The sequence below is a fragment of the Poecilia latipinna genome, unplaced genomic scaffold, assembly GCF_001443285.1.
Source record: "Poecilia latipinna isolate Pla-1442-1.1 unplaced genomic scaffold, P_latipinna-1.0 Scaffold1468, whole genome shotgun sequence".
In the NCBI taxonomy this organism is placed as follows: Eukaryota; Metazoa; Chordata; class Actinopteri; order Cyprinodontiformes; family Poeciliidae; genus Poecilia; species Poecilia latipinna.
This window is the reverse complement of record NW_015114084.1, coordinates 102087-168652: the sequence shown is the minus strand read 5'-3', so window position 1 is coordinate 168652 and position 66566 is coordinate 102087. Positions and strand designations below refer to the sequence as shown.

General features: G+C 38.5%; 7 protein-coding genes across 10 annotated transcripts in view; 3 read left to right on the top strand and 4 right to left on the bottom strand.

Annotated features, from left to right (window-relative positions):
- Positions 1-813: 813 nt before the first annotated feature.
- On the top strand, positions 814-3970 carry LOC106962854 (sodium-dependent multivitamin transporter-like; the record flags this gene model as incomplete). The annotated part of the gene is made up of 4 exons (XM_015057506.1): positions 814-968; positions 1044-1150; positions 1244-1365; positions 2959-3970. Coding segments are annotated over 4 exons (525 nt in total), but the record flags the coding sequence as incomplete, so codon positions are not given.
- A 3088-nt stretch (positions 3971-7058) lies between these two features.
- LOC106962857 (adhesion G protein-coupled receptor F5-like) lies at positions 7059-21052 on the top strand. Its single transcript, XM_015057509.1, has 19 exons — positions 7059-7119; positions 7745-7958; positions 9722-9773; positions 9854-9866; positions 10581-10712; positions 10850-11002; positions 11104-11210; positions 11295-11353; positions 11443-11567; positions 12177-12392; positions 15093-15332; positions 15433-15585; positions 16841-16955; positions 17105-17189; positions 17436-17618; positions 18002-19327; positions 19411-19452; positions 20344-20379; positions 20468-21052. The coding sequence occupies exons 3-19, from the start codon at positions 9729-9731 to the stop codon at positions 20525-20527; spliced, it is 3090 nt and encodes a 1029-aa protein (XP_014912995.1). The 5' UTR covers positions 7059-7119; positions 7745-7958; positions 9722-9728; the 3' UTR covers positions 20528-21052.
- A 104-nt stretch (positions 21053-21156) lies between these two features.
- ankrd66 (ankyrin repeat domain 66) lies at positions 21157-24188 on the bottom strand. Its single transcript, XM_015057516.1, has 3 exons — positions 23347-24188; positions 21493-21721; positions 21157-21391 (listed from the first exon to the last, which is right to left on the bottom strand). The coding sequence occupies exons 1-3, from the start codon at positions 23483-23485 to the stop codon at positions 21235-21237; spliced, it is 525 nt and encodes a 174-aa protein (XP_014913002.1). The 5' UTR covers positions 23486-24188; the 3' UTR covers positions 21157-21234.
- Positions 24189-24884: 696 nt separating this feature from the next.
- On the bottom strand, positions 24885-29197 carry LOC106962858 (tudor domain-containing protein 6-like). The gene is made up of 2 exons (XM_015057510.1): positions 29036-29197; positions 24885-27645 (listed from the first exon to the last, which is right to left on the bottom strand). The coding sequence occupies exons 1-2, from the start codon at positions 29064-29066 to the stop codon at positions 25154-25156; spliced, it is 2523 nt and encodes an 840-aa protein (XP_014912996.1). The 5' UTR covers positions 29067-29197; the 3' UTR covers positions 24885-25153.
- Positions 29198-29348: 151 nt separating this feature from the next.
- On the top strand, positions 29349-46812 carry smc6 (structural maintenance of chromosomes 6). Of its 2 annotated transcripts, XM_015057508.1 has the most exons (28): positions 29351-29449; positions 29892-29967; positions 30104-30254; positions 30347-30458; positions 30874-30979; positions 31069-31205; positions 32367-32428; positions 32542-32622; positions 32719-32820; positions 33518-33637; positions 34907-35002; positions 35107-35253; positions 35348-35436; positions 35900-36070; positions 36173-36351; positions 36777-36978; positions 37075-37189; positions 37279-37439; positions 40222-40357; positions 40477-40557; positions 40642-40812; positions 40969-41106; positions 41685-41830; positions 42594-42719; positions 43710-43815; positions 44283-44435; positions 44543-44640; positions 45759-46812. In XM_015057508.1, exons 3-28 carry the CDS (start codon positions 30117-30119, stop codon positions 45844-45846), a joined length of 3261 nt encoding a protein of 1086 aa, XP_014912994.1. In that variant the 5' UTR covers positions 29351-29449; positions 29892-29967; positions 30104-30116; the 3' UTR covers positions 45847-46812. The 2 variants fall into 2 exon arrangements, with proteins under 2 accessions (XP_014912993.1, XP_014912994.1); XM_015057507.1 differs by lacking the exon at positions 29892-29967 and having other exon boundaries at positions 29349-29449.
- A 3999-nt stretch (positions 46813-50811) lies between these two features.
- Positions 50812-59157, bottom strand: LOC106962861 (visinin-like protein 1). The gene is made up of 4 exons (XM_015057515.1): positions 58650-59157; positions 53244-53410; positions 52937-53152; positions 50812-51200 (listed from the first exon to the last, which is right to left on the bottom strand). Exons 2-4 carry the CDS (start codon positions 53403-53405, stop codon positions 51003-51005), a joined length of 576 nt encoding a protein of 191 aa, XP_014913001.1. The 5' UTR covers positions 53406-53410; positions 58650-59157; the 3' UTR covers positions 50812-51002.
- A 3245-nt stretch (positions 59158-62402) lies between these two features.
- LOC106962859 (sex comb on midleg-like protein 4) overlaps positions 62403-66566 on the bottom strand; it is a 9171-nt gene continuing 5007 nt past the window's right edge. For 2 of the 3 annotated variants that reach the window (XM_015057512.1, XM_015057513.1), the window contains 5 exons: positions 66429-66566; positions 66107-66268; positions 65802-66026; positions 65566-65714; positions 62403-64090 (listed from right to left, as the gene is read on the bottom strand). The exon at positions 66429-66566 is cut by the window's right edge and continues 87 nt beyond it. In XM_015057512.1, coding sequence (XP_014912998.1) covers positions 63965-64090; positions 65566-65714; positions 65802-66026; positions 66107-66268; positions 66429-66566 — 800 coding nt within the window. In that variant the 3' untranslated portion in view covers positions 62403-63964. The remainder of the gene's footprint in view (positions 64091-65565; positions 65715-65801; positions 66027-66106; positions 66269-66428) is intronic. The other variant, XM_015057511.1, reaches the window with a different exon arrangement.

Genomic DNA, 66566 nt, shown 5'->3' with positions numbered 1-66566 from the left:
GCCGGTAAATCTGACGCACACGCAACATTCGCAAACAACAAGCCGCTTTTCTCGGGACACAGAGGGATAATTTTTGCCTGAGAAAACAATGTGTTCGGACGCTGGAAAATACTGTTGTTATTTTCAAGTTGTGCTAAAAGGAGTTAGCCTGTCAGCGAAGCTATTTCAAAATGGCATCTCAACACTAAACATGTTTGAGCAGCACAGACGTCCCAACAATAAAGTTATTGGCCACACTTCACATTTTCAAAGGATTTTTTCAGTGATGATCAGATGTTCCTGAAACACTTACAGGCTGAATGGTTGACAATTTAGAATGCCTTTATTTTTGTCGTGCAGAAGCAAAACAATATTTCATAATATCAGCTGTTTCCTCCTGCCTGATGGTTGAATAACCTGAATAACAGGTTTAAAAACAATAAATATCTTTGTTTTTGAGCTTATATGTGTATTTATTCAGTCATTTAGCAGCACCACCTTGTTTTACTGTGGATGATGTGTTCAGGTGACCTTCTTCCACATGTTTCCTGTGTCCCCATATATCACGTGTCAAACTCGAGGCCCGCGGGCCAAATTCGGCCTAACGTTGCTCTTTATGTGGCCACATAAACACAACTTCAGAATAACAGTTGTTTGCTTAAATCTTACTTTGTAAGTCAAAACAAATCGGTTTTTATTTGAACAGTGGCACATCAGTGTAAAATGATATTTAACTTATTAAATGACTTTATTCCTGTCAGTAATTATCCCAGGTCATCACAAATAGAAGAACTTTATTGAGTTGTTCACAGACAGTCTGTCCTTTGTTTCCAGGGTGCGGTGGCCGGTCTGGGCGCAGGTCTGGTCGGGGCTTTCTGGGTCGGCATCGGCAGCATCGTCACCCGCAGCTCTGGCGCTAAGCGGCTGCCGCCCAGCTGCCACATCAACACAACCGCCGCCTTTCAGACGGCGATCGGCAACGTGACGAGGTTGGACTCCGGCCGTTAACGGCGAATGTTACCAGTGACTTTTTGTCTCGAGACTAACTCAACTCTGTTCTTCAGTCGGCCCACGGGGCTGCACAGGTTTTACTCTCTGTCCTACATGTGGTACGCCGGCTTCAGCTGCCTGATAGTCATCCTCGTCGGGCTGACCGTCAGCTTTCTCACAGGTATCCAAAACTGTGACATTTACTCATGCCGCCTCACTTTAATGTGAAACGTTTCTTCACGTTAAACTTTGCAACGTTTGTGTTTGTGCCAAGGCCCAATGAAAGAAGGGGAGGCGACACCTGGAACAGTCTATCCGTTGTTAGGAAAGCTGCTTTTTTTTCTGCCCGAACACAGGAAGAAGAACGTCTGCTGCGTGACTCCTCTGAGACCGGCCGTAAGTAAAGATGAAAGTTTCCGACCAAAACAAACAAGTCAGGCAAAAACTTTTCAATAGCTATTAATGATGGAAAAAGTAAGTACACCCTTGGTGCTTCACTTGGATTTATGAGGTTAGGTAACAACCAGTTGCTGCTATTAAGAAATTATAATTGATTATTTGACCTTCGTCAGGCAGTGTGACCTTTTGTGCTAAAACATCAAGATGGAAAGAGATCAGCAATGGCTAGAGCAACTGATGCCTTCTGTCAACCTGGGTAAAGACTGTAGGAAAATGTAAAAAACAATTACAAGTCTCTCATTTCATAGAGGAAAAACATGTAAGTAGAGCTGAAAATTAATTGTGATTAATCGGTTATTGAAATAATCCTCAACTATTTTAATAATTGATTAATCGGTACTTTAATTTGCTTAAAGAACAACAGCCTCAGATATTAAATAAGCTAAAACTGTGCAGAAAAATATATACATTTGGCATTTAAGATGTAAAAATCTTCATCCTTCAGTCCCAGTTAAACGATGTTTAACTAAAGTCCTACGGGGTTTAGAGTCCCTGTTGACGCTGTTTCAACTATAAACCTAGAGGTTGGAGTCCTTGTCAAACGGCGTTTTGACTAAAGTCCCAGAGGGTTAGAGCCCCAGATTAAGGACAGGGGTGCGGATGTCGTCACCCCAGGTTGAAAAGGGGTGCGGGTTTTAATGTTTTTTTAATCTTTTTTAATCTTTTTTTTTTCCAAAATCTCTTTCTCTTTCTTACTGTTTACTCAATGTCACATGCTGTTTTTTTTATTATTATTTAAATAACTTTGAAATGCCTTGCTGCTGAAATGTGCTATACAAATAAAATTTGATTGATTGATTGATCCTGTCCAAATTCTGTTAAAAATATCTCCTGTTCTGACCTTTGGTTATCCATTTATTAATTGATTTATCCATAAATGAATCAGATCGCCCTTACACTGCACTGATATTAAGTCAAGCAGGGCTATAAATGATCAATCGTAAAGGAATACCATCTTATTTCATCTTGGGGAATAAAATATATATATTTAAAAAAGGAATTGAATTATCTGTTTATTTGCATCCCGAATATTGTATGAAAAAGCTTCCGAATGTGGTAAATTTTATTTATCCAATTAATCGATTGATTGTCAGAGTAATCGATGGAACAGATAATTATTAAAATTATTGTTAGTTCCAGCCCTGCACGTAGGACGGGTTCCTATCCTTCCAGAAATTGAAATCTATGTAATTTTTCTCCGAGGTCAGATGTAGAAATTAATTTGCTGCGTGATACTCGTCAGAGAACTTACTAAAGAGCAGTAGAGCTGCAGCTGAAACTCCACCATATTGGGTGCCACGTCAGACAGAAAGCAAACGCATCGTCTCAGCAGAGACTCCTCATGCCAACAAGACCTTTCCAACCGTTAACTCTTCTGTGCACCACATTCTTTTGTAGGCAAATGTGATTTCACAGGACCAGTGTTGACTGAATAAAGTCACTTACATGGTTCTGAAACTTAAAACGTCTAAATCAATTCCATCTGTCTCTCTCTCCGCTTTAATGTCATTTTTTCCTTGTTGTCCTAAGATCCCATCCCCACAAGGGCCACGTTCACACAAAGAAAGCAATGGAACCACCAGTGGGCAACACACACCATCGCAGCAGCAGACAGAGCGTTTGCTGCCTGACGCCGACTCCCGTGTTATCGAGTACGAAACAGCGGTGTGACGTCGAAGTCGTCCACCCTCGAGGACGGAAATCTCTCAGAACATAAAGCACTTGGAGCGGAGTTCTGCATTTGCATGTAGATTACAATGCGTTTGTCGTTGTGATGCCTTTCCTTCGGGGTGAGGGATTTTTATCAGGTTTGCACTTTGAGCCACAGAAGCAGCAGCAGCAGCAGCTCCAGACTGATGTTTTTTTTTGTGATTGAATGATTCGCAGCGGAGAAGGTTTTGTAGATCTCAACAGTATGTTTCCGTTCCAGTCAGCTGCTTGAATGTTTCAATAGATTGCCTTTATACTTGTGAAAGTGCACTATGATGTTACATAAAAATCGAAGATTAATGAGCTGATGAGCAAGTTGATCCTTTTTAGACATTAAAAAAAATGTATTTTAATATTTGAGAAGCACTACTACATCATACATCAGATTTCAGGTTTTATTTGAAAGCTGACCCGCTGGTCACGATTTTTACTCTCTACAATTTTGCTATTGACTGTAACACAAGCACCAACAAATTGTGCTGGAGTCTCTTTTATCAAGGTGCTAGTTTTCAATGCAACAGAAAAGGAGGAACGGTGCAAGGTTGTTTCCATTTATGCATTGTTGCATATATGCCTAATCCTTGACAAAACTAGGTGGAGTAAAGTTGATGTGTTTATAGACCAAAAATGTTCAATTAATTTCGGAGTACGTGATTGATCAGAGACGATCCACAACAAACTGGCAGATTCAAGTCTTTTTCCGATTATTTGTTGCATCTCTACTACTAAAGCTGTGAGACTTGGCACCCCAATTACTTCTCTGACTGTGTCCTGGAATTAAGACTGTAAAACCAATTTTCTACATAAGATTAAAAATTTGTAATAAAAAGTGTCTAATTTTTTTATTATATATTTTATTACTTAAAAAATACTCATTGTAATCTACATCTTGTGGAACACTGACAAAACAGACTTGCGTCTTTACGTCCATTCAGTACAAGGGACTTAAGCATTTTGATTTATGCTGCTTGAACCTTTTTACACAACTGCACTGTAAAGGGATCTATGTTTTCTCACATTGGTAATGCAAATATACACAATGAAATTCTATGAAGTAATGTTTCAAAGCATAAAGAGTAGTCAAATGTATTCTACTTCATGTAGCTAAAAGGTTTCAGTAAAAGGTTTCTTTATGTTCAGGGAACAGTCCCAACAACCCAAAAGCAGAATGACTGACATTTTTGTCAAAATGTGTTTAAATTTTAGTTTGCATACAATGTGGGTGTGCAATCAGTGGCCCTTCACCCACACTACAGAACAAATGTGGGCAATATAAACTTAAGATTTTAGTACAAAAAGTTGTCATTTTTATTGTGAATTTGAAAAAATATTTACAACTTATTTTAATTCTTTTTTAGGCATTTCTGTGGCTCTATCAGAGCTCAGGGTTTCTCTTCGCATTCTAAAAGTCTTAAAGTCATGTCTATAAAATTATGGCTTTGAAATATCAGTTGGCGCTAATTGCAGGTGTTAAGTTTTGTTGCGTCAGGACTGTTCAGTCTTGTATGAATGTTGTTTTTTTCTCACGAGATTTTTCTGTCATTCAAAGGTTTGAGTCGCGCGCATTCTGTGACTCGAGGCGGGTGGTAGCTAGCTGATTTTGCTAACTAGCTTGCTTTTTGCGTCTGTCATTAAAGTGCAAATGCGTCAGTAGTTGCCATCATCTCACTTCTGTTGTCAACATATGAACCAGCAGGACCCCTTATATTTATGATTTTTTTAAGACTTGAATTTAATTCAAACTGACATTAAAAATTATGTTAAGTCTTAAATATGATTAGCTAAAATCTGCAGATGCCAGCAGTGGAAGAAATAGTTCAAATAATCATTCTGACAATAGAGACTGTTTATAGGGTTTTCAAATGTCATTGATAGGAATTTATCATTAATCTAAAATCTTAACACTTTTCCACACATCTCACGAACCAGAAATGTTTCAGTGTACATGTAATTACTGATGATGTGTGTGTGTGTTCAGGTCTTTTGCATCACTTAACTGACAAATGTCCCTAATATTAATTTAGCTGTAATGTTACTTTGTGTAAAATGAACTGTGTTTTTGTCAAACATGCTGTGTATTGATGGTACAAAGAACAGGACTAATATGCAAAACCACTATTTGCTGTTCTGCAACAGTTTGCACAAGGCACTGTAAGGACTATCTAGAAATTCAAATAAACACCAACCCTGTGAGAGGCTGATATGACAGTTAAAGATGACAAGAAACCATAAACTAATTGCAAAATTTTACAAAGCTGCATTACCATCATTATTTAAAACCAAAATAAACTCTATTAAAATAGAAACCTGTTTAAAATTGATGAATGAAAAATATTTTTTTGCTCTTTTCCGTGAGATAATAGATAAACTGACTAATTGATCAGTGCCAAATAAAAACATTGTTAGATGTTGTACAAACTGGAAACGATCCAGTGACAGGAGTCAATATAAAGATCCCTCAGACATTTGGTTAAACTTGATTAGATGGTGCAAATTTCTGAGTAATCGGGTTCACCTTCAAGGTTAATGTTTGACTCTGAAATGTTAGAATTTAAATATTTAAATAAAGTAAGTCCTACTTGAATAAACCTTTACCACTTTTCTGAGTCTCATAACTGATATTTGATGATGTCATTGGAAAAAGTGTGTCCTTATAACTAAATGTTTTGAACTTTAGCATAGAGATACCCAAGTACAGTTCTTTAGATGTGGACCAGGTCCTAACAAACTACAGAAAAACAGCAGAGTTCAGTTTAGAACAGGGACTTAAACATTATCAAATGTTTAAGAGAAGACTGTGTAATCCATACCTGGTATATGAGGTATAGTCACAATAAATAGGAAATTATGTGTTCACTGTTTGTACACTTATACAGGTGCTGTTTTTGGATTTCTTTGGAGATTCTTTTTACAATTCAACTTTCAGATTCTCTCCAAGTTGGCACACTGATCCATATCATAGGTGTGGTTGAAATAAATCCTCTTTTATTCAAATTAGTCTGTGTTTTCGGTGGAACATTTTCATATGAGAATTTTTTAAAGGTGACAGAACCATAAGCTAATACAATTCAGAATTAATAGTTGTAAAATCTTTCTGATATTGTTTGATTTTTAAGTCTGCGTGGTCAACACGAACCCCCAGCAAGCTAGCGCAAAAATAGTGTTTCCGTTTTCTCTGTAGATATTGACAGTCTGAACGAACTTAAAGTAGTTAATTTTATGTTTGCCCCCCCAAAATTAATCCCATTTTAATGGAAAAATTGTGTTAATTTTTCACAGTATTTTATTCACAGTATTTTAGCTCATTTATAAATGTCACAATTTCAAACTAAACATTTAATAAGGAAACTAGATATTTAGCTCAAAGCTAAATGGTTAGCTAAAGTGCAAATTCACGAGGCGAAGCCCGGAAGTGGACTATCAAAATAAAACCTGCGTCTTGGCTGTAAACGTTCGTAGCCAGTAAAACGACTCATTTGATGGTTTAAGCTGAAATGTTGAACATATCGCTAAGAAAAGAAACAACAATGAAGAGATGCAAGTTAGGCAGTCACGCCGGTAGGAATTTATTTGAAGGTTCACAAGACTTTGCAAGGTTATGGGTAAGTGTTTACAAACTAAATATTTAGCATACGAAGTAAATATTTATTTTGAGGCTGTTAACTAAATTAAATTAATAGTTTTATTAACAAACTAGTTAATCAGTCTATTACTTAGCTAGTTAATAAGCTAACTCAATATTTGGTTTGAAGCTAAATATATAGCTAGCTAGCTAACTGAATATCTATTTTGGAGCTAGATAGTTTGTAAATGTAATATTTATCTAACTAAATATATAGTTTGACACTGACATTTTAAATGAGTAACAAAGTGGAAAATATGACTAAAAATGAACTCCCTTTTCTTCGTCCTATGTCAGGCTAACTACAGTACGAGAAAAATATGGCCACGCACCGCGGCTTTTCAAATTCTTATTTAGAGGTAAATTAAATTACTATCACATTGTTTTCAAGGAATATTAACTCCATTTGTTTGTCTGCTTTAAAATATTAGGTGTGTAGAAAATGTAATGTTATGAATTAGAATAATTAGAATGTTCTATCCTTGGGATTCATTCAGCCTAAACCCAGATTCATAGCTCTGTGAAAAGTAAAGTAAAATAGTCTTCCTGTGGTGTTGCAAAAGGAGATAACTGGATGTAAATACTTTTAAGGGCGTATGTAAAGCGTCTGAAACATTCATTGTTTATAAATTGTTTTATTTAATTGCTCTGCCTATAGAATCATTCTCATGTTTTATTTGGTTTTAATGCATTTTGATAAGTGTATTTAAAATTACTGTTGGTTTTTCAACCCTTCCTCATCACAATTTAAATACCTTGTATTAAAGTCTAGATTTGACATAGAGAAAACACAAAAGAGTCTTAATTGCAGGTTTTACATCTGTTATGGTACAAACTAAGCTGTGTACATTTTAGAGTATTTAATACTGGCTACATAACATGTATAGCTTACTCTTTAAACTAGTAAAATAACTTCGTGCTGTCTTTTATTTTTTTTTAAAGGAGGGAAAAATACCTGAAATATAATACTTTATTTCATAACAGCTACAGATCCATCGAGATGGCATGATAAAACAAAGAACCGTCTGTAATCTGATTTGACAGTCAAATTAAAGTGTCGCTGGAGCCATTTTTGTTTGCATGTCCTCCATAAACCTGGTGTGAAAACTGGCTTTTTCACTGGACGGCTACTTTTTTTCGGCCAGTTTGCTGCTGTGAAGGTTCACAAGGTTCACTGATGTGCGTCAAGAAAACACAGGTGAGCTCATCTTTTTTTCATAATAAATATATATGCAATTATTTAGTTGTAGCCTGTCTTAGGTTTTTATGTTTTTAATGATGAAAGCAATTAATTAATTAAGCAATTAATATGGTTTTGATGACGCATTCAGTGCGCTGCATATTTTGAATTTTTTTAAACATAACACAAAAACCTCTTGCCTCTAACGCCATAAATGTCAGTATGTGTATTGTTTAAAATAATTTTAGCAATAAAAGAGATTCATTTGAATTTGTGCACTCTAAAAATAAAAATATACAATTTGTGCAACACGGATGAAGTGTCAGTGATTCAAGTATGTGTCTGATGAGTGTCAGATTTTTATCACAGTTTTTTGTCCTGACTCAGTCGATGTGACCAGTTTCATGTGTTTATCTGTAAATAAGCATTACTCCTGATGTTGACAATAAGACCAATTATGATTATATATAAGAGATGTAAATGCATTCTAGAATTATGATCCATAAAAAACAAATCCAAATGTAACATGTCTATAAGAAGACTCACATTAACAAAATAATTATAGTTGTTAAATATTGTAGTTTTGTGTGTTTTTGCTAAATAGGGACATTTAAGGTCCACAATCCTTTGTACAAAATTTTTGTAATCGCATTGCAGTTTTACAATTTTAATAAAAACGATACAAAAATAATGTAACATTTACTATTTTAATAGCTTTATTGTTTTAACTCTTTAAATACAGAAAATACTGTGAAACGTATTTGAAATTAGATATAAAAAGTGAATTTTAGTTTTATATGTTCTTATTTATGGCCCGCAGTGTTCCTGTGCGTCACACCCAGTCGTCCTATTAACATACAACTGCAGTCAATTATTTTAAATCTAGATCAGCTCAGCCATATCTATGGTCACTTTTGCAACTTTCTACAATATTTAATTAGTTGTTTTTCTGTCTTTTTTTTAATGAAACATTTATCCGTGTAAGTAGGAAGGATTACAAATAAAATTGGGTCACAGGATTACAGATCCACAAGTGTAAGGCAGACATCCTTGTCCCAGCCCATCCTGGGAAAACCTGAGTTGTTTCTAAGTCAGAACTTTCACATAAGTCCCTCCAGTAAATTCTGGATCTTTTGGTTTTCCTCCCTGTGAGAGATACTAAAAAACTAGCAAAAGGAAGTTTACTTATCAGATGCCTAAGCTTTTTCCTCTGACTGTTTTCAGTGCAGAGAAACATCACCTTTACACTGGGATGATGGACGATGGCACAATAGGCCTGTCGCAATAAGCAATAAATCAATTAATCGCATGATAAATTGAAAAAATCTCAATATTTTCCAACGATTTATCATCTTTCTCTTTTATCTCTCTTTTTATGCCAAAGATTTAATAACAAAAGTCTTCAGTCTGGTGCTTTGGTCTCAACTAACCCGTTTTTTGAAGGACAATTTTGTTTACAGAGGCTTCATAATTCTTTTTTTGTTGTTTTTGTTTATTTATTTTGGATATTTAAGATATCTTTCAGTCCAGTGTTAAATGTTCATTAGAAGTTAACGTGTATTGATCATTGAGAATGTGTTCTTGCGTTATATTATCTGAAAAAGGTTTCAAAGCAACAATATTATCGTTTATCGCAACAATTCCTGGGACAATTTATCGTCCAGCAAAATCTGTTGCCATGACAGGTCTAGGTATGACACAGGAACATGATCCAAACAATCAGAGTTTTACTTGGTAAAGTTTTACAATCCAGTGAATTAATTAAAAAAAATTTTTTACAGGATCAAGATGTGGGTCTTCATATTTCTCTACATACTGAGTCTAAACTGTCAGGTTTGTCATATTCCACAAAAAGATACTAAAAATTAAAATGAAAACATCAGATTTAATAAAATTGTTTTTTTCCTTTGTAGACCTCTACAACAGGTAAAGAGTATTTCTTTAAAGCTTCTGTTTCACTGGTTGTTGGTGATGATGGTAAAGGCTTCACAGGTTACCAACTGGGGGTGCTCTTTACTTTAAAGCTGCAGTATGAAACTTGTATAAAATTATTTTTTACATAATTGTTGAAAGTGTCACCATGTCATGGCAGAATAGTAAGATACAGATAATCTGTCAAAAAATCAAGCTCTTCTGACTTCTCCCGTTGCTCCCAGTGCTAACTAGAAATAACCAGAGTCAAGAGGCGGGTCTTAGCGCTGTCAATCACAATGTCGTGTGGCGCTGCTCATCCCTCTCCTATTCCCTCTTGCTCTCTGCTAAGCTGCAGCTATCAGGGAAAGTTGTGAATGCTAAGGCTAGTAAGTGTAGCCACAAATGCTGGCATATAAATGGTTTTCCTGTAAGTTGTTTCTCTGCCTTTCGCACATTTTTATTAGCAAGTATGTGAAGTTGAGTGACAGCGGTAAGACCCTCCTCCTGGTTCTGATTGGTTGTTTTTTTTGGTCAGGAGTGATGCATTTCATTAGACGTCAATAGTAGCTCATGGAAGAGGTGGAAGAGATTGATCTTTTCACAGATTATCTGTCTTATATTATACTATCAGGACACATTTTAACAAATTTGTAAAAAAAGTATGTTCATAAAAGTTACATACTGCACCTTTAAGCATCAATTAATGTTTCAGTTTCTCTTTGAAAGTTTCAGAGAACTCAACGCAGATGTATTATGCTAAACTGAAAATAGACAGAAGTGCAATTCAGAACATCAGTTCAAAGCTGAACTTTAATGTGAAAGGCAACTTGAGCATCGAGGACGTTACAATGACCACAAGTAAGAAAGAAACAAAGGAAGATTCCAAGTACTGTACTTTTAAATTTGTCAGTTCCAGAAAACCAAGTCGATAAAACTTTGTTTCTTCAGTTTTTTTGTTTGTTTTATGATTGTGTGTTTCTTCCACCCCCAATAAGAATGTAAAGAAAACAACAATGGTAACAAAACATGTAAATGCGAAGAAGGCCACAAATGGAGTGATGAAGTTCGTCTCACAGGGGTAGATTGTGATGAGAAGAACTGCACCCTCAAGGCTGACTCTAATTCAATGTGCACTTTAAGCAGTGCAGGCATGTGGACTTTTACTGTTCATTTCACCAAACATTTTAAACTGTACATGTGTGGAGAAAGGGTTGATGCTCTGTAACCTTCTACATTTTGTTCTTAACAGTTGATATCACAGGGAAATTCACTCTGGAGGGAGCTGAATTTGAATCTTGTCTGACAGATAAGAACTCAGGCACATATAAGGGTTGCCATAATAATCTGTTAAATAAGGTAAAAAATAATTTCCATAATTAAGATAATTATTCATTTGATACATTTAGAAATCCATAAATAATGCAGATAATGTCTTTTTAGATGAAAACCGAATACAGTAAAATAAGAGGATTTGACAGTCTAGCAATAACACAATTCAGGTACTTTCTACGCTAACAATAAAAAAATCTGCATGCATTGATTTTTTTAAATGTTTAAAATTATTTTTTGATTTTGTTTTTCACTAAAGTGTTGGGAGCGTTATTGTTGATTTTACAATGAAGATCGTCTCTGACGTTAGTTCGGGAGAACTGTTCAACAAATCTACAGCTCTGACAAAAACTCTAACAGGCAAAATGACTTTGGAGACTAAAGGTAATTATATATTTCACCGGTTGGATTCATATTAAAGTTACATTTCACAATAACTTTACATCCTGTTTTGTTTCTTCAATGACTTACAGTGATTTTTTTTAAAGACTTTCACACCAAAGTTAAAATGTAATTTTACTATGGTGGAAAAATAAGATAGTAAAGTTATTTAAGAAACCTCTTCAACTTTTTATATAATATTAATTGTGCTAAATAAATTTTAAAAGTAGATGGTGCAAAAAGAAGGCTGCATAAGTATACACACCCTGAAATTATCACTTTATCACATTTCTTTATTCAACAGCCCTCACCTTGACCAGTTTCCATCCTGCTAAGCCTCCTGAACTTTATATGAGGCTAATAAGGTTTTCTAAAACCTACAATAATTCTGAAATAAATGCAAAGTGTTCTAATAAGCTATCACTTTACAGGGTGATGCTAATGCTACCTCTTTATTATAGCTTTAAAAGAAAATTGTAAGAATTTTATTTAACAGACTAGTTTTTTTTCTTCAGTTGCATTTTAGAGGAAAAAAAAAATTACAGCCTCATTTTTTAAGATCATAAACTCCTGTGTAAACTTTTTAAAGTTGTAAACTTTTTAAATTCACAGGCATTGTCACTTTGGATATATCAAAGACATCAGTGCCATATCACGACAAAACTTTAGTTATTTGTAAAACTGAGAGACAGCTTAAAGCCAAACCAAAGTGGAATCTGCAAAGAGAAGATGGAGAGTTTCTCATAACTGATGGCAGCATCTCAACAGTGGAAGACGAAGAAAAAATAAGTACAGTCACGATTAAACATGTTAGCGAACTCTGGCAAGGTAAGTTTGTTAAAACCGCAACATTTCAGATCATTTGGCCCACAATACCTTGCGAAATGTTCACAACCCATTTAGTATTGTCATTTTGTTCAGTCATCCTTTCATGACAATTCAAGCTTAGTCAGACTGAATGGGTAGTATCTGTGAACAATTCTTTAAGTCTTTAATTGTGTTTAGCTTTTGACTTTGACTAGACCATTCTAGATACAGATACACAATAACTTTAAAAAAAAACAAAAAACAATACCAATAACCAATAGTTTTCTCGTTCTAAATGCCTTGTTTTGTGAAAAGCTTCACCAATGAATTTGAGTCCTGCTGGCTTATTGCTAACGTCGTTAGCATCCTGGGCATTCGCAAATACTTTGAATTCTCCACCAAAGCAATGGCTTGTGTTTAAGTTGACTGATCAGATTTGACGTGTTAAAGGTCGTGTTGTTTTTGTCCTCGCCAAACTGTCTCTCAACATTTGTTAACCAAAGTCAGCGTATCGTTTTCCTCCGAAACCTTAAAAGAGCCTCCAAACCAGTGGTTCTTAACCTTCTTTGAGGTACCAAACCCACCAGTTTCATATGTGCTTTCACTGAACCCTTCTTTAGTGATAAATAAAATATGATTTCTATTTTCCAAATTAAATATATATATATGTCTTTTTACTGGTGCACAAAATAAACCATGCATGAAAATCACCTTGCTCAAAGAACAAAACCATGAACTCATAACAAGTTACGGTATTACTTTATTCTGGCCCCCCCAAAATATTTCAGCCCCATAAAAGAATTTCAACCCCCAAAATATTTTTTTACTATTTTACTTATTAAAAATAAAGTTGGATTTTTTCAAAGAATTTAAAAATTTTTAATAACTTATTTTTTTATTTTATTTTAAATTTAATTTGTTTTTTGTCATTTTGAATCCACAAAATACTTTTTTGGGACCAGAATATTGCCCAAAACTTCATACGATGCTGTAAGGATCGGTTTGTTAACGGGTACAAATCCAAGAGCAGGCAGAGTGGCCCTTTCATCAAAACTGGATCGTTTCACCCTGAATTCAGCAAGCATTGTGTTCTTGTATTCATGTGTAGAACCCAGGTTAAGAATCACTGCTCCAAACTTACGCTTGTTATGTTCTCTGTTTACCTGGGCTGCATTCACATGGTGTTGGAAGTTCCAACTTGGGAGTCATTCGGACCTTTTATGTTTATATTTCTCTTGTTTGCGTGTAACACTCTGGGATAGTTGATTTATTATTTTTTAACTGTTTTCTGACGAATTTTAAAATTGTTTATTTGCAGTCAAAAATGTTTTCTCCAGTTATACTGACACCACTTTAACTCAGTGCAGGTCTCATGGAGGAGGAGTAGAAGTGCTCAGGAAAAAAAAGACAAACACCCAAACATTTTATCAATGCTATTCATTATGATAATGGACACATAAGAATTTAATTTCTTGTACCGGTTCAATAACTATCATGCATCCCTTATTCTAACAGATGAATATGCTTTGATGTAAAACATTTCAGCTCCGTTGTAGTTTCTCCCATTATTGCTGTGTATCTACCTCTGTCCATCTATCCCTTTTAGCAGAAAAGCTTGACAATACTACTGTAGTGTTTCCGAGTGGGGAAAAGTGTTTTTCACTATAAACAGCATTTTGCCTGTAGGGCAATAGGTTACAATTTGGTGTCACCTGCCCAGTGACACCAAACATGTTTCCAGTGTCTCCTACTTGACTTGTGTCAAACTGCCAAAAGGACAATGAATGTATTTTATTTTTCCTTCATAAACTCCATATTTGAGGAGTGTACTGTCAGAAATCCAAGCTGAGCAGTGGATTTTCTGCAGCTCCTCCAGAGTTAAATGATAAGGAGGACCCCCAGGCCTCTCCTATAGCTGTAGTACAAACCCCAAACACGCACTTCTACAGTGGCTTGCAAAAGTATTCATACCCTTTGAACTTTTCCATATTTTTTTTCAATATATTTGATTGCAGTGTGCAAAAGCAATCAGCCCCTTTTTGCAAGCCACTGGATTTTGTCCTCAGAGAACAGAATTTACATGTAAAAAACATCATGCAGTTTTATAGACTAATGCAGTGGTTATGAAATCTTTCAACTTCTGAGTCAGGGTATTTTATGAGTTTGCAAATAGTACTTCAGTGACAACACAAATTAGCTTAATCAATTATTATGTTTTTCAATTTCGTAACATTTTTGTAGAGGATCTCCAGAGCCAATACTTCTTGGTTCACAGCTCAGACTCCAGCTTTGGGAAGTACTGGACTAAGGTCTAACACAGTATGTGTTGTTATTGCCATAAGCAGGATTATTGAAATAATAATACATGAAAAATACACATGTACATATCAGTAATATACTACTTACATGAGAAAGTTCACAACTCTCAGTCTATGTCATAATCCTCATTGTTTTTGCTCGTGTGTGGTGGGGCAAAGATCCATCTCCTCAGTGTTAAGAGAAATGGGGTGTGTTCACCATTTTTAGAGCAGCAATATACAGCACAACTACTTACCCGGGGTCCATCACAGTGTTATTTGTCAGAATTGTACTTGGAAAACAACAGGAAAAGAAAATTAGTCTGTTGACTGAGCATTTATCACATAATGGTTGTCTAATCCCATGAAATATATTTCATACCTTTTGCCTCTGTTTGAGCCCTCCATGTTCTTCCTTCCTCAGGAGAGTACATATGTCTTTTTGTTGAACAAGAAGATCAAATAACTATAAACCATAAAGCCAACGCTACAATGGATATATGCCTCAAACCAAAGATCGACATTTCTGCAGATCCAGCATTTCCCTTGTGTAAGACAGAATCAACTGTTTTTGTTGTGAAAGTGAAGTGTGAGATAAAGAATACCACTGAAACGTACAGTGTGAGCTGGCAAGAAGGTGCCATTGAAAAACCCATGACTCCAGGTAGGAACCTTTTACTAGCGTTATTCATGTTTGCGTTTTGAACCATCTCCTAACTGAATTTATTCTTGTAATACTTGTCCTGTTTATGTCACTTTCACAGAGGGAGACAAACTGATTTATTCAGCTGATAAAGTAGTTAACTGTAAGTCAGGAGGGGACAGCTCTTCCACAGGTTCTCCACTGGTATATTGCAACTTTACTAATGAGTGCAACCAAACTTATGGTGCATCTATGAAGGTCGAAGTCATTTATCGTAAGTATCAGTTTGAGATAATGATGCCGTTTTATTTGATACAATGTATGTTCTTTACTGCAATGAAAAAGCATTTTTTTTAATTTGGTGGCAACAGTGGTAGTAGTTTGTCTCACAATCGGTGGGTTGCTGGTTTGATTCTGCCTCTGTCATTCTGTCCTTGGGCAAGACACCACTACTAGTCTTGCCTGCTAGTGGTGTCCAGAGAGCCCAGAGGAACCGGTGATGCCTCCATCCAGTAACTTGCCACCATCAGCATGTCAATGGATGAATGACTGAATGTAGTGTGAAGCACTTTGGGGTCCTTTAGGCTTGATAAAGTGCTACACAAGTACAGGCCATTTAACTTATGAAATGATGGAAATGCAAGTGGAATCAAACATTTGGGCACTTTCAATTCAGTGTAATCAATTCTGACCAGTCATGTATCTGATAGAGAAGTACTTTGAGAGTAATTCAGAATATCACAAAAATGTAGTTTATTTCGGTACTTCAATTTAAAAAATGTGAACATTTGCTTGATATATTTCAAGTGTTTTGATGATTATGTCTCAGAAAATGAAACTCAAGACATCTGGTCTTATAAGTTTAATAAAAGAAATATTAGAAACACATCACAGTCTGGACATTCAAGAAGAAGACTGCTGGGTGACAGATATCCAGCAGTCAGTGACACCCTACACAAGGAGATTAAGCAGAAAAAGATAATTGCGAAAGAAGCTAGCTGTCTATAGAGTCTTGTCTGCACACTTACTATGTTAAAGTTAAATAGAGGGAAAAAATGCCACATGAATATCTATATGTTGAGAGCCCATTCAAGAGTTTATGGTAAAGAGCTAAGGCATGCACGGCAGCTGAAGTTTAAGCTTTAAGAGTCACAGCACATATCCAGGGCTAAAGCTGTCACATGCCATGATTTCAGCAAATGCTGAGCCTGAGACGAAGCAGGAAATAAACCGGACTGTTTTTCAGTGGTCCAAAGTCCTCCTTTCAAATCAAAGTAAATTTTACATGTAATTTGAAATACAAGATTTTGGAATTTGGAGGAAGAGTGAAGAGCCATACAGTCCAAGTTTCTGGAGTGAATACAGCTTAGAGAATTTATACAAAATCACCCTCAATTTTATGATTCAAAAGAAACTGTTTAAAAGTTAATGTGATACTTTTTGCATTTTTCACAATAACATTTTTAAAGTTGGAGTTTTGCTCTGCATAGTTTTTGTTCTAAATGATTTTTTAAATTTGTGCTAAACAGCTGATGAAAAGTACTGTTCAGCGGAAGGTGAATGGGCAAACACCAAGGCCGGCTTTACTGCAGAAATAAAATGCAAGGATAAAGCTGGAACAAGAAAGCGAAAGTGTTCATCTGGGTGAGATTTGAACTCTTCACTATCAGATAACATTTGTTTCCTCTAACTTTGAAAAACACAATTTATGGTTTATTTAATTAATGAAACATATATATAACATTTAATTTTTGTGCTGACTGGTTTCATTAATGTTCATTTAATACTTTCAGGGAAACTGGCCGGGAAGGGATATGGGGTGACGAGGTTTCAGAATGTGTTGAAAAGGACCTCGCTAGTGTGCTGGAAACAGCTGCAGTATGTGAACTTTACTATCATATTAACTTCCTGTCATTGTACAGAAATGAGTAGTACAGTATACTTAAATATTCTTTCAACTTTTTTATTTTTATGGAATTACTGTAAATACGAATTGTTACTATAACAATTATTCCAATTGTTACTATATCAATTATTCCAGTATAATAATATACTTCAGCTTGCTGATTTAAGAAGTTGCTGTAGAATAAACTATAATAACTTTCATATTTATTGTGTTTTCAGATTAGTGACATTGGACTTGGCAAACTGGAGTCAAATGCTGCAATAGTATTTGAACGCTTTGTAAAGGTCACAAAGACATTAAAATTACCTGGTTATGCCAACATAAATACATCGGTCACAGTATTTACCACCATGAATGAAAAGTTAAATTTAACTACTATTACAAATGATTCAGCAATAGAAGTGAGTATCAAAGCATCTTGATTTTTATGAATTAAGACATAATCAGTATGCTTTCATAACTTTATTAAAAGGTTTATTTCATTACAAATTCACTGATATATTAAACAGTGTTAAGGTTAAAAGAAACCATGATGGCTAATAAAGCAGTTTCCAACTAAGCTTTCAGCCAACTCAAAGCTTTTTGGAAAAAAGTTAAATGTCACCAAACAATTGTTTTTTTCTAAGAAATAGCCTTTTTCAATGTAGTAATCCAGATAATTTATGCATCTTTATTCAATTAAAGAGTTTTCACTAAACTTCAAATTCCTAATGCCATAAAATGACACTTCTTACATGTCACAACCATCTTCTAGAAAATGACCTGTGATTCTGCTTTTTTTCAGAATTATCTATACTCATCCAGTCATTTGCTGAATAAAAGTCTTGAAGACTCATGGAATGAAGGCACTACTGACAACTCCTCACTTTCAATGGCTGAGAGATTCATGATTTCTGTTGAGAATTTAATTAAAATATCAAATCTGACTGTGGGGACTAGGAGGGAAAATCTGCAAGTGGATTTGTGCAATACATCCAACTGCAAAATCAATGTTTTCAATGTCTCAGTTTCAGTTTCAGGTGGAGTGAATGTGAAAACAACTGCATTCAAACAACTGGATAAATATTTGCCCCATCTTGACAATAAATCAGAGGTCAACAGTATCATTGTTTCCGCAACTGCAGAAAACGCAAGTGACATTTCCATAAAGTTTGAAATGATCAAACCAAGACCTCGTAATTTTGAGCTAAAATGTGTGTATTGGGACACTAAAAACCACAAGTTTTCATCAGAGGGATGTAAATGGGGGGGTCCCTCAGACGAGGGCCTATGTGAATGTAAGCATTTTTCCTCATTTGCATTGCTACTGTCCAAGGAGCCCCTGGAAGTCCCTGGTTTAACTTATGTAACTTATGTAGCTCTGTCAGTATCAGTGTTGTCACTCGTTGTCACTCTTGTGATAGAACTGATAGTCTGGAGCGACGTAGTCAAGACGAGTACATTATATTTACGCCACACTGCCCATGTGAACATTTGTCTGTGCTTGCTGATCGGTAACCTCTGCTTTTTGGCATCTTCTTCCAACCCAGAGAGTATTTCAGACCTTTGGTGTCGAACCTCTGCGGTGCTGAAGCATTTCTGCTATCTGGCTATGTTCTTTTGGACGTTTTGTTTGAGCGCCACACTTCTTCATCAGGCAGTGTTTTTGTTCCATAAGGTGAGCAGGGCAAACTATCTGAGGTTCTCGTTGGTTGTAGGCTACGCCATCCCCTTGATCATAGTCTTTGTCACGTTTCTTACCTGCAACGGTGGAGCTGAGGGAGTATATTACTTCAGGAAGACCTGCTGGCTGGTTTATGGTGGACTTTTTAAAGGCACTTTTTATACGTTTATCATTCCAGTGGGAGCAATTGTTTTCATTAATGTGTTCTCAATGCTTGTGGTTATCATGAAGCTCGTAAGCCACCACTCAGAAATACACCAAAAAACCGACATTTCACCAGAAAAGGAGAAAGCAGCAGCCAAAACTGTTGTGAGATCCATTATCCTACTGACCCCAATTTTTGGTGTGACGTGGATCTTTGGATTTGCCATTTTGATTTTTGATCTCACAAGCGGAATCGCAGCATATGCATTCGAATACATCTTCACCATACTCAACGGATTCCAGGTACAGTCAAAATATTTTATTCAATGTAACACATAAACAAGCTGAAGTATTTGAAATACAAGTACACTCTCTTTCAATTCCAGGGCTTCTTCATTTTGTTGACCACATGCTTCGGAGACAGAATGGTAAGGAAATGAGAAACTAGCCAGATAATGATACAGCTCAATGATGCTACACAGTGTGATCTACAAATGTGTCTAAGCTGTTGTTTACAGCAATGTTAAGACCTAATATGACTAGAGTGTATACACCCCTGTTTAAATTCCAGATGTTAGAGGAAAAAACTACATTTTCCACCTTTAATGTGACATATTGTGGTTTATTCAACTGAAAAAATGACTCTTTGATTGCCTTTGTGGACACACCCTGAAATTAATTAATCTACATAATGTCTAGGTGTCATTGGACTGCATTTACTCTTTTGCGTAATGCGTCCTTTAGTGAACAAAAAAAACGGTAATCTCACAAAATGATAATTTGGAGAAGAGTGCAATAGACCCAGAGTGTTCAAAAACATATCAACCTTAACAGTAACACTGAAGAAGCTGCAAACATTTCTGGTGTGAACTGGTTGTGTTCTTATTACAATTTCCTATATGCTGGATGCAAGACAGAAAGTCCATGTAAATCCCTTTCTAACCAGACTAAAAAATCCATAACATGTGGAGCTTTTGACCACCAGTCTGAAAAGTAAGTTAACACACAAACACAGCAAAACAAGAACTGTACCCATGGTAAAACATGGTGGTACTGTATATCATGCCAGTTATGGGTTAATTCGCTGTACTGGTAGTTTTGTCAAGGATAATGCGGTGGGATGCTGACTTGCTTAAATTAAATTAATTCAGTATTTTGCAATGGTGCCCACTAAGGTTGTTCAAAAACATGAAATTCTTACACGGTGTATACATGGTTAAAAGCCAGTACTGATAGCTGCCATCTTTTATCATGATTAATCATTGACATTTTTCTGCCAGATAACCATTTTAATGATTTTCTCACCATAATTTCTACAGACTCGTGAGGCTCTGCTGAGATACATTAAGAAGAAAGTAGGTGCTCCGCAACTACAATTGCATGATACCACGGCTGTTTCTCTTATATGTCTTACTGCCATTTGTTCTTTCCTCTGATCTCCAGGCTCCAGCATCTAGTGTCAGTGAAAGCACCTCTAAGTCAGAGGTGACATGGAAGAAATGAAACCATTTTCATCTACATGTGAAACTAGTATCACTTTTTTGTGCCATTGAAAATAAATGTACAGTGTGCATTCACTTTTTACTGAGGCCGAGAGCGGATGTATACTTTTTCCCAAAGGTTTTCTCGAGATAACCGGTTAATGTTCCAGTTTCTGGAAATAACAATATCATTTCCCATTGGTTTTCTGGAGATAGAGTTAATTTCCTGATGGTTTTCTTGAATCGAGTTCATTTCCTGATGGTTCTCTTGGGATAACAAGTTAATCTCGATAAACCAAACTTTGCTTGTACCGTTGTACAAATACATGTGGCATGTATTTGAAGGATGGAATCAGGTTTAACACACACCAGTCATCTCATGATCTTGAGATGATCACAAGATGATTGGACCAGAAATGGTTTTCTCGAGAAAACCACTGGGAGAAAGCATATGCTGAAAACGTCCACTCTCGACGTCCGTAATTTTTTTATGTGATTTTTTTATTAATGTTGTTGGTAAAATTATAAATGTATAGTTAATTATTTTTAGCCTCTTTGTGTTACCCTTCGCATGAACTTGTTCTGTATGCTCCTTTAGGATTTAATGCGTTAACTCAGCTTACATAAATACCAGCTGTGATCAGATTGACATTGAATTCTTCAAGTTTTAGTTGATATATTTGAAGAGAAATGGAGCAAAAGACTCGACCTGCATGCCAAAGTGATGTTTTAGTGAAAGCTGAGTCTAGACTTAGTTTTTCTCCTCGTTCTAAAAGCAATGTCTTCTTCATATTCTTTGCTTTGCTGTAACCACTCCGTATCCGAGTCATTTAAAATACCTTCTTCACATAGTTTCTCACGGAAGTCTTGGTACTCAAGCTCTGCTCTGTAACATATTAAAAAGATTTGCAACATTAAATCAGAAACTTTTGTAAAGATTGTTCATAATAAAGCAAAAATAGGTGAAAAGTGGGCTGTGTGTCATACTTTTTAAGGAATCGAACGCAGTCTTCTTTTCCGTATATTTCGGCTAGTCTTATTGGTTTGTCTCCACAGCAGTCCTCTTTGTCCATTGGTGCATGGAAGGTGTGCAGCATCCGCAGCGCAGCCAGATGACCGGACTCTGCAGCATAGTGGGCAGCGGTCCATCCGTGCACTGTCCTCAGACACGGATTGGCTCCATTCTCTAAGAGAATCTTGACAATGTCTGTATCTCCTGAAAAAAAAAAATGCAATACAGAGTTTTCTAAAACATAAAAAAACAGGTTTAAATCTGGTCCAGTAAACACAAACTGATATGGTTTTACGGTGAATCTCATAACTTCGCCAGCCGCTGGAGAAGTGATATTGGTTAAATAAAATGAAAGCAAGACATTTGTAGCAATTAGAAAACATTAAACCACACTTTATCCTTTATGTGGACAAAGCTAAAATGCAGGATAATCTTACAGGTTGATTCTGTTATCCTTTTCTTAAACCTTTCTGTATTTAATACACCAGACTGTCTCATTTGGACAGGTTTTAGACTACTATTTAAATAGATTAAAGTAATTCCATACCATTTCAATTTGAAAGAAGGGCAAAATTCTGCATTAAGAACCATTTTTATCAGTGTAAATGAAAACTAAAGTTATCTTGGCGTTAAAATTACCCCTAAAATCAAAACCATTGTAGCATAAAATGATGACCTGTTTGTGAAGGACGTAAATGCAACACAAGACTGACAGATATCATTGTCCCTGTTAATAACCAAATTCAGTTCCCATATAAGTAGCAGTAGCAGAAGAACTTTAGAAAATTTGAGACCCTTTTCATTAACTATTTTGGGTGTTATGGAGCGCAGTGATTAATCTAACACTGTAATTTTGTTTTTCAATTAGTCATTCCTACTGCACTTTTTTTCTAATATGTGTATAAAAAAACGAATAAAGGGTATGTACTGTAAACATTTGCTTAGTTGTAGGCAAGTCAGTTTGAAGATTGTAGTTGGAATTAAAACTATCTTAAGAACTTCAAAAATATTTGAACTTGTTTTCAAGCAGAACCACCAAGCAGCAAAATGCATTAACAGTGATTGCATGAAAGACTACTCCAAAATGCACATTTACAGTGGCAAAGTTAAACTCAACTTCTGACATTTAGGTGAAACTATTATGCAACATAAATTATGTTTAAACTCTAATATCCAGGGGAAACAAAGGAAAACTTTGGGTTTTCTTGCTGCCAGTCGGTAAAATAAGAGTCTTTATCATTCCTGCATCTCTAATATTGATTTCATCTGCAATCAAATACATAATTTACCCGCTTGATGGTCCGTCCTGCAGTGCATTCAGAGTATTCATAGTAACTTTTCTTTTACTCTTAAAACAATATCAGGATGCGTCTGTGAATACTTTTTGGATGCACTGTAATATTTAATGCTTGTGAAGGATTAAATATACTTGTATATCTATAAAAACTTTCAAGAGTGTACTGCTTACATACTAACAAAAATCTAATGTATACTGCATTCCTAACAATTCACTTCACCTTTTAGTGGTCATATTGTTATGCCTGGGCAGTCTTCATCTTGAGGTGCTAGGCATTGTTTCTTTTTTTGATAGGTTGAGATCTTAAAGCAAAACAATAGGGGTTTAACATGCAACTAAAGTTGACAAGACAAAAGACAAGCTTTAGATACTAAAAGATATCTTTATATACATTTCATGAAAAAGAGAAAAGAACTAGAAGGGTCTCAGTTCTTCCGTTGTACATCTAGAGAGAACGAGGACAAATGTAACTTGAGACAGCAGGAAGAAAAGACCTGGAGGTAGAAGGTGAAGTTCCTTCTAAAACGCCCACCATTAGCTGCTGCCCAGTGCAGAGGGGTTTTACAGCTCCAGTCGACGTCTTTGTTATTGGGATTGCACTTCGGATTCCTCAGTATCTCCTTCACCTTCTCATAATCCCCCGCTGCTACCACTTGGTGCAGCTCTGTCATTTTTCTGGAGTTGCCCAGCAACGACTTCTGAATTCAAAATGGCGGAGTCTTCACCTGAGCACGAGAAAGGAAATAGTGCCACCTGCTGGACAGACCAGAGGAAACAGCGCATTTGAAACGCGACAAGCGCCTGAAATAAAAGACTGACGCTTTTAAATGACTTATAGTGTAGGACTGCCTACATTAAAACATGTGAAATTGAGAGAAAATGTATAAATGTAGACATTTTTGCTTGTGGAGAAAGGTTCAACCTTTGTGCTGATCATTAATGTGCTGAGATTTTTGTTACATAGTAGTGAGAAAGTAACAAAAATAAGTTACTTTTAGTTTTTGTACATTTGGTTTTATGATGGACCAATAAAGAGTGACGCATGTAAAGAGATAGAAAAAAGATAACTTTGCAAATAGAAAAAAAAAAGTATTTAGCTTCCTTTACTCTGACACCCACTATAATGTAACCAATTGACTCTAGAAGCCACATAAATGAAGCACACTCATGGGTACTTCAATATCTATGTAAAATCATCTAGTGAAGGTTTTGGAAGTTAGAGAACATTAGTTGGCAGAATCAGTAGGGCCAGACAGAGTGGGTTCAAAGCAAAAGCAAACTAAACCGCTCCTCAGGACCCACAAACCACCAGGACATGTTTGGACGGTCACATTTATAACCAATAGGCCAGACAATAACTGCAATTAACAGAAGCAACAAGGGGATTAAGAAAGCAATAGGAAATTCTACTTGCAGTTTCTTTGCTTTCAAATGAATGAACATATATTTGAAAATGCTGAAATATAACTGAGTATTAAAAGATTAAAAGAGTTGATCTTGCAAGGATGAGGGACAAAGGTTTAGAATACCAATCTAATGTGGGAGAATTAATGTGGAAGAAAGTGCTTTGATCATTTGAAATTTCTGACCTGCATGCTAAATTCTCTGTGGCAGCGATCAAACACTGCACATAATCCTGAACTCACCATCCCAACACTAAAACTGTTAGCCGAGACAGAGCAGAGTTAATAGGAAGATGAATGGAGCTAAATGCAGGGCAATGTTTGAAGGAAACCTGTTTGAGACTGCAAGAGACTTGAGACTGGGGTGAAGGTTCACTTTCCAGTGGAATGATCTTCAGCATCCAGCCAGAGATAAAATGGAATGGTTTAAAATCCAAGCGCATTCACAATTAAAAACACACACGCATAGCAACATTTTCATGCTGTATAGACCACTTTGCTTAATTAAAAAACTAAAGAAAAAATGTGTTTTACCTTTCAAATTGTCAGAACTATATCTTTTAGGTTTCAATAATTTTCTACAAAAAGCAAATAATTCCATTAAGACCAATTACAGAATCAAATCTGAGGTCTGTCTAACAGAAAAAAATGCAATCAGGCTTTTCAATTCATTTGCTCATTAACTTCTTTATTTGGTTTTGTGAATGTTTTAATAGACAAGAAGAAATGGGGATGAAAAATCCTCAGAGGCATATACTAGTCTGTTATTGGATGATGATGTGACTGCAAGTCACAACCATTTCAGATCTTCTGTGCAGTCAAACTGACACTTAAGGAAACTAGGGTAATCAAAAGATTAATACAAAACCATCATACTTCTGGATATGCTTCATTCCACTAAGACACAAAGTGGAGGAATGTTTGAGTTGGACTGCCTTATGAGCAGCTGGATGTCTGAAGGTTCTCTGTCACAGCACATTCTTCTGTAAATGGTTTCCAGTATTGTTGCAGTGACGCATTTATGGAGATTAACTCACATTCAACTTCCACTGCATACTGAGGAACTGGCATCTCTGAATGGCTCTCTGCATTGAACACAGTCAGTTTAAGGGGTTTATCAACCAAAAGCTTGTAGAAGAAGTCATAAACTTGGTCATCCCAGGAGCCTTTAGACTCATCAAATCCAATCAAACGACAAAGAAAGGCCTGGGGTACCTTCTCAAGAAGATTCTGAGGCAAAGGTCTTGTGTCTTGGATGTCAATGTCTGACTCGTTACCATAGTCAACAAACAGAACATGTACCGTTCTGTTGTCTTTCTGGACTACCATCGCTCTGCACCACAGCTTGTCATCAGGAAACAAAGCAAGACAATGGCTCCCTGGTCCAAGACTCTGAAGGAATGTCACGTCCTGCTGTGCCTTACCAGCTTCCTGGGCTAGCTGGGACACTTCGCATAAATCCTCCGTGTTGGCAAACTGACACCAGAAGAATTTTGGCTCTACAATGCAGGACGCGTACACCATTTCGGTTTTAGTTTTGAACACTTCTGGCTGCTTGTATGTGAAAGTACTCATTTCTTTGGAGGGCCCAAGATTATCCTTGCTGTTGCTGGCTTGAAAATCTTTTGCCACAATAGAATGTTCTCCAGAAAATGACTTCCAGTATTTCTGAATGACCTTGTTAACCACAATCTTGTCACATTCTGTGGTTACGGTGTGTTGAGGAACACCATTCTCTGAACAACTTCCTACAGCCACAACTGTCACTTTAAGTGGTTTGTCAACTATGAGATTGTAGAAGTCATCGTAGACCTCATTATCCCAAAAGCCACTGGACTCCATGAAACCATCCAAACGACACAGAAATGCCTGAGGAGCCATCTCTAGCAGGTTTTGAGACAGCGATCTTACATCTTTTTTCTCAACATCACATTCATTGCCATAATCAACAAACAAGACATGGACTGTATTGTCTGAGTTCTCAGTTACTTGAGCTCTGTACCATTTGTTGTCTTCTGAAAGTAGAGCAAGGCAGGGAACACCAGGTTTAAGATGCTCAGGTGAAATTACGTCTTGTGCCTTTGCAACCTCATTAGCAAGACATGACACTTTGTCAAGGTCTTCTGTGTTGGCGTGCTGACACCAGAAGTAATGTGGGCCTGAAATACAAGAAGCATATGCATCCACAGACATATTTTGGGAAATATTTGGCCAGTTGTAACCCTCTGCATTTTGCTTTGGGTAATTGTGGGATGAAAACTGAGTCATTTCTAAGTTGCTGTTGAGACTATGATTTAAAGTCTCCGTCCTGCTTTGATTGTTCTCAAGAATGATGTCCAAATCCTTCACTTGCTCCGCCTTTGGTGATGAGGCATATGTGGGACACATTTTCTTGTTTTCCTGCATTTCTGGGACAGTGTTCTTTAACATTGATGATCTGGTGAGTTCAGGTGAGGCATGATCCTCATCTGGCAGAGTAGTCTTTTTTGAGACGGAGAATTCATCATCAGTGTTAGAAATTACAGCGGTCATCTTTGGCCGTCTCATTTTTGTCACCTTCTCCCTGACCAAGGCATTTACATTTAGTGATCCATCAAATAGTTCAACCAGCAGCTTCCCCTTCTTCCCTTTTGCCGCTACTGAAATGGTGAAATTGTTCCCTACAGCATGGTAGGCAAACCACTCGTTGATTTTAAGTGATAAATCTGCAGGAACATTGAACAGTCCGAGTGGAACAGCCTGAACAGGAACAGACCTGGCGATACTTGCTTCAGGAGGCAAGGGGCGAATATCAGTTTCAAGAACAGCAAGGGTGTCCCCATAGTCAACAAAGTGCACCTTGAGATTTGGGAATCTTTCCACTATTAGACCTCTGTACCACTGATTATCAGTATACTTGGCTAAGCAAATGCTATTAGGTCCAAGTGGACAATCTGAGCTTTGATGCTTGCCAGGTAGCAGTGCAACACTTTTCCAGAGTTTTTCCAACATGTGCAAATTTCTGTCCAATTGGCAGTAGAAGTGATGGACCGATTCAGAAAATGTCACCAGAATCTTCTCTTCTCCACCCACTTTAATATTGTGTGTGGAGTAGTGATACTCATCTACTGGGACTTCTGGGGGGCTTTGATTCCCAGTTTCAGAAAGATCACAAGACTGAGCCAGGTGCTTAGGCAGACTCTTGGATCCAGATTCAACATCTACCACATTCTGTTCCAGGTCAGCTTCAGATGTTACAGCATTCCTAACATATTTTAATCCAGGACCAGAAACAGAGTCCAAGTTCATAAAGTTCTGGAAGTCTCTTCTTGCAGCAACAGCCCATTTGGGACTGATGGGTTTTTGCACACTAAAGAGGAAATACTGAAAAGCTTGTGCATTCACTCGCAAGATCGCTGGATCTTCAGGCTTTGATGATGTATCGAATCCTGTTGATACAAAAACATATACATTAGAGCATGTAGCAATACCAGCTTATAGTCATATCAGTCAAATTTGATTAAATTTAACAGTGCATAAGAGACCGTCTCAGTGTGAAAAATAAATTTTTCTGTCTTTAGAATTTAAAAAGACTGTACTTGTAAACTCAAAAAACACTGATCATATATAAATGTATCACATTTCATTTTAAAACAAACTAAATTTGAACTAAAAGAAAAGTTTAGTTTTTCCACAATTGATTTCTGATTAAAACTGTCAGATACCAAAAACACCTGAACTGATGTCATTTGTTTTGTATTTTTTAAATCTAGATTGGCTATGGTTCAAATTTTCTAATTTTTTAACAAATTCCCCATGACATTTTCTGAAATTTAATATTTTCATTTTAGTTTCTTAAATTAGCCTGAAATAACTAAGCTATGCAAAATTTTGACAGAAATATGACCCATTGAAAATTCAGTTGTTGAGCCATTGCTCACCAACCCAGATTGTCTGTATTTTGTCTCCTTAAAGACGGTGAGGCTATGCAAGCACACAGGCTTTTAAATAGTAAAAAGTAAAATATTTCTTTAGGATGAGGTAGTTTAGAAAGAGTAACATGTTTGGAAACATTTTAATTGGAATTATAGTATAGCTAATATTTTTAATAGGACTTATTAAACCAGTGCTCTCGAATTCCAGTCCTCAGGCCCCCTGCTCTGAATGTTTTAGATGTGCCTCTATTCCAGAACAGCTGATTCAAATGATTGCATGACTGTCCTGCAGAAGCCCGTTAATCACCCACAGATTCAATCCAGGTGTGAGTAGAAGGGAAACACCTAAAACATGTAGGGGAAGGGGGCCTAAGGACTGGAATTGAGAAGCACTGTATTATTAAACAGACATATTAAAAACTTCTTAAAATTGATAGTTTTAGAAACTATCAACTATCAAAGCATTTCCCTTTATTTAATCATGTTTTTGCTTCCACTTCAATAAATGCAAATTGGACCACAAACAATGATAAACTTTTAGTCAAACGCAAACTTGGACACACCCATCCATCAAGCTTTTCTAAAGACAGAGTGGTACATGTCCAGTTCTAGCATTACACGATTGTTTTTCTGGACAAAAATGAGAAACCTTCTTTCAAGTCATTTTTATATTGATTCGATATGATTGATTTGATAGAGAAACCAGTTTTTCGGCAATCGGACTGCTTTGCTAATTTCATTCATATTTTGCATTCATAGCTTATTGAAATTTAAACATATTTAAAATAATTTTACTTTTACATTTTTAATTAACAAAAAACTGGTACTTGTGGGCCTCAAGTACTACTTTTCTACTTGACAATTTTAGCCCTCGTAGCAAAATGTTTGGCCACCCTTGCCTTACCATGTTCATTGTTGTTGACTGATCGTTTCATCCTGCTCCTCTCGTTGGACTTGCGTTATGCTCACGTGGTTTTTTAAAGGCTTCGTTTGACAGCTTGATAGTACGTCATCATCAGGCTGCTGTAGAAGTCACTTTTTACATACTTTGATAGCATCCTGAGTTTCTAAAATGTCTATGGCTCACAGGTTTATATAGCAACACTTAATTTATAAAAAACAAACAAACAAACAAACAAAGAAACTATTTGTTTTCAGACGCGCGCGCGCACTCACGCAGGTGTACCGTCAGCCAATCAGGGGACGCGCCCTGAGTTCCGTGTTGCTGTGGTTTCCTTCGCTCAGTCCGAGCAGGAAGTGCGAAACAGCCCTCCGTGGCCCCATGTTATTGTGGACGGCTGCAGGGTACTGAATGATGGTAAGTGTGTTTCTACTGTTTGTTTAGGAATCGAGGACAGGCTGAAACAAGGTAAAAGCCTTTCTTCCCGTGATTGTGTTTTGTTTCGCTTTACGGCTGCTATGCTGACTGTTTTAGCGCTTGGACATATTTCGTGTGCAGTGGACAAACAGCTTCATCTGCTCTGAATAACACTGACTTAGTTAACCGCTGTTTTCAAGGCACATGTGCGATATTCATCATTTGAGTGAATCTTTAAGAAGCCACGGCTTCCTGCTTCATAACAGACCGCTCGTTTTAGCTTTTCTCACAGATTCAGTTTGGAAGACTGGCTTGTGTTACTAATTATAGCCGAAAGTTTGTAGTAGCTTCGTATTCTTGCATATTAACTTGCAGCAGAGCTGAAGTGAACATTTCTATGCAGTTTAGTTGAAACTTTGCTGTCACCTCTTTCCTTTCTTAGTTTTCCTGTTGCAATAAGGTTCTTCACATTTCCTCAGAGAAAGTTCCAGTTACACATATTAATTCCTGAGCATAATGTAAGCACACTATGTATTCACATTCAAAACTGGGCATTATTTTTTAACATTCACAGCTTTGCATCAATCCACGTATAAATTGGTGAAACTGTGTATGTTCTTAAACTGAACCTGATGTGCTTGGTTGCATTTTCAGTGACTCTTTCAAAATGAGTAAGCGAAAAGCCAGTGTGATTACTGATGCATCGACTTTGAAGAACAGGCGAGTGACGGCTGCAGGTGCTGAAAATGCAACGGACACAAATCACCAGGGATTATCTTCACACATCTTCACTCCTGCCCCTTCGGTAGGATATTTAAAAAAAAAACCAAACTCAAGTGTTTTGTGACTTTACTGCTCATTATCTGTTGACTATTTTGTCTTTTCTTCTGACTGTAGGGGGACATTGGACTCATTGAAAGCATCACTTTGAAAAATTTCATGTGCCACCATTCTTTTGGACCAGTCCAGTTTGGGCCCCATGTCAATTTTATTGTGGGCAACAATGGGAGTAAGTCCATGCTAAGCGCCCTTTGATATGTTGCTAATTATAACTGGTGTGTCTTACACATTTAGGTGTATTTTAGTCTCACTAAGGTCCATGTTTGAAGAACAACAAGCTTAATTTAGCAATAAAAAGTAACACAGCGAAATGGTACAACAAAGGCTCTTTCTGTACTGCATAGTTTATATGCAGTACAGTAATAGTATTTCTTTGTACAGAAAGTCATATTAGTTACTCTGCAGTTGGTTATAAATTATATCCATTTAAAAATAGTTACTTTCCTGTAAACAATGATCACACTCAGTGCCTAACATTCACTTTGCATACTGTGTTCTAGTTCAACCTGCACTTCTGTGCTTGACATGCTTTACATGCACTGATTTATTAGCCCTTTCTCTGTTGGTGGTATTTTCATTACCAGGTGGAAAAAGTGCCATTCTGACCGGCTTGATTGTTGGCCTCGGTGGGAAGGCCACCATGACAAACAGGGGAGTGTCGCTGAAGGATTTCGTGAAAACTGGAGAAAGGTAAGTTGATGATGGTTCTGATTGGCTGCTGTAGTTTTCTTTACGTCCAGAAGGTCATGGCAGGGGTGGGGGTCTCTTCGTCTGCTTAGTACTGCAGATGTTATTGTAAAGCTGAGAAACAGAGGAGCAGATGCCTACAAAAAGGATCTGTATGGTGACTACATCACCGTTGAACAACGCATCTCCAGCGATGGATCTCGGGGATACAAACTCAAAAGCAAATCAGGTGATTTTTCACATACATAGATAGTTTTTACATTGTAGTTAAATTTATTTAATCCTCTGAGTTTTGGCTTTATCAACACAAAGAGCTTCCAACAAGTACCAGTTGGGTTTTTCATGTTAAAATAACATGCTTGGATTAATATACCGTAATTTCCAGACAAAAGCAACTACTTTTTTTTTTTTTTTTTTACACACTTTGATCGCTGCATCTTAAACAATGATGCAGCTAATATATGGATTTTTACTGATGGATTTTGAAATGCTGGACTGCAGTGTGATGAAGAAGACAGCACAAGCTCAAGGACAAATTTTACCTTGAGACGAAATTGACATTGATATTGTGTTGTAACAGGAGATATTTACACGTAATGGTGCTATACAGATTTTTTATTTTAAGCTTTTAATTAATTATGGACATGTAATATACACAAATACGTATATTATTTGTGCTTTGTTCAGAAAAAATGTCTTTTTCTGGACACAGTTGCTTTAAAAAAAGCTAAAAAATTACAGCAGCTTACCAGGAAAAGTCATTGATGGCTATCTTCATGTTTCTCTTGTGCATTAAAAGCACTCAGCCCCAGAATCACTTCATCACACACTTCCTCAGTCTGTCTTTCGTTATCAAAAGTCTCGTCTACATGTTAGAAGGCACATATATTTTAGAAGGCTTTTGATAAGGATATCTGCAGCGTAGAGGCAACTGCGGCCTACATATTTACACATTTTTTAAGTTATTGGTGCGCCTTATATTCAGATGCACTCTATAGTCTGGAAAGTACAGTAATTCTTTTGCTTCACAGACGCATCCAGACCTGTCTGATATTGTAATATTATGATGCCTCCTGCAAAATCAATGATTTGAAGCAATCAACAGGAATTACTTTGGTCATATAAGCAATTTATAGACTGAATGTAATCTGAATATTACTGTTGAGTTGGTGTATATAGCAATAAACTGGACTGGATATTCCATTGACTCATTCCTTCAACTCTAGATGTCATTATACACACTGTATTGTGTGTAGGTAAAGCATGAATCTGTTCTGTTCTGAATGTCTTTGCAACAGTTTCCTTCAGTGGATTACTGTATCGAATATAAACTAATTCTAATTGATTTGAATTATGTTAAAGGGGTTATTATTTGTTCTTTCATATTTAGGTCAACTTGTCTCAAACAAGAAAGAAGAATTGGTAGCAGTTCTGGACCATTTTAACATCCAGGTAACAATTATATGTTTCCTTGAATTTGAAGGGATATTAAGGAAAATCGGTGGTTCTGGTTCTGAAACGGAGCGTGTGCTATTTTTGTGTGTGTGTGTGTGTGTGTGTTTCAGCTGGATAATCCAGTGTCCATTCTCAGCCAAGAAATGAGCAAACAGTTCCTGCATTCGAAAAACGAGTCGGACAAATACAAGGTCCCACGCCACATTCGCTATGAGATCACAGATTCTAGTTTCCACTGGGTTAGCTTTGTCTTTCAAGCTGAAGTTGTGTTGTTTTATCGTTCCTAGTTCTTCATGAAAGCAACTTTACTCGAGCAGATGAAGAGAGACTACATCCACATCAAGCACACTGAAACAATCACACGGCAACAGGTTGAGAAGCAAGAGGAGGTACAGACCTGCGTTTATCGCCTAAAGCTCTTTTACTCTGGAGTTGATAAATCTGCCAGATGTTTGATGGATGTTCTGATTTCTAATCCACATATTTATCAATGAATTCATGTCCCTGAATTATGAAGTTATTCTGCAGTTCAAAAATATGGTAAAACATTCAAACCTCGTAGTTTAGGGTGGTTTAATACGTACATTTAACTTACTTCAGCTAAATTCGTGGTGTGATGGTACAATCTACAGAACAAACCAGTTCAGCTTATATCCAAATATCCATGGAATCCTGTTTGGTTCAAATTAATTTAATTTCAGTTCAGTTAATTCCAGTCTATTTCCATTATATCTTTACTAAAAAGGTATTAAATCAAGACGTTTAATAGATTATAACGTACCATAATCTTTCTTTCACTTTCTATGTTCACCTTTTGTTTGTTTATCAGCTTCTATCTGCAAAATACACACTTGTTAAAAGAAGCACTACTTAGTAATGTCATAGATTTCTATATGAGTACAATAAAAATAGCTATTCATTTATTTTTCCCTTTCTTCTCCAGTCTCTTATTTTTGAAGCTTAATTTATATAAACTTTGTAAGCTCTGTTTTAAGAGGCAGCTAATTGCTGCTGATACTTTAGCATGTCTGTGACATATTTCTTTAAAAAAGAAGGAAAATGTGTACATCTTTGTTTTGTGTTCAGTGCCTCAAGGACTTAAAGCAGGAGTTCCTGCAGAAGAAAGAGCGATATGAAAGCTTGTCGTCTTTCAGTGATTTGAAGGAGAACTTGGAGAGCCTGAAGAAACAAATGGCGTGGTGTTTGGTAAGATGCTGTCTGACGCCGATGTGCTCAGCAGACAATGTCTCCTTCTGGTTGTTTTTGGGACTCTTGGTTATAATCACTTATATTCATCCGAAGTCAAGAGTGTGTAAAAACGGTTTAAAAGAAAGCAAGAGGAAAGCATCTTGCATGAAACAGCAGCAGTGAATAGAAGCAGCTGAAAGTCTCTGTTTGCTGTGTTGCACTCATGGACATCGTCTCATCACCTAAACTCTTAAGACCCGCCTTCAGTCAGAAAAGTCTCTTCAACCCAGTTCTTTATTTGTGGTAAAAACAAGGGAAGTTAAAATAAATACTGTTATACAAACACATGCATGACAGCTGCAGTCAAATGCTGCTTTGACTTGGAGATTAAGAAAACAGTGACTTGCTTCTGTAGGTCTTGATCGTAGGTAAATATGCAGGAGGATCAGTTGGAGCGAGCGGTTATTGATTTAATTTAATAACTTTCTCCATGACTGTTGCAGTGGCTGTACTTAAAGAAAACCCTGCTCTGTAACACATTTTCAGTTTAGTTTTTCATTTAGTTGAAAATCTTTATGCTCACAAACAATGGCCTCAATAATGTAGCTGCTGATTCAGTGCTAGAGCTATCCGTCGTAGCTATCCATCAGAAGAGCTAACCAGTTCCTCAATCTTTTTTTTTCCTCACCTTGAAGTTAAGAGATTAGGGGATTCATAAAGTTGATACATTTTGATGTATTTTGAACAGAGAGACTGTTGTTTATTTTTGTTGTTGTTTTTTTGTTTGATAAAAAGTCTGTCTCTTCCACCTTTTTAAAGAGGAAAGGTCCGCCTTTTTTCCTGCGTAAAGATGTTTGGAAACAATTGTACAACCCCCACCACCCACTTTCTGTGTTTTGTTAATTGGCAAAACATCCACTTGAGATTTATTTATTTATTTTTTTAAAGAAAAAACAACAGATAGACATGCTTTGTACTTTCATATCATATCTAGTTATGGCATTCTTGTTCTGCTTTAAAACTTTGTGACTCCAAGGACTTTTTTGTGTTTAAAAAGTAAATTACCTAGTAAACCTTTCTATCCTGTAAAGAAAAAAAGAAGAATCTTGACTAGGACTAATTTATGTTTATTTTTCTGACTATAAGTTTTTGTTGAAAGAAAACAAGAAACTAACTTAAACTAGATCAAACAGGATGTCATCGCCTGTCGTTCTTACTTGGATAGCCAGTGTTTAACAAGCTGTTGCACCTAAACACGATAAACATGTATGTTTTTTTCACCTTTAGGTCAGGGACAAGGAGCAGTCCATACAGCAGCTGAAGGAGGAAATTCAGAAAGAAGAGAAAGACAAGAAACATGAAGATAACCTGCATCTCTGTCAGGTGTGAAACAAGTTATTCCCCTTAATTTGGATTGTCCAAGTCTGTTTATAAATGTACCTTGGTTTTATCGGGCAACTTTTGCTTATTTTTTTTCTTTCTTGCAGTCAAAGCTCACACAAATGGAGAAAAGGCTGCAGGTGATTAAAAAACGGGCTGACAGCCTGAGAGAGGAGCAGAAGTTGCTCAAAGAGGATAATCTCAACTTTAAACAGCAAGCAAAGATTGTTAACAAAGCTCACAAGGAGCAGGAGGTATTCTTTACAACTTTCTAAATGATTCTGTTAAATAGATGGGTTATGTGTGTTTTTTTAAAATTATTTTATTACTTTTTGTTTTCTTTTACAGCTTGTTTATTTCCGGGCTTTGAACAAACTTAAGCAAACAGAACGCGAGCAGAACCTTCTCCAGGAGAAAATTAACAAGGCTAAAGCGAGGTGTGGAGGTGTTCAGACATCTTACACTGCGAAAACAATAAATCTTACAAAGTATTTTTGGTTCAGTTTCTAGTGCAAATATCTTTGCACACTTGAAGCAAGATAAAACTAACTTATAAGTAACTTTTCTGCAAGATGTTTTCCATCAACATTAATTCCTTAATGTTGATGAAAAAGTGCTTGTTACAAGTCTGGAACAAGACATTTTAGCTTATAAAATGGGGAAAATGTCTTTTTCCACTTACAGATTATTCACTTAATTATTTAATTTAAAAAAATCTCCTATTTCTTGCTGAAAAGTTACTTGCAAGTCAGTTTTGCCGCATTTCAAATGCACTAACATTTGCACTAGAAACCAGACCAAAAAGTGTCTTTGTGAGAATGTTGTGTTTTTGCAGTGTATTTATTGGCTTAGTTTTCTAGAAGACCAAACAGCAACTTGAAATGTTTCCTCTGCCGTCAGCGAGAGACTGAACAACAGCGGCGAAACCAGACGCTCAAGACAACAGGCGACGTTGGGTGAGCTGCAGGAGCAGCTGGCGGAGCTCAAGAGGACGTGTTCGCAGCTGAACGAAGACATCAAGAAGAAACATCAGGCACTCCTGAAAGGAAAAGAAGAACGGGACAAGCTAAGGTACGAGAAATACTTCCTGCGTCTCATCATTTTTTTTTATTCGTGGCTAGGCAGGATTCATCCCTTTGAAAATAGTAAATAAAAACCCTTCTTTTATACCAGAGTTGAAGCAAAGAGTGTGCAGTTTGCTTACGAGTCCAAGCAGAAGAGAAAAAACCAGCTGCTGGCCAGTCGATCCAACAAGCTCAAGCGGTTTGGAGACGATGTTCCTGACCTGATCGCTGCCATTAGTGATGCATTCGCTGCAGGAAGCTTCATCAAGAAACCCGTCGGGCCAATAGGTAACTAACCGTTTTCACGTTGTTTTGGTTTTATATTTGTCGTCCGGGATTAATATAAAAAATATATATATAAAAACTGAAAGAACGAAAGAAAGAATCGCGTAAGACAGAGGCTCACTGTCGCAGACCAAAGCATATTAATGAATTATATGCTTTGATTAGATTAGATTTGATTAGAGACGCAACAATATGAGCATTTTGGGCCAGTATCAATACTAATATGTTAATATTTCTGTTGTAGTCAATAACCAAATCACTGATTTGAATAGTTCAGACATTGCATATTCTTGGACGCTGTTGATTTATTGGAAAGGTGACTTTGTTATTTTTAAAATATATTGAAAGTTATCTAGCGTTTTCCTTCCACTCCACAGCTACAGACTGCTCTGTTGATGTGTCGCGTAACATTTCTCGTTTGATCTCAGGGGCTTGCATCAGTTTGAAGGATCCCACCCTGGCCGTGGCGGTAGAGTGCTGCTTGCGGAGCTTCATGAAGGCGTTCTGCTGCGACAACTACAAAGATGAGTTAGTCCTTCAGAGACTCATGTCTCGCTTCTATCCGAAGGGCAACAGACCGCAGATCGTCGTTAGCCCCTTCACCGATAAACTCTACAACGTTCATGGGAGGTAAGAACCCGCTGCTGTTTCTACTCCACTTGCATTTCATGAGAACTATTGAATAAAATTTTTTCTTCTCTTTTTCTTTCTTTGACCGCTTTCCAGAAAAGCATGTCATCCAGATTACCCAACCGTGCTGGACATGATCACATCGGCGACTCCTGTCATCGTCAATTGTCTGATTGACATGAGGGGGATAGAAACCATTCTCATAATCAAAGTTGGTGCCTGTCTGGACTGATTGTAGATGTTAGTTTCTGGGTTTTTTGCACCTTCTGGCTCACTGTGTGCATCAATGTGTGGCTACAGGAAAAAGACAAGGCCAGGAGGATCATGCAGAAAGGCCGGCCTCCAAAGAACTGCCGTGAAGCCTTTACGGCTGAGGGAGATCAGGTGTTCCCGAACCGCTACTACACCTCTGAGTTCAGCATGGCCAAATACCTCAGTGGAGATATTGAGACGGAAATACAGTGAGTACTTTGGGGTTTATTCATGCTAGAATACGTGTTAGATGTACAGTTGGCCTTGGAGGTCAAAATGGGTCATAGAAAGGACCGTGACCTGAAACCGGCTCTGTTTTATGGGCTGAACAGGATCAATGTTAATGAATAAAACTACAAAACTACAACTTTGTGTTGCTACTCCAGAGGAAATGGAAACGGACAACAATAATAAAATTTAACGGTGACCTATTATTCTTCCTGGAACAGGTTAGGATAGGTTATGTATTATATTTTTCCAGAAAATCGTTCTTACATAACGAGATTTTAGTCAGCTCAGTTCAGCCTATTTTGAAATCACTTCAGAATGAGCTGTTTTAGGGCCTCCTTTCACTTTTAATTTAAATAAGCTGCTGCTGGCCACACCGTCAAACTCAATGTTTACACTCACACATAAAAATGGCTGCAAACAGATGTGAAATTATACAACCATACATCTTTGAAAAGCAGAAGTGGAGCATCCTGCACAACCAACAGGAATGCAGCAAGGGGTTTCTGGATGGTAAGTCAACAACAAAACCTGTCTTTTCCAGTTGAAGTTGTACACTGCATGCAGCGGTAAAACCAGCTGACTAAATGGGCTGGAGCTCCGCTTGGGTTACTGCGTCATGTGGCTGGGTTTTGCTTTGGTTGCTAGGTAACGACGCAGTGCCCGTTGGATGTAGCTTAACGTTTTCAGCTTACCAGCTAAAGATACAGTTGGGCAGACAGCAGGACTGGTTCAGTTTGTCGATTCTTGTCGACACAGAAAGTGCAGGAAGTTTGGATCTGACAAACTCTGATGTGGTGTATGATGGGGTTTATAGTGTAGTTAACATGAGCAGAATGTAACCAACAATCAGGCCATTACACATAGATATTTGTCTATGTGTAATAGGCCATTACACATAGATATTGGTCACGGTTAAGGCCTGTTTCACAGGCCTTAACCGTGACACAGCATTTTTTGTTGTTCTGTTTTGTTTGGAGCTCAATATCCAGGAACCGTTTCTTCACCTGGGCTGCTTTTGTGTGTGTTTTCATTGTGGGGTCAGAGAACTGGGTCGTTTATGTAGATTACGTTCCCTGGGTCAGAGCGACTCCTCCTCCTGCTGCTAGAATGCTGCTGCGATCTCGGGACACAGATCCCGACCCGACACAGCAGTGAGATTCAGCATGATTAAACCAGACTAATATATGATTAACCTGAGGTTGCTTCGTAGCGGCTGTAGTTCATCAGCCGCCTGCTTCCACTTACAAGCTGTGTGGAAATATGTCTGCAGAATGGATTTTTTAATCTGAGTTACACTTAAAGAAGACATAATTTATGACGTGTCATAGCGGTTTAACTCAAAAAGTTAATTAAAACTGGTATTAACACAGTGGTAGTTTGTAATAATCAACAGGTCATGAATATTTAAAGCACGTGGGATGTAACTTGTTGTAAAAACAACCATATTCAAACCTAAAATCAGCAGTGGTGATCGCTTTAATCTGTATTTTTTAATTTACACAGTTAAAAACGTTAAATTTACCTGTTAAAATCTCTTAATAAAGGCTGCGATTAGAGTGTTAAGCTATCTATGAGTCCATGAAAGTCTATGCTTCTCTTCAATAAATATTAAAAATGGATTTAAATGTTTGTCCAAAAAGTATCAGCTCAGCACCAGGGGGGTTTTCTACACACTTAAATTTTCTGCTCCGTTTCTGTCTTCCCTTAGTGCAGGTGGTTATCCTGAAATGGTTCCAGCAGCATAAAAAAAGGAGTAAAATAAAATAATTAAACAAACTGCTGTAAAAGGTTTTTACACAATTGGATATCTCAGCTGCCCTTTGTGAAAGCACGAACCCTTAAGTAGCTTTTACAGCTATCGTGTTGCCATAATCCTCGTTTAAAATCACCAGTCGAAGGAACTGTAACCTGATCCGAAATTACCTGCGATTGCTCAGAAGGTAAAATGAGCCCCAGTTTGACTGCAGTTTGACTCCAGAGCTTTTTTTCTGCTGTGCATTTTCACACAAAGATCATCAGAACTGACGCCGTTCCATCGCCACAAGTTCCAGTTCAAAACAGCTGAAGAATATTCAACACTGGAAAACATTTCAGATGTCCCAAATAAACAAACAAAACAACAATAGTTAAAATGTATTATGAAGTCTCGGTAAAAAAAAATTGCATTTCAAAAAAATAATAATTGTTAAGCTCAGAAGGAAAAACAGGCAGAAGTGGCAGGCAGTGCAGACATCATACTTGTTGTCAAATGTTTGTGGCGTTTCTCAACATGCCGGCTTTTCTTTACGACATGAAAGGGGAACGTCTCTTTAACGACTGTTGTCCAAATGGAAATTACATCTATTGTGCAATTAATTGATGTTTTGCTCATTGTGACAGGTTAACAGACCGCTGCACGTTCTTTGGTGCCGTGCTGCGTTATTATTGCTTTTGGTTCATAGGTGATGTTGGGTTTGCGCAGAGTTTATGATGTGGAGCCTTTTTGTTTTCTGTGGAAACATGCAACATCAGTTCATTCAGAACAGGAACACACTCTGAACCGCATTGGTGGAAAAACCCTAACCTGCCAGTGGTACTGGTGCATTTCGATGGATGGCATGAAGGAAAAGGTCAAACTCCAGGTTCTTCAACATCACCTCTGACCGGACGCTGATCCCAAACTAAGTCTGGCTTTAGAGATGTTGAAATGAACTCGTTTTGAGTCCAGTCTGAACTGTTCGGAGTCGCTGACCGAGAGAAAACCTCTGATGTGTGTTGCAGTGTGCTGGAGTCAGAACTGGAGAATCTCGAAGCTCAGCTGTCCAGGTTTCAGCTTCAGGTGAACTCCGTCAGCGAAGACATAGTCAACATGGAGAGCAGCCTGAACAACACCATCAAGACCCTGAAGAAGACTCAGGTCAGCATGAGGCAACATCACCTCTTAAATCTAGCTTTGCCGTGTCATTACCTACCCGCTCTTCAAACCTTTTTTTTTTTTTTTTTTCTCATCATTTGTCTGTTTTGGCTGCTCTGCAGGCCTCTGAGAACCAGGTCAAGGCAGCAATAAGTGAGCTGGAAACCGCTAATGAGGAGCAAAGTGATGACATCTCCTCCTTGGTGACCCTCAGCTTTATCACTGTCAGATTCAGACACAACGTTGATGAGCTGTCCCAGATTAACGCCTGAAATCTCAATGCGCAGGAGGAAGTTGCCCAGGAGAACCAACAGAAAATTGAGACGGAAAAACAAGCCGTTCAGGAGGCAAAGGCAGAACTTGACAAGCAGCGGAAAGCATCAGAAGAGGCGGACTCCAAGTACTCCTCTGTCAGAGATAAAATCGATCAGCTGCTAGAGGAAATGGAGCCACTGAAGGTGAAAAAAAAATTACTGACATTTTTGACATTTTCACCCCGGCAGTGGTCGTAATGCATTCGTTTGTTCTCTGCTGCTACTTTTATCATCCAGTATTTAAACACGAGGATCTCCTGATGGTGAGAAAGATAATTTTTTTTTGTTCTTGCCATCCAGGACGAGCAGCTGAAACTGGAGACGGAGTGTGTAAAACATGAACGTAACCTTAAACTATTAGAGAAGAAGCTGAAAGGGCATGAGGGCAACATCCAAGCAATGAAAAGCGTACTTTCAGGCAACGAGCAAGACTTGCAGGTAAAGAGAACTCTGCTTGTTTTGTTTTTTTCTTTTTTACTTTTCCAATCTGTTTCAAGTAAACCATGGCTCTGCACTTCATCAATTAGAGACAGATGGTAGAGCTGCAACTAAGGATTATTTTAGTAATCGATTATTCTGACAATTAATCAGAAATTTTTTTTTTTACACATTCTACAGATTTTCCCATTAAAAATCCTGCTGAATAAAAAAAATTAGACATATCCTAAACTTTGCAAATAATTAAATTCCTTTGTTAAATAAGAAAATCAACATTTTGTCGCCGATAACGTAACGTTCCTTCGGTGAATTTGAATTGGGTGAAGCTACAGCTTGACGAGTTTTGGCTAAAACATATTTATGTTCTGATCTTAAATGCAAAATGTATTTTGTGCAGTTTTGGCTTAATTACTGTGTGGAATATGTTGTGCCTTTTTTGAGTCTGTATACTCCAGTTAACGATTAATCGATTACTAAATCGATTATTTCAATACCCGATTAATCGTTCCAGCCCTAACAGCTGGCTTATTCGCCTGTAAAGACTCGACTCTGACCAAACATGACTGACGTGTTGACAGGAAAACATGAAGAAAGCCACGCAGATTAGCCCTGAGCGGCAGCACGTCACTTCCACCACCAAGAGCATCGACTCAGAAATCACGCGGCTCAAGAAGAAGCTGAAGGTCTACGAGGGAAACCACGGCGAGCAGGAGCTGGTGATCAGGTGAGAGAGGTCACCAGCACGGATCAATCAGAAAACGTCTCTGCTGCCACATCGATGGGAAACTAGACGTAGAAAGATGTGCTGAGTACAGACGTTTTCATGCGCTTGGATGTTTCTGTAAGGAATCCACAGAAGTGTTATTGCATAAGGTCCAAGGTGAACGAAAACAAACGTATGCACAGCTGGGTTATTGGAAATAGGTCAGAAGACGTCATAAAGGACGACAGGAAGCAACAGGTTTCTTTTAGTAATTGACAGCTATGTTCAGAACCATTACCTCTTTTATTCCAGTGTATTTGTACATAATGGTAGCGATACCAACTCATAGCTTCCCCACCACGTCTTCATTTGCCTCGTGCCTCTCTCCTCCAGTTGCATTTTAGGAAGTAGGACTTTCTTCAGGATTTTGGGCTCTGACCCATTTCTGGGTCACATGCAGTAGTAAAGAGAGAAACGAGAGAAGCCCCAGAAAGAGATCATCAGCGTAAAGAGGAAAAGGAAGCAGCTGTAATGCACACATTGACAAAAAACAAAGACAGTCAAACTGGGATGCACAAGAGGGAGACAAAAAAAAGCCAAACTGAGAGGGAGCATTAATAGAAGCAGCAGTCTCATTGGATCGGCCGAACCTCTGCTGAGCCTCCTTTGTACCTTAATCAGATCTGCCTCTCGGCTATTCCTAACTCATCTTGTGCCCTGGTTTCATGTAGTTTAAGTCAGAAATATTTACGCCATGCCAACTTCTTCCCTCTGACCTCGTTAGGGAGTACGCCGAGGCCCTCTCGCTCTACAAAGAGAAAACCAACCAAGTGAGGGATCTGCGCAAGTTCATCGACCGGCTCAACAACATCATGTCAGACAGGCAGAACAGATACAAAATAATGCGCAGGTAGAGAAGCAGCCATCACCATTTCAGATGTTATCTTACACTTATAAATGCCATCTTACTGTGGTGTGAAAAAGTGTTTGCCCCCTTCACGACTTGCTGTCTTAAAGTGTTTCAGAACATCAAACCAATTTACATAGGAGTCGAAGCCAACACAAGTAAACACAGAAAACACTTTTCATGTAAAGGTGTTTAATATTAAGGGAGAAAAAACATCCAAACATACTTGGCCTTGTGTGGAAAAAGTGATCGCCCCTAAACCTAATAACTGTTGGGTCACTCATAGCAGCAACAACTATCAAGTGAAGAATGAAGTCAGGACTTTGACTTCATTTTTCAGTCATTCAGAGGTGGACTTGCTGGTGTGTTTTGGATCATTGTTCTGCTGCAGAACCCAAGTTTGTTTCAGCTTGCGGTCACAGACAGACGGCCGGACGTTCTTCTTCAGGATGCAGAATTCATGGCTCCATTTATTTCAGCATGTCCTCTGGATCCTGAAGCACCAAAACAGAGCCATCACATGACCACCATCGTGTTTTACTGCTGGTGTGATGCTGTGTTGCTTTCACACCAGGTGTAACGGAGCAAGCATCCTCTGAAGAGTTCAACTTTTGGTCTCGTCAGTCCGCAGAATGTTTTCCTAAAAATCTAAAAGGGAAAACCGAGTTTTAAAGTTATTTTTAACTTTAGTTGAAGTGATGTCTTGGTTGAGAACAGGTATGGCAGTAATCTGGCCTGGTTGTGGCTAGAAAAAGTGACCTGAGGTGTAATAAACCACAGTTATATTTTAACTGAGGGGCCAATCTTTTTTGTTTGATTGATTTGAAAACTGCATCTTGTGTTTACGTGACTAATATTTAAATTGGTTTAATGTTCTGTATGACAAACATGTAAAACCACGGGAAATCAGGCAAACACTGTATCACACCACTGTATTCTACTGGGCTTTTATGTGACAGAACAACAATTTCCTCCTTCCCTCTCCTCCCTAAGGTCCCTCTCAGTGAGGTGTAAGCTGTACTTCAATAACTTCTTAATAAAGATGAACTGTTGCGGCGCCATGATCTTTGATCACAACAACGAGACACTTTCAATTTCGGTACGTCTTTATCTGTGCTACTCATCGTATGTAGAGCTGCTTTGGCTTGGTTTTCAAAAAAGTATTAGTTCCTCAGGCAGATTATTTCACTTATAACAAGACATTTTTCCCATGACATAAGTGAAATAATCTGCCTGTGGAACTAATACTTTTACATTGATATTAAGGAATTGGTGACCTTAAACAAACTCTTATTTCTTGCTGAAAAGTTACTTGTATGTTAATTTTGTCTTACGAAGATATTTGCAGCAGAAGCTTTGAGAGACTTTGTGATTTTGTCTGAGCCGTATTTAAATTGAAATGCACAGTTACACAAAAACCAAGTTGTACAAAATAAAGACGCTTGCGTTCAAGAATAATTCACTCTTCTAAGACAAGGAGTCTGTTACCTTTAGGTCTCTGAAATCTTAAAAAAAAAAAAGAGTAAATACAATTTGAGTAATGGCTAATTGTGTTTTACTCCAAAGGTGAAGCCTCCAGGTAGGGACAAAGATGGTGCGAGTGACATGAGGTCTCTGTCTGGTGGGGAGCGCTCCTTCTCCACCGTTTGCTTCATGCTCTCCCTCTGGGAGATCACAGAATCACCGTTCAGATGCCTCGACGAGTTCGACGTCTACATGGTGAGCGCATAAAAGGCATTTGAAAAACACTGACACGTGTGTAGGTCTTTGGAAGGGGGGGGGGGGTAGCTTGAACACTCGGCTGATGTGAAAACTGTTTTCTGCAGGACATGCACAACAGGAGGATCTGTCTGGACCTCCTCCTGGAGCTTTCAGAGCGGCAGCACCTTCGGCAGTTCATCTTCATTACTCCCCTGAACACCAGGTGATGCCTTATTTCACATATACCAGGGTCCTTAAAATGTCTTAAATTCATGTATCTAAAATTAAGGCCTTAGAATGTCTTAAAATAACTTTTTAAAAAGTAAGTTGGCCTTAAATATGTTAATCACAAGTCTTAAATTTTGTCTTGGCAGGGCTGTTCAATTGCGTATATTCTATGCATTTTTTTCTGTCAGGCAAACGTTTGAGTCACTCAGACTCAGTTCATTGCTTCCTGTGACTCACTGCTAACATATCCTTGCTAACTAGCTAGCTAGCTGGTTTGCGTCTGTTATGGGTGAGAGCAAATTTATTGCAAACTGGCTGGATGGAGCTTATACATTTCTTTTGAAATATAGATCTTAAATTCCATTCATCGTGGTCTTAAAAAGTCTTAAATTTGAGTTGGTGAAACCAGCACAACCAGTTGCTGAATAATTTGATTTTAAGATTCATAGAAATTCACTTCCAGTCGCTCTAAAAAAGCCCAGAGAGCTAGTGGAGAAAAAAAACTTACTGTAAATCTTGTTAAATGTGTTTTATCTCCCTTCTGAGCGGCTCAGTGAGAGTGGGGGCGTGTGACCAGTTTAGGTTTGTGTCCGAACCCAAAAATCCCAATTTTTCAACAGTCATTGTTTGAAAACAGCAAAAGATATTGCAAACCCGCATAATTTGGGAATAGCCTAAAGCCTCGTCAACCCTCTGAACTTTATATGGTGTTTCTATCTGGAAGTATTAAGGTTTCAACCATCACTAAGTTGTAGAAGCATTTGAACCCGTCCACCATTCATTTAAACGGTATTTTAATGAATGAGATTTTAAAAAGCACAGATGTTGGCGATATCAAAAGTCATACCCTGGGGTTGGATTGTTACTTTCAGATCTCCTTTTTTTCTGTCTTTGTAAATCAGATGTAGAAGTTAAATAAAGATTGGCTACTTGAACTGTGCCTTTTACATACCGTCAGAGGAAATAATGATTTGCTTACAGCAGCAAGGTAGTTTAAACTGTTATTTTCCCTGCAAACTTTTCTTTGTTTACACCATCAAGCTTTACTGGTGTGACATCAATGCTGTTACAGTAATGTTTGGCAACCAGTTAAAGCTGTTGATTCTCTTTCAGCAACCTCCCCAAATCGGCTCTCATCAAAATCCATCATCTGCGGGATCCTGAGCGAGAAGACGGCCAGTCCAGAGACAGAGATCTGTAACACACACCAGCCGTGCTCTTCATACGTAAAACGGTCGTAAAGCGTTTTTGTACTGAGTTTGTGTACCAAGGAGGTACTAAAACTTTTAAACTTTGTCATTACATCTTCTGGTGTTTATTGAAAAGTATTGTTTTTATGAAACTTAAATAAGTAGAATATAAATATCTGGGTGTATGATTTATTTTTCTATTCTCTGTATATAGATGAAGATTTCGATGGAAACCTAGACTCATAACGCTCACTGGCAGTACTGTATTTCTATGGTTTTACTTGATGTTTACCTGTATGTATTTGAGAAAAGTGTTTTTAAGGCGTTGTTAACCTAAGAAGTACAGCTTCAACCTGTGTGTTTAAATGTATATTTATGAAACCTTATTTTGTTGTGAATTATGTTTAATCTCTAAGAAAAGCAAAGAACTTAAGTGACCTTAGTGTCACAGTTTGTGTACAAGTTTTGCAGAATTTTGCATTGTGAAAGCTTTATGAACGCTTTATGAACAATCATATGGGGATAAAGTACTTGGAAGACATTATTATGTTTGGTTTGTTGTCTTCTGTATATTTTAAAGTCTGTCTTTATGTATTATGTCCCTCCTCATTTTCTATAGATGCGCCTCACATACTCCTCTGGTGTGTTCTAGCTGAATCTAATCACTGTTGACTAAAAATTATGAATTTTACTTACCTTCTGTACCTTCCTTTTTTTTCTTTGTCCACATGATTGATCTCTTGCTTGTGCTGGCGCTGTGTGAGGAAAAGCAGGTGGTCTTGATTTGGGCTGGCATGAGGCTCTCACAATACCATAACTGAGCACAAATACTGCATTCCCATGTTGTCTTTTTTACACAAAAATGTGTAACATGAATGTATAACATGAACTAATTGATTTAACTGCATATAAAATAGCAACAATTGTTCCTACTGCTGCTGACTTAAACACCCATTAAATTATGTAGTTTTCAAGAGACTGTTGTGGTAAATAGTGTTTTTCTTTTTTGTGGTTCAACAGTACACTGATTTTAGCTAATTAGTTACCTAAAATCAGGTATAAGCGCTTACTTTAGCTAGCTAATTAGTGGAACTTCCTGGTAAAACTGGTCACTGTAGTCCTTTTTCTTGCTTCTCATATAAAGGTTTTTAAATTCTAGATTTTAGCATCTATTCTTAAATTGCTTAATTGTCCAGTTTAAACCTAATGACCGAAGTCTATAACAAATTGTAAGGCTACATTATATATTTTCTTTACTACGTTCATGTAAAATCTAAAAACCTCATCATTTTATTAATAAAACACCAAGATGTATACCATTCAAATTTTCTTCCCCACTAGCTAAACCGCTCAGACCATTCTGGATTAAACACAAAGAGCAAACACGATTACTCGTTACAAATTGGAGACAATTGTGAGACCTAAAATTTATATTTTCAATGAATCCCATAAATCTTTATCACTTTCACCTGTGGATTTTACTTGATGCAGAGAGTTACTCATTCGTGTTCATCCATACAAGCATAACACAAACACAGGAATGGCTAGCTGAATTAAAAAGAACCTTGAGACGCTCTCAGCTAGCCTGGTCATTGCCTTCATATGCTCGATTCAAATATTCACTTCTCCCTCTGGGCTTTCTCCCATTGAAGTGGGTTTCTCCAGTAGAATTTCAGTCGGGCCAATCAGCGTACAGAAGCAGAAGACGTGACGATGACGTCAGTTTTCTTCGCCGTTTTAGAATTAGCTTAGCAACAGCAGCGGAGGAAGTGAACGAAGCCTTTCAGTCCGCCTTGGTCACACTTCCTAACATTGAATTAACATTAATATTCTGCATTCTGCTCGACTCTTCTCTTTTCGGTGTGGAGGATGGTCAAATGCAACGCAGGCAACTTCCGGTAAGCTTCCTAGCCGAACTGGCGCGTTACATGTACTTAACGGACAAACGTTAGAGATTGGATAACATTTAAAACTTCAACAGCTCCAGAAACCAATCATTTCTTAATGGCTGACTGAGAGTCCAAACTCTTTGTATAAGGCTATTTTTTTTTTCCTACGGGGCTAGCTCTGGCATTCTTTAGCCGTGGCTGTACTCTGTTTGGTGGTCCCACACATGAAAGCTTCATTTCAAATTTCTATGATTACACATTGCCTTGCATAAGTACTCACAACACCTTAGCCGCTTTACTGTGATGCCCTTTAAGGAAATCCAGCGCAAACATTTGCTTGTTGAAGTAATTGGTAAATAAAATCAAACTTATAATTCAATCTGTGTCCAGAAAAAATATTTTCTTAGGTCTAATGATGCCAAAATTGACCTTGCTGGCTTAGATGCCAAACTCTGTGTGTTGAAAAATGAACACCAATAATCACATTAAAATATGGTGGCAGCGTCATGTTGTAAGAATGTTTCTGATCAAAATTGAGTTGAAGCTGTTGTTGAAATGAAAAGTGACTCTTCCGAGCTCCAAACGTTTCAGATTTTTATTTGCTATAAATTTTGAATGATCGTTTTTTTTTCCACTTCATATTTATGCACTACTTTGTATTGGTTTGTTGCAAATTAAATTACTTTAGGTTTTATAGTTGTAACGGGACAAAGTGATGACTGGTTCAAGGGTTAGGAATATATTTGTAGAAATAGCCTTCACAACTAGCCTATCTCAACATAGTATTTTCAGACTGATGTGCTCTGACAGAGCTTCACAAACTTACGGAAGGTAAAAGAGGTTCTCCTTGTAGTTGGTGGGCTAAAACAATCCACAGTCTTAGTGTTGTTTTTTTTTTTTCTTTATTTTGGATTTTCAGTGCAGACCCAGTAACTCCACCTTCCAGCCTGTGTCTTTCCAAAAAGCCTGTCGATGGTTTATTCATTTCAAACACTACAGAACTGAGTTTGGGTGCAACACATGCCACATGTGTAAAAGAATACAGTCAGTTGTTATAATGAGTTTTCATATTTGATAGAAACATTTACTTGACAAAAATAAGGGGTGGGGGGAATAAATCTGGACCAAAATGTAGAAATAATGCAGTTACTGAAGATGTGGGGGTTGGCTTCATTTATGTTCCAGACAAAAAAAAAAAAAAAAAAAAAAAAAAAAAAAAAAAACAATGAAAAGCTTTTTCTGCAACTTCCACTTGTGCAAGTGGACAACAAGCAGACTCCCAGTCCATGCTTGCATAGCCTAACATGAGAGGTGAGGGGTGAAGGGGAAGAGGTGCAAACTATCGGAAAGAGAAACATTTCGGCAGTAACCAAACGCGGCCGTTTCACAGTGTAAGAAACTCCATCAAACGCCTCTTTGAGGTTCCCGCATCTTTAATGATCGCTGCAGACAGGTAAATAAGAAGATGACACCTTTCAATAAAAAGTTTCTCCTTACAAAAGAGTTTTACACAAAGGAATGCAGTGTGTCCAGTAAACATAGATGAGGCTTTTTTTATTATTGTCGTTGTTTTGGCTGCATTGGAAGTGGAGTCACCCTCACAAGCTCCCTAAGCCTTGAGAGCGAGCTCCAAGCAGCAGATCCAAAAGCCAAGAAGGTACTTGTTTCGCAGTGCTCTTTGTTTCTGTAAACATGTTGATATGTAAGTTAAAGTTACCCTTTTTTCATTACCATTATTATTATTATTATTATTATTATTATTTCTTCAAGTTTAAATCAAAACAAGCGGTCTGAAAAAAAAAAAGCCAATTATTGGAGTACTGCACCTGATGATGGCGGGAATTCTGACCTTTCCTGTAAAAGGGCAGCAGTACGACGTGATCAAAAGAAAAGGGAAAAAAAAATCATGTCCACACACACAAGTAGATTTCTGCTCAACATACAGTACAAGCCACCGAAGCCAAAACACGGTACAACGTGTCGACGTTAAAGCTCTTCAATCCACAGCTGCAGCCCGAACCAGTGGCGCCCCCCAGATTATTTTTATAGGGGTGGCCAAAAAACTTTTAGGAGGGGGTATAGCTAAAACAAAAAGAAGATATATATATATATATATATATATATATATATATATATATATATATATATATATATATATATATATATTTACTATATGTTATATAGCTACTTATATATTTTATTTTGGTTTATTTATTGGGTTTTACATTTATGTTTTCATTGAAGAAGATGATACTTTATTCCTTTCTATGACATGAATATGGTTCTCTGGGGAGGCCAGGATTTTTTAAGAGGGGGGCCACGACTCCCCTGTCCCCCCTCTTTGGGGCGCCACTGGCCCAAATACCTTTCCAACAAGTCAAGTATCACATACTAATGCTTAATCGAATGGGAGGGAAGGAGGAGTGGGGATGCTCCCACATTACTGGGAGGAGGGCAGGGGGTGAACCAATGACAGAATGCGTCACATACTGTACAGCCCATGCAACAATACTAAATGAATTTCCGATTTTTGTCTTTTTATAGCCACCTAAAGATGCAAAAAAGGTAAGAGATTATATATATTTTTTTTGTTGTTGTTTTTTTTCTCGACACGTAATATATGCATGCAAAGAACCTACTCTTCTCGGTTCCACTGAGTGAGAACATCTGGAACAGACGGGAGCCGCTTTCTATTCTCCGAGAGCTCAACAAGTCTGAATAGTAGAGACAGTTACAATTATCATAGGAATTATTGTTTTTGTTACTATCATGTAAAGCATACAGTAGTTGCAGCGGTGAACACTGGGGGTCGGGGGAGAGGGAAGGGGATTTCTAAATACTGTAGAAACAAAACTGAATGCAGTGCTCCACTGATATACAAGCTAGAGGTGAGAATGTACAGGGTCACTGTGCACGAATCACGTTGGCATGTTTAGAAATAGAAATCTGTGATATCTTATAGCTATTTTTCAAAATTATTCTGCATTTTGACATTCTCATGCATACGACCACAAGAAGCGAGTCCATTGAAAAATAGTCCAAGCATTTAGTTTTTTTCTTTTATGTTGTTATGGGTTGTTTTTCTCTTTTTTTTCTTTCTTTTTTTTCTTCCCCCTGTGGAAATGGCAGAGAACCTAATGAGACATTGAAACGTGTGCGGCTGTCCAGAGTGTGTGGATACAGACTGGGTGTGGGGGAGTCAGAGAGTAAGAGGCGCAAGCAGGAAGAGGGTGTGGGAGTGGGGGGGTGGAGGGTTAGGTGGGGTGAGGGATGCAGCTTCACTTCTGCATGTCACACTGCAGCAGGAGAACGATGGACGGGTCGCTCTTCGCCGCCTCCTTGAACTCCTCCAGCGAGATCTGGTCGTCGTTGTTCTTATCCATTTTGCTGAAGATCTTGTCTACCCTCTGCTCCGGTGTCAGGCCGTCCTCGTTCATCTTCATCATGATCACGGTGCCCACCATTTTGTAGATCGCCTGCGGGTGAGAGGGAGTGCGAAAATTAGCCGAGGAGTGTGCTTTTGTTATCTAATGTGGCGGAGGCCTACGTGCTTAAATAAAACGTGTGCAGAGTTTGTCAAGCGAGGTGATGTAACTGGGACCAGAGGAAAGAGTTTTAAAAAAATGTTTTGTTCCTTAAATCCTGGTCGGGTTAAAAACAGCTCACTGTCGATGAAGATGTCACTCGACTTGAATTTCACGAGTCATTCGCTCATCTCTGTCGTGTTTATTCACTCTTCTGTGAACGATGGACGAAAAGCCTTGAAATAAAATAATCTTTTATCATAGCAGTATAAAATATTAGGAAACACTCATTATTAGCATGACTCCTAAAATTTAAACGTAACATAAGCTTTTGGAAATTATATGCTTGACTTTTAAAAGTTAATCAGAATTTCTAGGACTTTCTAAATTGTAACACATAACTTCCTGCTTTCCTGGGGAATAAAAAGTATGCAACACAGATATTTATAAAGTTTACCCACTGGACAAAAGACTTGATGATTAGCATTGGATGCTAACAATGTGCTAACTCTGTCATAATAGGCAAGCGCAAAAACCGTCCTGTCTTTTCCATGGTGACAGGAGTGAAGCATGAAGTTCCAGGATTGCCAGCAGTTCCTCTACAGGCTGTAGAATGAAGAGTCTGTCCAGCCGCCATTCCCCGACACACAGCTGGAGGAGTTTATGTCTTCAATAGTTTTGGAACAAAAATAGTTTGACATGAAAACCCGGTGCAGTAACTTTCAAAGCAATGATGATGTCACGTCTCAGTTTGACGACGTTGCGTTTTGAACAGACTTCACAATGACGACGGGAAGAGATGAAAAGGAAGTAAGAGCAAGATAAATTTTTTTGTTCAAGTTGCATGCTTTGAAATTAACTTGACATTTTTGCCAAAGAGCTACGCTGAACACTTATTTTATGAGTGTTATTTTCCCAACACAGGAATTTGTTTTGGTGTTTCCAACTGACTTAGGAGTGAAGCCTTGACAAAATTTTCTGTCCCACCATCACAAAGACAAACATGTAGGGTTAGGTAAGAAGAGACTCCACTTTGCTGTTTTTTCATAACTACCTGGTAAATATAACTTCCAAATTTTGTTATAATTTCTATAAAATCAAAGCTTTTGTCCTTCTTATTTCTTCTTCTTTCCTTTACCTTGTTCCGATACTATCTTTGTATTTATACTTCAATCAGAATGTGTTTTCTAAATCCCTGTGTTCTGGTGCTGTTCTGGTTCAGCTGCCCATCTTTCTTCAAACCGCTGGTTCACATGTTTGTATCCGCAAATAATTAATGAAGTTCTGCCTAACGTAAAAAATATAAGTGCCAAGCTGATGACAAAACAGACTTGCAGAAATATAAACAACTGGGTAAAAACAGCAGACTAAAGGCTAAATTTAATTTGCGAAAACACATGGTGTGTCTTATACGACTGGAATAAAACACTATATTTATCCCAGCTGGATTCGTCAATACTCTCCAAAATCACCAACACAGATCAGATTCATCTTATAGATTGTGTTCCCTAAAATAGCATCAAGATATCCAATATAGCTGAAGCTTTGCCACAATGAAGCGCTGTGTGTACGAGTGTGTGTGTGATGTGTGTGTGATGTTGCTGCTCTGCAGGTGTGCAGCAGACGGATGGACAAAACGCAGCCAGTCCCCTGATGGGTAAAGGCTTAACGACTCGATAATCCCTCACCTCGATTATCTCCAGCATCTCCACTCTGGTGATTTTGCCGTCGCCGTCCAGGTCGTACATGTTGAAGGCCCAGTTGAGTTTCTGCTCGAAGCTGCCGCGGGAGGTGATGGACAGGGCGCAGATGAACTCTCGGAAATCAATGGTGCCGTCTCCGTTTTTGTCAAAGGTCCTGAAGGCGTGTTGTGCAAATTTTGACGCGTCGCCGTATGGAAAGAACTGTGCACGTTTGAAAACAGAGGTGTGTCGTGAGTTGACCAGCGTGGATTTTGGTGAGAGAAAGCGAGAGAGCGGTGCAGATCACACAAACCTTGACGTAGAGCTGCTGGAACTCCTCCAGATTCAGCCGGCCGCTGGGGCAGTCTTTCAGGAAGCCTTTGTACCACTGTTTCAGCTCATGTTCATTAAACTCTGTGTTCTTCACCAGATCCTCCATCACCTCAGGAGTCAGCTTGCTGTTTTGCTTTCCCATGATTCCTGTGGTAAAATAACTTGCTGTTAATGTCAGGGTTGAGTGTTGCCTTTGCATTTCTGTTGTTTTTGGAGTGGTACTCCTGCTGCAACAAGGCAGACAAGAACGCCCTGCAGAGGACGGTGAGGGGAACAGGACTCTGAACCTTGACAGACACGCCATCAGATAAACAGCAACAGAACATCAAACACAAAAACACCTGCTGTTAAAATACTGAACTGCAGTTAAAGTCACGCATTATGGCGCTTTGCAAAGCCACACTGGCTGAACTTGAATCACAAACTTCAATGTCTTATATCGACATTTTTATGGACTAACACAAAGTATTGTATCTCTTATGCAGATGCATGTCTCTACCAGATTTGCACATCTAGAGACTGAAAATCGTACGCATTCTTCAATGGAAAATACCTCAAGCTCAGAGCATCTGCAAACATAATTTTTCGATTGTTGCAACAGACTCTCAATTGGATTTGTGTCTCGGATTAGGCTAGACTACTCTCACACTTCCTTTTACCTACACCTGAGACTGGAACCCTTTATTTCGAACACCAGCCTTCAAGGACAAGTGTCCTAAAACTTTCAGATCCAAAGTGCTGCTGTATATTTGAGTTACACATGTTGAAGAATATTGGTATGTAAAGGCTGCAGGGCTGTGACGATGACTGGAGTTTAAGATACCTGCTCTAACAGGATTGCCCTGTATCTAGCCACATTCTTCTTCCCATGCTAGCACTGCCTGAGACGGCGTCCTAGGGCGACGCTACGTCCTGGTCTCGTCGGTTCATCGGACAGCTGGGGTTTGGTTGTCTTGCAGTTAGAAAATGTTGACTTCCTCCCCCAGCAAGATTGTTTTTTTCCATTGAATCAGCCTGACTACTCAGGTCTTCTGGTTCCAGTCAGCTCTGCATCTCCAGGACCAGAACCAAACATGGAGAAGCAGCATTCAGTTTTTTATGCTCAACTAATGTGGAACAAACTTCCAGAAAACTTTCAAACAGCTGAAACACGGAGTTCTGTTAAATCAAGGCTAAAATCCCACCTGTTTAGAGCTGCCATTGATTCCTAGTAACTGGAACAATAATCAACATATTTGATGTGCAGTCGCTTGATGATTTCCATGATTTCTTTTGACAGAATGTAATGTTTATTGCTTGTTTCATAGCTTCTCTGTTATGTTTTTATGGTGTAAAGCACTTTGAACGGTCCTGTTGCTGAAACGTGCCGTACAAATAAACTTCATTGCCTTGACACTGTGCTCTTGGGCAAGGCGTTTCAGAGCGCCTTCTTCCATATGTTTGCTGTGTTCCCTATATGGCTTGTGGAAAGCTTTAAATAGGACATCTTATATCAACACGTTTTCCCACACAAGGCTCAGAGCTAGGAGTTCACTTTGTCTAGCTGGATTTACAGTAAGATTAAATTACACGCAAAAGGATTTTTTGCACTAAGTAAGTGATTTCTTAATCACTTTGTTGCAGTAAATTTGATTTAAGGGTATCGGAGTCAAGTGAATTCAAATGCGCAGCACATTTTTTAGATTTTCTGTCAATCCACTTCAGTTGTGCTCTGCTTTTTCGTCTTTTATTCTAAATAATAGACCAATAAAATAAAATCCATTGCAGTTTGTGAGCAATGTGACACAAGGTGAATGTGGTGGTACTCGTTTACGTATTTATGTCTAATAACATTTCACATTAGTGAGCTCTAAAAGGAAAAAACTCTTGTTCAGCTTTTAATCATACCAACTATAAACTGATTCGATCCTCTTCTTGGACGGAAGCGCGGATAGTTCCATGATGCTCGTGTTCTATTTCTGTGGCCCTTTGCGGGTGCCAGGCTCCGGGCCCCCAGTAAGCCGTGACCTGGATCATCACTGTCAAAGCAGATCCAGTTCACCAAAACGTTCGATAGCTCGCTGCTATCAAGTTTCCACTGCAAACACCGTCCCCACGCCGATGACAATCACAACAAAGCCTCCGCTTGCGCGTAAGAGCGACACAGCTGCAGTGAGTCCACACAGACGTGGGGACGGCGGTGGGGGCACGCAGGAGCGCGCAGCAGGGCTAGCTGTAATCTGGATCAGTGGGGAATATGGCTTATAACTGAGTGGTCTGTGAGTACCACTGTGCCTAAAACCAGCTGCGGACAGTCCGGTGTGCCGTCAGCTTCGGATTAGTTTGTTAACCACATGATGAAGGCACTCAGCAGCAGCTACGACAACTCCAGCTGCCTCTCTGAAGCAACGCGTTCATGAAATATTGACTCATGATGTGGCAAATGACATAAGACGGCCAAGAATAGGCAGATGCATAATTAAACTAATGAGACAGCCGGATATTATTTAATGTGGGGATGCATGGGTCAGAGAAGAGAACGTCCTGCAAATGTATGCATTTGCTTTTTGTCATGTCACAGCTTCAAATCCCAATGTCTTTTACTGGGATTTTTATACATTAAACCAACATAAAATATTGTTTAAGGGTATGGCTGAGCAATGTTGTCTTAAGGTTTTATCACAATAGTTTGCGCAACCATAGTGAATAAAAGTAACAATAAGAACTATTTATTACATCTTTTATTGGTAAGTGTATGACTGTAACTGTGTGTCACAGCTATTATAGTCCCACAAACACAATTAAAAAACATTTAATTGTGTTTTTTTTCCCCAGTCACATAATGGAGTGTGATTTGTGTCACTAACCTGCACACACAGTCACTGTATTTTCAAATGTATCGGCATTTATTGATGCTTTGATTGAACAGCAGTGGAGAAAATGGTAAAACTATCAATCCTGACAATAAAAACACTTCTGGGGGGCTTTGAACATCATTAATTGGAATTTATTGTGACAACAATAAATCAAAATTCTTATCCTTAGAAGAAAGTTATCACGATAAATGATAAACGATCCGATAAAGGCACACTCTTTTTAATGATGCAAGCTTTTAGACACATCTCTGCGACAGGGACACGGGTCGTCAAGGACTGATCTGAACTCACAACTCAAACAAGCAGAGGATTAACCAGTGAAGCAGCCAAGCGGTCTGGTTACTATGGAGGAGCTGCAGAGGTTTATGATTCAAGTAGGAAAACGTTTTGGCAGTATTTCTGTTTGTTGACCACTCCCGCAAATCTAGCCGTTGTGATAGAGTGGCAAGAAAAAGTGTTTGCTGAAAGAAAGCCATCAGGAATTAGGCATAAGACACAAAGGTGTTGGGACCCAGCCATGAAGGACTGAAACAACATACAAAGAGACTGGGATAAAATCTATTCATCCCAGAATGCAATAATAGTCATTTTACTCATACCATGTTAGTTTATGTTAGCTTGCGTTAGCTTACTCTGTCATATTAAAGATTTCCTTTAATTTCTTCACGCTAACTTATAAAATTGTTCAAAACAAACATGCTAAATGGTGTCTGTTAGCTTAATGCTAACGGTAATAACTAAACGCTCTGCTGATATTGATTCTGCTTTTTGCAACACAAACAGAGAAAGCTATTCTGTAATCAGTCGTGGCAGAACGCTACTACTATTAATGGTGCTTATAAATTCTGTAGGACTTAAAGAGATTCCCAAAATGGCAGTTTCTTCAGTTTTAAGGTGCCATCTTGTGTGAGATGGAAGTCTAAATCATATGTGTCATGGCTGTAGCTGGTCATTTAAGAGTCAATTTTCCAAAAGGTTATTAATATCTAATTCAGCCAATTATTAAGCAAAACTTTGTTTTCTCAAAATACAATTTTTATCTTAACTTCTGCTGTCAAGATACTGTTGTTCAAACTTTTCCCTGACCACAGACCAATTGCTGTTAGTTTAATTTTAAGCTAATCTTTATTAGTTAAAGATTAAACTAATCATTATTGGTTTAAAGCTCATTTTGCTTCTTCCCAAAGTCTTCAGTACAGCCTTTGGTCTTTAAAGGTCTGAATATTCATAATGAACTATGATATTACCATATGTCTATTATATGGTTCTAAAAAAAACTGCAAATGCATGCCACACTTCTCAGATTTTTACTTGTAAATATCTTGGAACCATATTTCCATCTCCTGCCACTTTGTCGGCTATTTCTTCCCTCACTTTATGTTTGATGGAGACATTAAACTAAGACACTAAAGTTGGGGGAGTATGGATTAATGTTGGTCCACATCTCTGCAGCAGCAGCATTCTGGACAGCTCCACCACACTCTGCACTGCGTTGACTCGGGCTTTCCACAACAAGCAGCAGCAGCAGCACTAATGTGCGCCGCAGCCAAAAAAAAAAAAAAAAAAATCAGTGCAAAGCCCCGCGTTTTGACGCTCAGCCTCCTCTGCGCCTCACAGAGCCAGTCCCAACCCGCATTATTGGCCACTTGCAGCTGCGCGGATCTGCTGTTTGAACCGCATGCCGGGCTGCCGTGAATGACCTTGAGGACAAACAGTTTGCATCAGGAGGACGGGAACAATTTGGACAAGGAGGTCGGCTTACTGCGGCGTTTTTGTTCCCTCTTTACATCATCAGAATATAAAAACAAAGCAAAACAAACAAACAAACAAAAAAAACATCATGACTGATCACGCCTCTGCTGGGAACGGCGTGTTTCCTGCCAGACTGGGTGCCAGGAGATGCCGTATTCCCCCTTTGGCGCTTTGGGCAATAACAAATGAGTTAATGGTATTAGAGCCGTGCGCCTCCTGTGTGAGCGGAGAGGAGGGAGGTGGAGGAGGGGGAGACGCTGCTGCATTCCGATGGAAATGACGCAGTGAGAGCGTTTTCCCACCAGATCCCCTCCATCACATGTTTTCAGCTCATCCCAGCGACAGACATGAAAAATGCCACAACCTGACACACCTTTCCCCCTCACCCCCCTCCCTAATAATCTAATAAATATTTGACGCATGCAAACACAACTCCCTCGCAGCCTCCGCAGAGCCACGTTGGAGGCGTTTAAAGGCCAATTAGCTTATCTTCAACCGCCCGACATTTTATTGTTTCGCGCAGTAAATCGCCTCCGTCTTGTTTTTGTTCGACTAGCCGACTGCAGGCGGAGCGCAGAGGCTTTATTTTTTATGGATGCGCAGGTGCCTCAGAGCCAGCCTTCTCCTCCATCCCCATTCATCCCCATGTAACATCATGCGCTCACACAGAAACGGCACGCACACGCACACACACACACACACACACCCTGACGGCTGTATGTAAGAAGAATAAAAAACCCCAGCACGACATGCACGCATGCAGACAACCGCGCTCTTACCTGATTAAAGCCTATATCTGCTGGTTATCTGTCGGAATTGAGCAGCTCGTCTCCACTGCAAAGTCCAGAAAACCCTCCTCTCTTCCTCCGATGGAAACGTTCACCTAAAAAACGGATTATTCTCAACAACGATCGCCTATAAAAAAAAATTAAAAAAAGAAAAAGAAAAAAATCCCGAGCGCGCACACACACACACACAAACACACACGCATACACTCTCTCTCACTCGCACACGGCACGGAGAGAGTCGTGGTTTTTGCGGGATTTTCCCCGACGCTGTTCTTCCAGATGAGGCGCAGCAGAGTCCGATCCCACGCCAAGTCTTCGCCTGTCTGTGTGCGAACTAGAGGAGCGCGGCGTCACCCGTGCGCATCACAGCCTGGTGGAATGAGGAGTTCGCCTGTGCGCTGCCGCTCCGTGTGGCTCCAGCTGGTTGCTGTCGCGTTACAGCCGCAGCCTTTGCCCCGCTGTGGATGGAGGGGGAATCATTAAGCAGGTTGTGGTAGAGAGAGGGCCAGGTGAGCGCTGCTGCTGCTGCTGCTGCTGCAAAGACTGCTCGTTAATAAAGCTTATGCGAAGTCAATTTAGACTTGCTTTGGTTCATTTGTCCGTGAAGTTAATGTTTTATTTTGGTTGCAACTCAACGGGGAGTTTGGAGCAGAGAAGAATTGTTTAGAAAAAGAAGGGAGATACAGATTACGGGTAGATGGGAATAAAAAAAAATAGGAACAACAATGAAAAGCATAAGTATAAATTTATTTATAGATGAAGGAAATTCAGAAACAAAACAATATTGGATACTCTTTGAGGATTCAGAGGGTTTGGCGGAGGTTTTATCACGATATTTTGTGAGAACGATAAACGTGACGATAACTATTTATACTTTTCACATAAAGAATGATTTTTGTCACTAAATGGCTCACAGCAACTGCATTTAATCATATTTTTTAAATGAATGGACATGTAGTGATACTCTTTCTGGAAGAAAATATTTAAACTATCAGTCTCCACAATATGGATGGTTTTGTGGGGTTTTAAACATTAACTGGAATTTATTATGACTGTAATAAATCAGTTTTTATTATTTTAAGAAATTTATCATGATAAATGACTGATGCGATACGTTCCCACCCATAATTCATATCTTAAAAATATCTAAATTGTTTTCTATGTAACATTGATTTAATATACTATGCATTTTGACATAAGGGTATATTGAAGAATTACATACAGGGGTGGGATTTTTTTTTTTTAAATTCTCCTTTTTGAACAGCTTAATTAATTCTTATGTTGCAAAAAAAATTCTAAGTAGGCTTCATATGTTTATGTATTCTTGTTTTTGTTTTTTTTGTAAAGATGGCAAAAATAATTGCTTTTACTTTTTTTGCATTTACAGTAGAAAAACGTTTGTGTATTTCAATGGGATTTTATGTAACAGGCATGGGCGTAGGTTTGGGTAGGGACGGTAGGGACATGTCCCGACCAATATTCACGGGATATGAAAAAGTCCCGACCAATTTTTGCCATATTGGCTCAAAGAACGTGGATCTACGATCTTTGATTAGCAGCAACAGGCGGTGCGCGGAACGGAAGCTTCTTAGTTTGACATTTATTATGAGCCTCCGAGACCGTGTCGGAACGGTGCTGTCAAGGTCCCCACCAAAACTTAGACCGAACCTACGGCCTTGGTAACAGGCCAACACAAAGACACTCAACTGCAACATTTCTGGGTTCGTTTCTCTTCTAGAGTCTCAAATCTGAATAATGGGCAAGTCTTCTTAAAAATTGTCAATTGGATGTAGGTGTGGACTTTGACTAGATCATATCGCATAATGCTAATCATCCCATTCCAGCTCTGACTGTATGTTTAGGGTGATTATCCCACACGCAGGTGAACCTTGACCCCAGTTTTCATCCATCAGCCTCTAATAATTTTTATTGCCCTGTGTTTAGCTCCATCCATCTTCCCATCAGTTCTGACCAGCTCCCCTGTTCCACCACCATTTATGACCATGAGAATGGTTTAGGGTGCAATAGTTTTCAACACACAAAGTGTTGTCCATGTCAAAAAAACAGATTAATGGATGAGTAACTTCTTCAAATTGTCTGCTGTCTCTCCTACGTGGCTCATGACAAACTGCAAACTGAACTTCTGATGTATTTCTTTCAACAATGACTTTATTCTTGCCATTTTTCCATACAGGTCAGATCTGTGGAGCGCACAGCTGATAGTTTTTCTGTTAACGTCTTCCCCAGTGTAATGAAAGAAACCTGAAGCTCTTTTAAATAAATTTGCTCATGATTATGGAAATTCTAGCTCTCCTGAACTATGATATTAAATCCATTTATTTAAAAATAATCTGAAGTATTAATAAGGTTTGAGTTTTCACATGCAAAATTAGATTCACTGTCAGACATTTTAACCCTACATGCCTCAAAAATCCATCTCTTTGTTCATCTTCTACCTTAGAAGATCAGTTTTTTTTTTCTTTCAGAAATGGTGAAAATAAAATCTCTCCAAGACGTCAAAGTTCACAGATCTCATTTCCACATGTGGATGGGGTGAAACGGTGTCAGTGGTGCTCTGGCTTTCTGCAGACATCACTCCTCACTGTTCCATACGTTCTCAAAGAAGTGAGTGTAAATGGAAATCCAGACTTTCATGCAGATTGGACGTCCGTACCGCATGTTGTCGGTGAACATATCTGCAGTTTATGTCATGAAGAAGACTTGACCGTGTGTCTGAAACTTCACTTTGACAAAATTCATGCTGCAGTTTCCAAAACTAAATTCTGCTCACTTAATTCGCCAATGTATAAAAATGGAACCAGGAAACGCCTTACTATTAGATTTTACTCTCCTCAGCTCCTTTAGTAAACTGTCTGCCTGTGATGTTACTACATGACTGGACAGAGTGGTGCAGCTTTGCTGCGGTCTTTTTTTAAATATGTTACTCTGCTGTAGGTATGGCTGACAGGTGAACCTGTTCTTGATTAATCGGGACCCTTGAGAACCCCACGAGGAACCACAGACAGTCCCTGGACGACGTTTAGAGTGCCAGAAAAATAGGTCACCTTCGTTAATCCCCGAGTGTGTCTGAAGAGCAGATGAGGCTAAAACGCCTCTCAGACCCAAACACAAACCTGACGCCATGCAGTGGGGCTGGAACGATTAATTGTGATTAATTGTTTATTGAAGTAATTGTCAATTAATTTGGTAATCGATTAATGGTTAGCTGGAGAATGCAGACTCAAAACATTCATTTGCTGAAAGAATGTCACACTTAGAGCAGCAATTAAGGCAAAGCTGTACATACAAAATGTGCATTTTGTATTTAAGATGAAAATAAAATCTTTGTTCTGTGTGGCACTCCTAAAGTTTACATAGTTTTAGCTTCACCTGGTGCAAATTCTGTAAAAACCTCTTTTGCTATCTGATTATTATTAATGCAATTGATTGACTAATGATCGAGCCTTCACTGAAGGAATGCTCTGCTGCTGCATTGCAGGCAATAAAATGTTTATTCTCTCATTTAAAAAAGAAATTGAACTATTTGCATATTTTATGTATTTCTAATGTTGTATAAAATAAGCTTAAGTGGTTAACTAAAAAATTAGCAAAATGAGTCAATTTTTAAAAACCGATTAATAGTAAAAAAAACAAAAATAAAACTAAAATAATCGCTAGCTGTAGCATCCAAAAAATGAAATTCTCCCTTCAGAACGATGAAAAGAAGTGACTTCACACAAGCGCTTTTGGACTCTTGGTTGAGTTTTAATGCTCACATACAGTACAGCACAGTCAGAAGATCCTGTGGAGATCTCACAAACACAAAAGCAAACAGTTAAATACGTAGATAAAGTGTAGCACCAGCAGAGCCTCGGCGGACTCTCCTAAAAACTCTTCCTCGCTGTGGTTTTCAAAATAAAACGCCTCCGTCTGATCTCACTGGACACGGCTCGCCTGCAGTGTCTCACAGCAGCGTTCACTTACAAAGGTCAGTCATTTAGAAAAGGACGCATACCGTACCACCAAAAGTGGCATACAAAAAGCAATACTAAATAATAAATGCATTTACATAACCGCCAGGGGTTTTGGGTGTTTTGGCAACTTTCTATATCGACACTAACGTTTAAATGATAAAAAAATAGAAAAACAAAAAACGTAATCTGAGAGTATATGAAGCGGAGATGACCGGCACGTGACAATCTGGCATTCTAAGACATAAATATATCACACCGACGGTGCCGTCATCTTCTTTATATTCTGCGTTATTTTGCTTTGCTATACTGTTTAAATATTCAAGTTATACAAAAACAAAGAGTGACAAATCCATTACTTCTTGTAATACGGTAATGTGAAAAAATAGTATCAAAGTGATTTTCTAAACCTGTGAATCGAATGCTGTACTAAATGCACCATTGTTCAGTACTGGTACAGATATGCGTTGAGCCAGCTAATTAGGCAAGATGATGATTTATGATTGTTGTGGGAAAAAAACATATTTTTTTTACTTATTAGGCTACATGTGTGAAGGATGTTTTTCAGAATCAAGATTGTACAGTTCTGGTCAGAAGTTTGCATCCACACGTTCTGGGCATGAACATGAAATCAGAATGATATTATCATAATTTTGAGCATTTAATTATTTTTTTTCTATTTGCTTCCATGATATAAAAAAAATGGAACAAAATTAAACAGGAATTAGGCCCACAACTTTGGATTTGTTGTGGATTTTCTCTAATAAGATTCAAATATTTACATACATACACCCTCACTAGTCTCTAGTTAAATATATCACGATGAGGATGAGTGACTTCTGGCTGGAACTGTACGTCGAGATCTGTGAACGGAGATCAGGTAGAGAGAGAACGAGAGGCGAATTTGTGACATCATGAAATTATTGGCAAACTGGTTCAAAAAGAGTCTTCTGGTCTGTGAGCCTCTGGGAATCTCATCGGTTGTCTACAAATTGTCGGATCAGATTCTTTGGCTGTCCGTCTGCTTCCAAAACTCAAGTCAAATTTTTCCCCTTAACAGCAGACGTTTCTGATTTTTAGCCTCTCGAACATAAATGATTTGCTTTTCTGTAGGTTCTCATCCACTGAAATACCCTTTCACAATCCAGTTAGGAAGCATTTAATGCTAAAACGAAGGTAAAACTTCTGCTAAAATGTTTCTAAAAGGCTGAAAATGTATAGGAAGGATCCTAAATCAAACGGAGACTTTTTCTTTCTCATTGGGTCACAGACCGGCCGGCCAGAGAACCGAACCCCTCTAGAATGTTCTACCGGACACCGGGTTTGGCACAGTTTTCAGAACTTGGTCTGCTTTAGTTTGTCGATGTGGTAGCACAGCTTCAAGGCCGGCCCGAGCTTCAGTCCGAGGTACTTCATGATCATGTCGCTCTTCAGGAGCAGCAAGGCGTTTCCGTCAATCTCCTGGAAGAAGAAGAAGAAGAAGAAGTTTATGTGGAAATCAGTGAGGTTTTTCTTCTGTAATTGATGATGGATACTTAATAGTTATGAATCAAACGTCCAATCAGGCATACATGTTTCAAAATTAACTGATTAACTGAGTAAACTGATTTCTTTAATCAGAGAGATATTATTGCAACTTTACTAAAAACGAATTTGGAAAAACAAAATATATCACAGTCGGATGCATGATATATCGGCACTAACATCGGTATCGGCCAATATTCATCTTTTTCTTTTACATTTTGGTAAAAGAAAATGTTTCATTTGTCGGTCGGACAAATAAAACTGGGCCTATTTTAACAAGCAATATTGATTTCTGTGTTCTTGCCATTTGTTTCGGGAGGTGCAGGAGAGAAGGGTGGTCATGTGGTTTTTGTTTTGTCATGTGACAGTGATGCAACAAAGGATTGTGGGGAGTTCGGTCAGAGTCTGATTGGTTGTAAATCTCTCTCCTGTATCTGGATTCTGACCGTCAAAACAGTAATCTTGCTATAAAAGTTGGGTTTCATCTCTACTGCAGATGCTTAAAGGCAAATCAAAACAAAGTGTGTTGGATCTCTAAAGACTAAATGGTGAACCAAACTTTTTTGCCACCGAACTCTAAAATACGGCAGTCAGGCCTGGATCTTTTGATTCTGACCTGTGTCCTTCTTGGTCCTGTGTTTTATTTCTCAGATTGGTCTTTGAGTCAGCAGAAAACAGCTCTCCAGAGCTACCCACTGTGATGTCAGCAGGTGTTATGTATACAAATAATATCTGCTTATAAATTAGTTATGGATCATTTCAAAAGTTTAGCGATATCCGCTAGCTTTGTGAAAAACTTTGGCGTGTGTTGGAAGTCAATTAAAGGGCGATGTTATGTGAGATAGACTTTTCTGGGCTTTTCATTCTGTCATACCGTCATTCCCTCATTGAAAACATACCTGGAGTTTTGCCTTGATTCTGTCATGCATGTTTGAGAAATCCTTGAATCTCCCATGGCAACCATTTTAAGGTGCTTAAGTTGTGTACTTTGCAGGTTGTAAACAGCATAATAGAGGAGCAGTGTTTTGATGACTTCCTGAAGGCAGAGTGTTGGAAAGAGCAGCAGCTTCTTAAAGGGACAGAGGCCCAATTTCAAGGCATCAAATTTAGAAGTCAAACCTCTTTAAAGTTATATTTTAAGTACAGAACATATTTATATCAACTGAAGGTGACAGTTACTTGTTATTTGTGCTATAAAATGGTACTATGTGCCTGGAAAATACATAAATGCATTCTTTTAACATTATGACATATGGGTCTTAAACATGGGATTATTCGACAGTCTCAGAAACCTCATCTGTGGGATGAAACCATCATTTCAGCTCAATCTAAAAACACGATGAAGGTCTTTGTCAAAGTTCTTGTCGGAGCTGTGACAGTCACACACATCGCTGCACACACATCCGACTCACATGCTTCCTGAAGATGTCTGCATGGGGGCCCAGAGCCTGGGGATCTGCATCTCTGATGAACCAAACAACATCCTCCACAGACCACGTGGTCGGGTCCTTATTGGCCGGAGCTTTGGATTCCTGGGATTCTGGAGACACGTTATATCCTCCTGAGAGAACAGAGTGAGGAGTTTTTACTCCTGTCGGCGGAACAAAGGTCGACTCCAGGACAGGTCGGCGTTGGGGCCATCTCTCACCCGTCCTGTTGCCGTCCGGGAACATGTTGGGGCTGGAGGCTGGCTGCCTGCACATGCTCATGGAGCCCGAGCCGCCGGAGAACTGCTGCGAAGAGCGAAACCCGTAGGAGGACTTGGAGGAGTAGGAGGAGCTTATGGAGCCGAAGGCGGAATCGCCGTGGTCAACGGAGTAGCGCTTGGCTTCTGACTGGTCTCCATGGTAATCGTCGGCCACAGACGTTTCAGCTAGAGCCAAGACAGAGCCACGTCAAGACAGAATCAGAGCAAGTTTTGGTGTATCTGACTCTTGGAGGCTAAAGCGATACCGTCTGAGTGATAGGATCCACCGCTGCGCTGGCTAATGGGCTGATCGCTGAAGAGGTTTTCACAGTGCAGGCTACGACAGAGCTTCTTGAGGAAACGAAGCACATAGTCGATGCTGTTCACCACAGGGAGGCTCAAAAGATGCTGCTTCCCATCAAATGTGGCTGGAAGCGCAAAACGACACCAGTTTACACTTTATTTCTCACAAATCGGATTATTAAACCTCTACCGAGGGGGAGGGGGGGGGTTCTCTCCTCTCAACCCAATCTCAATTTAAGTGCAAAAAAATAAATAAAAGTTAAGTAAACAAGCAGAGAACAACACCTGGTCGAGGTCTTGGTACAGCACCTGATATTTTTTCTCCTCCATAGCCTTGCGTGAGGAGAGTGAACACGGTTTTTTGCTGGAAGGCGCTGTCGATGCAGCCCTGGACGGCCTGCTGCAGCACGACGGACGGCCGGT

Excerpts from the sequence above, each read along its gene's own strand:
- LOC106962861 (XM_015057515.1), bottom strand. The coding sequence starts at position 53,405 with ATGGGAAAGCAAAACAGCAAGCTGACTCCTGAGGTGATGGAGGATCTG. Across the intron at positions 53,153-53,243 it reads TCCAGCAGCTCTACGTCAAG|TTCTTTCCATACGGCGACGC; the intron begins GTTTGTGTGATC and ends AAACGTGCACAG. Across the intron at positions 51,201-52,936 it reads AGATGCTGGAGATAATCGAG|GCGATCTACAAAATGGTGGG; the intron begins GTGAGGGATTAT and ends TCTCACCCGCAG.
- LOC106962857 (XM_015057509.1), top strand. The coding sequence starts at position 9,729 with ATGTGGGTCTTCATATTTCTCTACATACTGAGTCTAAACTGTCAG. Across the intron at positions 10,713-10,849 it reads GGACGTTACAATGACCACAA|AATGTAAAGAAAACAACAAT; the intron begins GTAAGAAAGAAA and ends ACCCCCAATAAG. Across the intron at positions 12,393-15,092 it reads TGTTAGCGAACTCTGGCAAG|GAGAGTACATATGTCTTTTT; the intron begins GTAAGTTTGTTA and ends TTCCTTCCTCAG.
- smc6 (XM_015057507.1), top strand. The coding sequence starts at position 30,117 with ATGAGTAAGCGAAAAGCCAGTGTGATTACTGATGCATCGACTTTGAAG. Across the intron at positions 30,980-31,068 it reads TTCGTGAAAACTGGAGAAAG|TACTGCAGATGTTATTGTAA; the intron begins GTAAGTTGATGA and ends TCGTCTGCTTAG. Across the intron at positions 32,821-33,517 it reads AGGTTGAGAAGCAAGAGGAG|TGCCTCAAGGACTTAAAGCA; the intron begins GTACAGACCTGC and ends TTTTGTGTTCAG.
- LOC106962858 (XM_015057510.1), bottom strand. The coding sequence starts at position 29,066 with ATGAAACGATCAGTCAACAACAATGAACATG. Across the intron at positions 27,646-29,035 it reads AGTCAACAACAATGAACATG|GATTCGATACATCATCAAAG; the intron begins GTAAGGCAAGGG and ends TTGTATCAACAG.
- ankrd66 (XM_015057516.1), bottom strand. The coding sequence starts at position 23,485 with ATGACAGAGCTGCACCAAGTGGTAGCAGCGGGGGATTATGAGAAGGTG. Across the intron at positions 21,722-23,346 it reads GCACTGGGCAGCAGCTAATG|GAGATACAGACATTGTCAAG; the intron begins GTGGGCGTTTTA and ends TTTTTTTTTCAG. Across the intron at positions 21,392-21,492 it reads TGCGTTCGATTCCTTAAAAA|AGCAGAGCTTGAGTACCAAG; the intron begins GTATGACACACA and ends AATATGTTACAG.